The 58,043-nt window shown below is 36.5% G+C and overlaps 4 protein-coding genes across 5 annotated transcripts; 3 read left to right on the top strand and 1 right to left on the bottom strand.

Annotated features, from left to right (window-relative positions):
• The first annotated feature begins 12,677 nt into the window (after positions 1–12,677).
• On the top strand, positions 12,678–15,485 carry LOC126791371 (cytochrome P450 CYP749A22-like). Its single transcript, XM_050517817.1, has 5 exons — positions 12,678–12,987; positions 13,086–13,309; positions 13,927–14,162; positions 14,417–14,795; positions 15,052–15,485. The coding sequence occupies exons 1-5, from the start codon at positions 12,681–12,683 to the stop codon at positions 15,478–15,480; spliced, it is 1,575 nt and encodes a 524-aa protein (XP_050373774.1). The 5' UTR covers positions 12,678–12,680; the 3' UTR covers positions 15,481–15,485.
• A 4,950-nt stretch (positions 15,486–20,435) lies between these two features.
• On the bottom strand, positions 20,436–25,921 carry LOC126790212 (NADPH--cytochrome P450 reductase). Its single transcript, XM_050516371.1, has 17 exons — positions 25,241–25,921; positions 25,085–25,144; positions 24,910–24,986; positions 24,763–24,820; positions 24,536–24,656; positions 24,154–24,223; positions 23,857–24,054; positions 23,686–23,778; positions 23,296–23,521; positions 23,084–23,167; positions 22,817–22,968; positions 22,400–22,496; positions 21,893–22,042; positions 21,710–21,787; positions 21,477–21,599; positions 21,257–21,370; positions 20,436–20,953 (listed from the first exon to the last, which is right to left on the bottom strand). Exons 1-17 carry the CDS (start codon positions 25,577–25,579, stop codon positions 20,873–20,875), a joined length of 2,121 nt encoding a protein of 706 aa, XP_050372328.1. The 5' UTR covers positions 25,580–25,921; the 3' UTR covers positions 20,436–20,872.
• An 11,500-nt stretch (positions 25,922–37,421) lies between these two features.
• Positions 37,422–42,271, top strand: LOC126790580 (uncharacterized). 2 transcript variants are annotated; one of them, XM_050516880.1, is made up of 16 exons: positions 37,422–37,532; positions 37,610–37,638; positions 37,744–37,855; positions 37,965–38,062; positions 38,258–38,354; positions 38,437–38,526; positions 38,626–38,688; positions 38,806–38,880; positions 38,964–39,032; positions 39,116–39,193; positions 40,046–40,156; positions 40,248–40,325; positions 40,415–40,534; positions 41,314–41,357; positions 41,455–41,483; positions 42,003–42,271. In XM_050516880.1, exons 1-16 carry the CDS (start codon positions 37,500–37,502, stop codon positions 42,014–42,016), a joined length of 1,140 nt encoding a protein of 379 aa, XP_050372837.1. In that variant the 5' UTR covers positions 37,422–37,499; the 3' UTR covers positions 42,017–42,271. The 2 variants fall into 2 exon arrangements, with proteins under 2 accessions (XP_050372837.1, XP_050372835.1); XM_050516878.1 differs by having other exon boundaries at positions 41,425–41,482.
• Positions 42,272–43,412: 1,141 nt separating this feature from the next.
• On the top strand, positions 43,413–43,996 carry LOC126792104 (uncharacterized). Its single transcript, XM_050518593.1, has one exon. It carries the CDS (start codon positions 43,427–43,429, stop codon positions 43,994–43,996), a length of 570 nt encoding a protein of 189 aa, XP_050374550.1. The 5' UTR covers positions 43,413–43,426.
• Positions 43,997–58,043: the final 14,047 nt, after the last annotated feature.

The following is a 58,043-nucleotide window of genomic DNA, read 5'->3' as shown; positions in this document are numbered from 1 at the left end:
AGTAGATTAAACACAAGCTAAATTTTCTGTATCTACCAACCACAATCTTTAAACCTGAGTTTTATAAGAGAAATAGTCATCACCTAGAAGCAGAAGAAAAACTTATAATATAACAGAATATGAGTTTGAAAACTATGTAAGTAGCTATCCTGGTTTTTAAGCAATGCATAATATAACTTCTATGGAAGACAAAACATGCAAATTTTAAACTCCAGTAACACAAGTTTTATAGCCTTTGTCTTTTGATCGTCTGCAAGCATGAAACAATTTTGCTAAGGCAATGTGTTGGTTCACACAAGCAGAAAACCAAGACATCTAGGAAATTCTGCATAATTTTATCCCAAATCAAGCTTACTGTATCTTGACAAAATTTAATTCTTTTTCCTGTAAATTTCATTGTTGTAATATCTTTGAAGATTATGACAGACAAAACAATTAAAACAAGCATACAAAATTCACAGTTGCACAACAATAGCTCAAGATTTCACAGAAAAATCAATTTTCACAAATGTTTCTACACTTTACCTGAACTTATACTCCAACGCTCCATAAAGAGTTAGCAGAAGCAAACATGATTCTAAAACGCAGCAGTAATCAATCAATGAGATCAGAATAAGAACAGCCAGTAAGCAAACAATCCTAAGGTTTCATCCAACGCTTTCACACGTCAATCACAAACTTATTCTCTTAGGTGCTAGCTGGGATCGCATTAGGGTTTTCTAATTTTCCTAAACTAACCAGAGTTGCGAGAGCGGTTGCTTGAATCCCATCGATTTCATAAGAGAAATCGCGCGTCTTCCTCCTGCCTTTAACCAAACCCAGAAAATAGTCATTATTAACAACGACCACTATAGGAAAAATGTCCATTTACAACGTGCAATGCATGCCGTGAATTCGGTTTACGGCGTTCTTTGGCGCGCAAAAGCACGTCGTTAAAGACTGCGTCGTAATATGTCATTTTCTATTACTGCATGCAATTTTTCATTTACGGCACACAATGCACATCGTAATTGTCATTCTGGTTATAAAAAAATACATATTTAAATAAAAATGACCATTTAATAGCTTGGAAGCCAAACAAAATAAGAGAACAATGGAAACTTTCTTGAAGTTAATATTTCACTCCAATGAACTAATCCTTTTAAATGTAAGGATACATATCTACATATTTGGTCCAACACATGTCAAGAAGCTCTCTAAGCACTTGCTCCTCATGAAGCAAAATAAACTCCACCTGATTATGACCCTACAATCACATTGAAAATTTGCATACAGTGATTAATTTGAACATAGCAAATGTACCACTAGCTAAGCAACTAGAATCTGAATGATGATTTTAAAACTCAAATAATTGAACTCATAGGCAGATGAACATGTTATGCTAACTCATAATCAATGGACCAAAGAACAAAGAACAAATATATATAAATACTAACAAAAACTAGCACATATACTGTGTCTATGAACAACCTTGCCCTGAACATATCCAAATCTCAATATAGATACAACCACAAACATGTGCCACTTTCAATAAAATCTAACATGCTCAACTAGTTCAGTATATCCAAATCTAAGACATCAAACAAGAATCGTATGCCCCTTCCTTCTTGGTAGTTGATCAAGCTTGCTAGTTTACCCTTCTTTCTTGAGTCATAACCACAAAACATGCAACTTTAATTAATTGAAAAAGACCAAGGGTACCAGTAGCTACATTACATTCAGTTTTAAGCCATAATGCTAAAAATCTAAAAATTTACCTCAAAGAGCATATCTTAAAGTAGCTTAATAGCAAGCATATCAAACTCTGAATTTGACCGAAACAAAGGTATGTCGTGATAGACTTCATGCACCCAAACTTTCCAACAACCAGGACCAAGTGGAACACAATGTACTTTTTCATTTGGATCCTCTGAGTGAAAGGCAGCAGCTACAACAATCTTTTCCTCTCTATCCAACTAACTTAATGACTGTAATTTGTTCATGTTCAATGCAGTCTCACCTTCATTTTCTTTGGTAGTTGACCGAACGCTTGCTTTTGTCTTCTGCTTACTTTGTTTTCTTCCTGCTTGTGCAGAACCTCCTACTCCACAATCTTTTTCTTTTCGTTTCTTAATTTGTGTAGTAACCTTTACTTTCTTGTTTTCCCCGATCTCAAGGGTAGAATGTTGAGCACTGCTGGTTTCCTTATCATTACAAAGAACAAAAATATCAGTATCACTACTATATATGCAAAACAAAAACAAAAATACATGATATATGAGGCATGAATACTTACATTCTTCTTTTCTCGTTTGTGTGACTAAGCTGAAAGAAGCTTATTTACCAACATCTTCAAGTCTTGTATCTCTTGTGAATTAGCGACTAATGCACTTTCCAACACAATCATTTTCTTAGCCATGTGTGTGTTACCTTCAACTTTTGAAAGAACTGCTCCAAATCCAAGACCTCGTACTCTCCCTCGTCAATCAGGCCCTAACACTTTAGAAATAGCATCACCTACAATCAAGGACTAAAAAATCGAAATTATCGTCAATATTTCGGCGATAATTTCGATTTTTTTGGATAAGGATATATCTTTCACATACCATTGTAATTTCGGTCGATATTTTGGAAATTTCCACGATATATCGGGATATTATCGATATTTTGGATATATCCGCGATATAATCACTCATTCCGCCACGTGTCTTTCACATACAATGGTAATTTCGGTCGATATTTTCGAAATTTTCACGATATATCGCGATATTATCGATATTTTGGATATATCCGCGATATAATCACTCATTCCGCCACGTGTCGCCACCAGAAATTAAAACTCAATTTGAGTTTGAGGGGAATCGAACCGTGGTCATTCATTTGCAAACAAAGATGTATAGCCAACTCTACCAAGCATAATTATTGTTCTATATGACTATTTTTAATATATATTTCATTCTATGTTACAAATAAAATTCAAATAAAACCTAACTTGTTGTTGAGGGGAATTGAACCATGTTCACCTCAATAGAAAATGAATCACTTAGCCAACTCTACTAAGTCAATTTATGTTATATTTTGACACTTTATTATATATATTGTATGTGTAATAAATTTGATAAACAAATAAAATTGGTTATATGTCCAATCCCAACTAACTTCATCACATTATTTACCTACAATTCAATTTTTAACTACTTTTCAAATTAAAACTTTATCACTATAAATACATTAGGATGTTAGTCCTTGGTTGCACACTTGCATCACTACTCAACTCTATTCTATTTCAAGTTCTAAATATATTAGCATCAAATTCCAAATATATTAGTGAGTGAAGCTTTGTTGATATTCTCTTTTCTTCATTGTTGGTAAGTATATTAATATTATGAAGTTATAATTTGTACCTCATAGATCATCTATGTGGTTCTAAATCACTTATGTAATTTCATATTTAATGTATCATATGTATATAAGGCGTGATGGCCTAGTCTCCCTTTGGGTTCCCAGCCATTAAAAAAATTAAAATAAATTTTTAATAATTCTCGACGATTGTTTTACCTTAAATTACTATAACTCATTATAGACTAATAGTTATATAATAATTTCTTATGAAATATAGAAGATAATTGATCAAACAAACATCTCTCAAAATTTCATTCAAAATTTCCATGTTTTTATTTAAATTTCCATCAATTTACTCAATTATTTTTTAAAATCGATATTTCCCCGATATTTCCGTCGATATTTCCAATTTTTGGACCCTCGATATTTCCGTTCTCGTCGATATTTTAGTCCTTGCCTACAATAGATTGACTCTGTGAAGGTTCTTGCTCAGCCATCCTTTCTCTTACTTGTTTCTTAAAATTAGAGCAAACAACTTTCAATAACATATAATATACATGTCTGTTAACTTTCTGAAAATTAAACTTTCAATATACTTTCTTAGAAAACAGCCAAATAGGAAGAGCACCGTCCAATTAGAGTGAAAAGAAGCTGAAGAGCGCATACGACAAGAAATATTTGAGTTTTTATATCATGCTAATGTGTATAAAGCCTTGATCAATCAGAAGAAGTCATGCCATATCTGACAATAAGAAGATATGGCACGTAAGTAAAAGTTGTTGAAAGAACTTAAAAGGTATTGAAATGTGAAAAAGAACATGGTAAAAGCTAACATTTTAGTACGTAAAATTCCTTCCCTTGATGTTACTAAAGTTTATTATCTTAACCAGCAACAAAATCATAAACAAATAACTGAAATAAGAAACATGAGAGCACAAAACGTCCAAAACCAACAAAAGAGGCTTAACTGAGTTTCACTTTAAACGTCCAAATATATACATCTCATATATAAGCAAACATGTTAGCTCAATTAGAGAAAACTCAAAACATTTCTCACCACTACTACTGGTTCCTCAATCCCTTCAGCTAAATCCTTCTCACTCGGTCCATAAGCATGAAGCCACACATCTTCCCTTTTTACTGGTGAAGCTTTTACTTGTTTCTACAAAAGAATTTGACCCTTATCCCTTCTATCAATCTCATTCATAAAATATATCAAAGTTTGTTCAGTCTTACCAATTCCTCTGCAACGCGCGCAAGCTTCTCCTACTTGTTTTATGAAGTAGAGCTTTCTGCTCTCTCATCCGTCTGAACTTTTCACACGTTGTCTATGAACATAAGCAAGTCAAAGTAAATGTATATGCATACATGATAAACCAAAGAAGAATGAGCAACCAATCAAGTAAAAAAAAATCTAACTTACTATAAACGTTGGAGTCATTGTTGATTTAACAAAAGTCAGCCAAGCATCCAAACTATGTATATTATCAGGTTTTAACATGCCATAAGCTATCTGGAGGCCTATCGATAGAGCTTGCATCCTTACGTTTTTTAATGTCACGCACTTATAATCACACCAGTGCTTGGCCAATTTCTGAAATATTTTCTTTTTGCGACATTCGTCCAGAACGTAAAAAGTCTGCATCAAAAATTAAAGTTATAAAACCAACAATCAAAACTAGGGGTGTTAATTGAAAACCGAAAACCGAAAAAAAACCGAACCATAACCGAACCATAACCGAAAAAAACCGAAGAAAAAAAAAACCGCACCAAACCGCAAAAAAACCGCACCAAACCGAAAGATTTGGTGTGGTTTTGGTTTGGGACGTTTGAAAACCGAAACCGAACCGAAAAACCAAATATATATATATATATTATAAAGAAATTATATTATTTATAGATATTTTTAATATACATAATTAAATATGTTATCGATCGAGACCCAAACTTTATCAAAATTCGGTGAATTTTTTACCATATCTGTATTTATATATGCTGATCACATCCGACGGTCGAAATTTCATAATTTGAATTTTAGATATTGGAACCACAACATGTCTACTAATGTGATATAACTTGTTTAGTGGTCTTTTTGCAAATGTATGCAGTTGTGAAGCAACTATATCTTATAAATAGAATTTTGCAAATTTGTCCGCATGATGTGTTACGTATAGTGAAATATGGTTATAGTAAAAAAATCACATATTTTCGATAACGTTTGTGTCCCGATCGAGGCGGTCAACCCTTTTTACGCTTATTATCCCCTATGGGTAGCCTTATCCCTGGAACGTAAAATTTTTGAAAATTTTACACGAGCTGCTACATCACATATATGTGATAGTGTGTGCATGAAAAAATCCACCAAAACTAGTCAAGAAGGAGGGGGTAAGAACAAATTCACTTAATTAGATGAAATTAAGTTAATGTTGACCACATCGATCGAGACCCAAACTTTATCAAAATTCGGTGAATTTTTTACCATATATGTATTTATATATGCTGATCACATCCGACGGTCGAAATGTCATAATTTGAATTTTAGATATTAGAACCACAACATGTCTACTAATGTGGTATAACTTGTTTAGTGGTCTTATTGCAAATGTATGCAGTTGTGAAGCAACTATATCTTATAAATAGAATTTTGCAAATTTGTCCGCATGATGCGTTACGTATAGTGAAATATGGTTATGGTAAAAAAATCACATATTTTCGATAACGTTTGTGTCCCGATCGAGGCGGTCAACCCTTTTTACGCTTATTATCACCTATGGGTAGCCTTATCCCTGGAACGTAAAATTTTTGAAAATTTTACACGAGCTGCTACATCACATATATGTGAGAGTGTGTGCATGAAAAAATCCACCAAAACTAGTTAAGAAGGAGGGGGTAAGAACAAATTCACTTAATTAGATGAAATTAAGTTAATGTTGACCACATCGATCGAGACCCAAATATTATCAACATTAGATGAATTTTTTACCATATCCTTATTTAAATATGCTGATCACATCTGACGGTCAAAATTTAATATTTTGAATTTTAGATATTGGAACGACAACATGCCTACTAATGTGGTATAACTTGTTTAGTGGCTTTTTGCAATTGTATGCATTTGTGAAGCAACTATATCTTGTAAATAGAATTTTGCAAATCTGTCCGCATGTTCTTTTTATTTCGTTAAGAATCAAGTAGATAGACAAGTAAAGAAACTCCGATTTTCTTTACAAAATAACCGAAAGAAAAACCGATATAAACCAGAGAAAAACCAAACCAAACCAAACCGAACACAATTGGTTTTTGAAAAAAAAGTGAAAAACCAAACCGAACCAAACCGAATAAATAGAACGGTTTGGTGTTCGGTATCACCTATAAACCGAACCATTCAAACCGATTAACACCCCTAATCAAAACATACTAAGTCAATACGTACTTGTCACTAACTTACTTTAACATGTTCCCAGATCTGAATTTTGAATTTTTCTGACAGATGCTTCCCAAACCATGATGGAACGGTTAATAGTACTAGGCTTCATGCTGCTAACCCAAGGAATGAAGCAAATCCAGCTACATGTTCGCCAATAGGTTGACCTAGTCCATTGAATTCCATGTCAATAGGTTTTTTCACTTCTCCTTTGTCCAATGCATTGGCCTCGCCTCTACATTTTCTGTCTAAATCTGAATTTGTCTCATCTTCAGTATCTATACTAGCATATGCATCAGGAACAAATGCTTAAGGAGCATATTGTCACGGACCTAGCAATTCGGCTGCCACACTTGGTCCATGCGGCTCTCCATCCCCATGGAGCTAGTCTTATCCAATGGGGCAATGCACTGGTTTCGCCCTGTCTTGGTGATCGGTTCGATTACTCGACATCAGTATTATCCTTGTAAGCATCGTTAGTACTATAAAGCAAGAGGGTATCGTTCACAAACCGAGGATTCATCCAGGGCAAAGAATCAGACATTTAACAATGAATTCATAAGAAATTTAAAAGATATGAGATATATTTCGGATCAAACAGAAAATAAACCTAAACTAATATATACATGTGATCAACCAACCAACACATAAGCAATCACCAAACAAATAACATAAGAACAAATGAAACGAAATATAATCTCAATTAAGTTCATGCCGTAGGGTTCATTATACATCCTAGAATCGGTTAAGTAGTTAAGTTCCTCCCAAGGTTCCTAACTCAATGACAATTTAACACATTCGAACTCAGCCCCAGCCTCATTCGAAATCTAACATACTAACACATCATGCAACCCCAGTCACATAAAGAAATCAACATATTTAAAGGCACGAGTCTAACCGAATCTAGGCATTAATCGGTGAAGGTGACAAAGAACAAACAATCAATCAACTCCCAAGTATCAAAAATCGTTTATAACTTTGGATTATTAGACATGCAACATCAACTTCCGGGTATCAATCACACACATAAGTAAAAACACACCGAAAATCCTTTAAATAAATAAACAAAAACTCATGGCATAAAACCTAAAATCATTGAATAAAAATAGAAAACCTTAATTCATCATGTCATTTGAAAGTTATAAATATCTCATAGACAAGAATAAAAATAACTTTAACAAAATTCTAAACAGAAATCATCTAAGAACAAGAACATAAAAACCCGAAAACTAAACACGAGAATCATAGAGTTACACTTTATAATTCTCCTCCCAAGGTTCCTTACAAAGGTAGCACGAGATCTTCAAGAGTATGGTATCCTAGGCTCCCAAGCTTTGGACATAAAATATGGTGAAGGGTGGTGAATTCGGATTTTATGGTTCTTGGTGAATGAAAGTGTTTGCCTTTTGGGCAGAACTTTGGCTAGCCTTGTGAGCAAGGTTGATCATATTTTCTATGGAAATGAGGTGCTATATATAGAAGAAAAAACCCAAGGGAGGCTGGTCACAGAGTGCACAAAGCTGAAACCAAATTGGTTTAGGTTTCCTAGATTTTCTCAATTCGGCAGAGCTGACCTTTGTGCATTGTTGTCACCATAACTTTCTCTAAAATATATATATATATATATATATATATATATATATTGAGGTGATTCCGACGGCATTTGAAAATAGACTTCCATAGTTTTTCATCCATATATCATACATTATCTGATTCATTGTGAGCTGTCCAGAGGAGCCTGTTAAAGTTGGATGACCTGCACTGCCAGAATTCTGATTTGGACATTAATTGCATATCTTCTTCCTCCTTTAATGCTGATTTCTTTTACACGAATTTCTTTTTTTGAATTAAGGAGGCAGCAAGAATCTTAATTGTTGCAACCTTGTTTCAATTTTCTTACCTCTTCTCATTTATTTACTGCATGTCTTCTTTGACTTTCTTACCTCTTCTCATTTATTTGCTGCATGCCTTCTTTGACATTCTTTGTTGCAAGAATTTATGGTGATTCTGATATTGATTCATGCCTCTATATATAGGAGAAACAAGGTCTCAACTTTCCCTCACAGCCCTTGGATCAAAAGCAAATCAATGGCTGAGATAATTCTACCGAGCTCACTAGACCTCCGAGTAATGATTCGATCATATCTTCATGTAGGAATAAGATATTGATTCGATTCCAAATCCTACAGAAACTAGACTCACACAACTTTTTATCCATATATGGTACATCTTCTAATTCGATTTGAGATGTTCATGGGAACCCGTCACAGTTGGACTACGAATCTTGACAGCTTTCTGATTCTTGCATGGATTGGGCTTTGAAGTGCATATCTTCTTGTCTTTAATAATTCTGATTTATATATACGAAAATATCTTCATATACACCTTGGAAATCCATCTCCAACTTGGTTTTAGAATCCAACTCCTACTAGGAAACCATCAATGCCGCACTGCCTCTCCTTATTCATTGCGCAACTAGGATTGTTTTCCTTCTCCAACATGGATTTGTATTTCCTAATAAGAATAAATACGTTAGAAACTAAGAAATATGAAAAGATGAATCTTACTCGAACAAGGAATCATATCTTAACAAGGATTCTTAACACTTAGCACGATTTCATCATCAATTCACTCATAATCGATATAAGCTCTACCTAGACACTTATTCATACAAAAGAAACTAAAACATAATAAATAAGAGGTACCAAAGAGTAAGAATAGGGCATAAACGCATTAAGAACGTCACACGTTGTGCCCCTATCACTTGAGCTCATCAGGAGATCGGCTCCAGACCCCGACCAGTGTGTAGGGTGGCCAACTCCCTTCTTTGACGTTAAGTCCCCGACTAGCGACAAGCTCCCCAAATTTAACAGGATCGGCCTGCTTGAACCCCTCAGAAGGAGCAGTCATATATCTCCCACACCTTCTGGCCTTGGAATAATCCCACGTATGCATGAAGCATATATAACCAGCGATGCCCACAGTATACTCTCCCGAAAACGGGACGTGACATCCTCCCCCACCAAACTTGGTTTATGTCCTCGTACACGGCATCCCCACTTGCAGCCCGCGTAACCCTTGTACGCCCGCGATGCCTGAGCGACGAAAAGGAGTTCCCAAAGATCGCCCAACAATGCTTCGCGCTGGATCTCTCGTCTTGGACTTTGCTACGGATCCTCTCGTCCGGTCCTCCTCCTGGAGGTGACCCTGCCTACTCAATTCCCCCGCGGAGCCCCCCCCCCCCCATATCTTGGAGATACGGCGAGATGTGTGAGCACTTGGTGACACAACGACAGCGATGTGGAGGCGGCTCTGATACCACTTGTCACAGACCTAGCCATTCGGCTGTCACACTTGGTTCATACGGCGCTTCATCCCCATAGAGCCAGCCTTATCCAACGAGGCAATGCACTGGTTTCGCCCTGCCTTGGGCTCACCAGGGGATCGGCTCCAGAATCCGACCAGTGTGTAGCCAACTCCCTTCTTCGACGTTAAGTCCCCAACTAGCGACAAGCTCCCCAAACTTAACCGGGCCGGCCTGCCTGAACCCCTCGGAAGGAGCAGCCATATATCTCCCACACCTTCTGGCCTTGGAGTAATCTCACGTCTGCATGAAACACATATAACCAACGATGCCCACAGTAGACACTCTCGAAAATGGGACATGTTAATATGCTTCAGGATAATTTGGACCACCCTCTCCTTTATCCAATTCCTTTGCCTTGCCTTTACTTTTTTTGTTTGAATGTCCTGAATTTGTCCCATTTTGAATTTCCACACTAGTAGGTGCTTCACAAGAATTGGATCCTCCCTCCGAGATTCGTAAGGGTTCAATACTTTCTTGCCTCATTGCAGCGATGGTAGTGGCTTTACAACTTTTTGTTGCTTTTTATCTCTTTTCTCACCTTTCCATGAGCTCTAGATTAACAATAAAAAGATAATAAAGTAATGATTATCAAACAAAATCTTATATAAGTATTTAAGACAGTGAATATAAGGCTTAGCTTACTTCTCCAACAGCCATTGTTGTTAGCAAGAGTGTATCCCAAGCCTTCCACACGAACTTCACTATAGAAATCATACAAACAGAACATTAACACCAAATCAGCCCAGATGCAAACAAAAATTTAAGATGTCTTGCAGAATTTGTACTTGTACTGGTACATCAAATAAACACAACCACAAATACAGTCATTCAAAACATGTAGAATCTTATGATTCAAATAAGAATAGATTTACCTGGAGAAATAGAATGAAGTTGTCAAAGTTGATAGTAATTAAACTTCATCAGTGTCTTTAGTGTCTTCACTATCTTCATCAGTCTGTTCAGTAAAGAAATATTGATATAATTAATAAGCATAATGTCTTGTGTACTACTAAAGTAAATTCAATTGAACACAAATCAAAGAGAGCTAACAGATTCGTATGAATATCTAAAAATATAACATTAATTAAGTTACCGAAGCATAATTTGTCATTTCACCACTATCACGTCTCAGACAATCTTCATCATCAAGATTGTGGCCGAGTTGTGATACATCAAATGGAGCACATGGTATGTACTCAATCTCAGTAAGATCTTCACCCTCGTAAAAACTGCTTGGTGGCACTTTCAGTACTACATACCAATTTGATGTCTTACTCTCTCTTGAGTAAAATATTTGTTTTGCTTGTGAAGCAAAAATAAATGGGTCCCTGTCAACGCACTTTAAAATCATGATAAGATAATTTCCCTTATAACACCATAGTAGTGTACCTTCTCGAAAATATGTTAGAATATTGTACTACGTACATCTTCCCAATGTTTCAACGTTTGTTTCTTTTTTCCTTCAATAAATAATAAAACAATTAAAAAAAGATAGAGTTATACACATAAGTAGTGGGAGAAAATTTATCTCATCATCTATTATTTTTATTTTTTATTTTTTATTTTTATTTACAATTACAACCATTGTCTAATATATTTTGTAGATTTAGAGTTTTAATAAATAAAGGATAAATCTGAAATATCTTGGTTGGGCGGTTGCAAATGGCAAATTTCCTTAATATATAAAGAAAGATATGTTTCCTTAATATATGTATTATACACATGTACTATATTTATGTAATATCTTTTCTAACGTACTACCATCATGACACACTCCATGTGTATTGTATTTAGACTGAATTGTAGGGTCGTGTTTTTCTCTTTCTTTTTCTCATTATATTTTTTCTTTTTATTTTTATATTTTTCAAATTACAATCATATCCTTCAAACCATAGCTAGATAGATTTTGAAATTTCATAAACTTTGAGCAATTTGGCTAGTTCAAATATTTAACCAGTCAACATGTCAATTATTCTTCTGGCTTTATTAATAGAAAATTTATAGGCATAAACGTATACATGTAAACTTTTAAGCATACACATATACGTATAATTTAGACTTTAGAATTTAATCTACATAATATAAATCGTATATGTAATACAGGTACGTAATATAGTTACACGTACACGTGAAAAGCGTAGCATTTACTGTTTTATCTTCGTAATATAAATCTTATACGTAATATGCTTGTATTGCATGTACGTAATACACGGACACGTATGCATAAACTAGGGTTTATAGTTTAGAATTTATATGTAGATTATAATATGAATCCCATATGTAATATTAATTACCTGTATTACGTGACGTAATATGTCATCTCCCATACATTATATAAAAGAAGACAATCAAGCCAGCTAATGAAAACTTCAAGTCGTCGTCATTGGTTGTACCACAATCCATTATAAGCATCATTAATATATTAATATTATCATCGGTTGCATTGAGAGAGAGAGAGAGAGATATATATATATATATATATATATATATATATATATATATATATAGTCATTGTGAGAAATAAAAAAGAAGAAGAACCGAACTACCGAAGATTCATGAGTTGGAAGCATGGGAGACCAAGGGGTGATCATCCTTCCAAGCTTGCTTGTATGTCTGTTCATGATTCTCTTGATTTTCATCATCAACATCCTTCGCAAACAATGGTGGAATCCGATTCGCTTACAGAATCTGATGGGTTTTCAGGGAATCAAAGGTCCTTCTTACAGACTTATTCATGGAAACAACAAAGAAATTTCCAACATGAAAAGGAAAAGAGGCAGCAGCACAGTCGATCAATCTCCCTATACTACTTTAGGCTCGCACGATACATTTTCTCAAGTTCATCCTCATATTCAATCATGGACCAAGACATATGGTATTTTATGGTGTCTCTTATGTTCACATATAGGATTTGAAGTTCCTAATAATTCTGTTCTGAAATCTGAACATTTATATGCATGCAATTTCATGCAGGGAAAAATTACCTCCAATGGAATGGTCGTCAAGCTCAGTTGGTGATTACGGAACCTGAGTTGTGCAGAGAGATACTAGAGAACAAAGATGGATCATTTACAAAGCTTATGCCCCCTAGCTATATAAAGAAGCTAAAAGGAGTTGGTATCCCAAGATCGGTGGGTGCAAAATGGGTGAAGCTGCGAAAACTGGGAAACCATGCCTACCATGGAGAGAGTTTAAAGGTAAAATTTTACTGTCATCGCATGTGATATTTATTTTGTAGATAGAGCCGTACATTTTATGTTACTTTGCCAAAGTTGAACAATGTATGAATGCAAAAACTCAGATTAATGATCCGAGTAGCTCGCCTTTTAGGCCTTCATTAAAAAAAATTAAATATATATAATCTATGCATGGTGTCACCAAAATTAAACTAGCTATTTAAATTTGGAAATAATTTGGCGGTATGTATCATGTATCCATTATTTTCATGAGTTGTATTTACATGCCAATCACAATAATGAACCAATGAGTAACTTAGTATTGACAAATTAATTGTGTGATCATCGATCTGCTCTCTTTTTGTTTTATCCACACCCTATAGCTAGTTCAGTAACCTCTCATATTTATAAAAATTCATCACTATTATAAATAAAATCCTTGACTAGAGTACAAGAGATGTCAATCAAATACTGAAGGCCTAAAATTAGTAATTTGCATGTACCATCACATCCACTAGAGATTCTTAACAGTACTTGCACTAAAAGGGGAAAAAACGTACAGTTCCTACATTAGAATTGCAAATTACTTGCATCCATGCCCTTAGAACTATTTTCTAATTGCACGCTTATTTTACCAGAGTATGATTCCAGCAATGATAGCTAGTACCGAAACATTGTTAGAAAGGTGGGGAAATCATGACGGCAAAGAGATTGATGTGTTTGAAGAATTTAAGTTGCTGACATCAGAAGTGATTTCGAGGACAATATTTGGCAGCAGCTACTTAGAAGGATTAAGCATTTTTGAGAAGTCAATCAAGTTAATGTTTTCCTTTATATTCAAGAGTCCTTTCAAACTCAGGCTCCCTGGCATCAGGTATCTGCCTTCAAATTCTGATTTCAGTTGGAAATATAGAAGGATATATTTTCGATGCTGTTATCTAACTTGTTCTGGTGTAAGACTAATTGGATAATAATGGTTCATATGAATGAGAACTTTTTAGAAGTAAATAAGGGTATTAGATGTGAAAACAGCAACATGCATGGCCGGGCATGTGACTGGAATTAAAAGGAGGCGAAGACACTGCTTTGATGGTCAATTTTATCTAAATTTTATAAATTCTTTTGCAGTAAAATTATCAAAACCAGCGATGAGGTCGGATCTGAGAAGCTTGAAAAAGAAATACGTGATAACATACTATCTATTGTTCAGAAACGAGAGAAGGCAATGAGAGCTGGAGGAGAAGGAAACAACTTTGGGAGTGATTTGCTTGGGTATCTGTTAAGGACTTGTCATGATTCGAATGATAATAACAGGATCTTACTCGAGGAGTTGGTGGACGAGTGCAAGATTTTGTATTTTGCCGGACAAGAAACCCTAGATGTTCTAACTTGGACCGTCTTTCTTCTTGCCCTCCATACGGATTGGCAAGAGGAAGCCAGAAAGGAGGTCCTAGAAGTATTTGGAAAACAAGCTCCCAATCCTAATGACATATTCAAGCTAAAAACTGTAAGCCCTCGATACTGGAGACTAATATTAGAGAAAAGTAATGTACTTAATATATCACGTACATGCTCCGGTTGATTTGAAACCACGATCCCAGCTTGCCATGCCTGTCATAAATGAGAAAACCAATTCAATATTGTTTTCAAACACTTACTAATCGAGTTCATGCCAATTAATGCGAAATTGGGAGTAGAAGTAAAGTTTTTTAAAAAAACTTGAGATATGTATTAATTGGTTTAACCTTTCTGAATGCATGCAGATGAGTATGATCATCAACGAGTCTCTAAGATTATATCCTCCCCTCGTTTCCCTAGTAAGGAAAGTTGAAAAGGAAGTTAGACTAGGAAACCTCATTATCCCTGCTGATGTTCAATTGCTCATCCCAACCCTTGCATTCCATCATGAGCAACAGTTTTGGGGACCAGACGTACACCTATTCAAACCGGAGCGATTTTCAGAAGGGATTGCTAAAGCTACAAGTAACAACAGAGCCGCATTCTTACCCTTTGGAATGGGACCTCGAACGTGTGTGGGCTTCAACTTTGCGACGACGGAGGCAAAGATTGTTCTGTCAATGATTCTACAACGCCACACCATCACCATTTCCCCGACTTATGTTCATTCGCCGCGTGAGTTTATTACAGTTCAACCAGAAAATGGTGTACAAGTAGTTCTGCACTCACTATGATCGAAATGTGAAAGACGTTGTCAAATACGAATGTGTAATTTGCCGGTGGTGTGTGGACTGTGGAGTATCCAAACATGAAGGCCTTGGGATATGATGAGTTCTGCAGAGATTATTGATGTTATTGAGTGCCCGTGTTGGCGGGTATGGAATGAAGTTCATCACTACACCATAAAAAGCATTTAACAACACGTAATGTATATTGTCAAAAGTAATTGACAACGTTCCGCGCATGTTGTAGATGTCCCTTAAAAATCTAAAAGGTTTAACAACACGACTTGCACGTTGTAAAAAAAATATGATGCACGTTGTTGTATTATTTTAACAACGCACAGTGCTTGTTGTCGTAACCTTTCAACAACAAACAGAATGCACGTTGTGCTTTTTTACAACACACATTGCATTTGTTGTAAGTTTACAACAACATGCATCTTGCAGGTGTACTTTTTAACAACAAGTTATGCATGTTGTTGTTCGTTTTCAACTACATGCCCGACATGTTGTTGTAAGTTTTCTACAACACAACATGTATGTACTTATTTTACTGAATGTGTTGTTATAGCATTTCAATATAATTGTATGTCACACCCATTTTGCTGGGCTCTTATTTACTTCAACTTTGCATACATTCATCATACCATACTTAACTACAAATGCATCACTATATTACTACACACTTTAAACATAAGAAATATATATATATATATTTCTTATAAGATTTCTTACATTATCCCTGAGAAAATACAAGTCATAAACAAAACAAACTATATGTAAATTAAAGAATCTCAATTTTGATATAAAATTATAAATTGCTAATATTCTAAGAAGGTAGTCTCGCCGCATGGTACCAATTTGATACACCATGCCAACTTTATAGCTGCTGCAGCACCAGATGAAATTCTCACTTGCGAAGTATCTTAAAGATTAATGTCTACAAGATATTAAGTTTAACTTGAAGGCCTTCTTTTAGCGCATGCGGCTTAGCAGTTTCAATTGCTTCCTCATCGGATACCTACATTATATCAAAAATAAGAACTAGGTTGAGATTATATAAATATCTAGATACACTCAAAGGAAGAAATTCCAAGGTATAAACTAAAGAATCATGAGTGAATATCTTTACATCCTAACACTACCAAATCATGTTGGTCATCTCAATAACACATGATTCCTATATCCTTTCCAATCCATAATAATATGTATACGGTCCACAAAGTGAACCTTATGACCATCCATGTATTTGATCTGTTATAAATCTAAAATATTGGTGTCAACATAACACTAGCATTAAGCTAAAATATTGTTATTTAAAGGGCTAACTAAAGTTCGTATCACTCAAAGTTTCAAAATCATCTTTAAAGAAACAGAACTTAACCTGAATTGCAGGATTGGAGATGTTTTTCTTAATTTTATGTTACCCTGAATATGGGTCTTTTTTCCAGATTTAATCCCACCAAGACACCATATTAGTGTAATATGAAATCTATCCTATGAAGGATCATTAAACTGTATGTATAAGTATAAGGTATAAACTCATGTAATGATCTAGTATAGATTAAATTGACATCATGTCTAATAATTGTCTATAGATTTACTTGACTAATTTCTCATTCGGGCAAAGACCAATTTACAAGCAGGATCATCTTTACACAAGAATCCAGGAGGCATAATTTTATATGAACCAACAGTATGAACGTTTTACATAAGGTACAGAATAGCTAACCTTTGCGTAGTAATCCTCCAGACTCTGCAAGCAACCTGATGACCTCCCAAATCAAAGGCCCTGAACTTAATTTTACTAATACTCAACTCCCCGGATGTGGGATACTGCGTTAGTTGATGTTGCACCAGCCTCTGAAACCAACACCCAATCAAGCTCAAAATTATATCACACACAACAATGATTATCATGAGCAGCATGAGTAAAAAAACATAAGCTATCAAATTGAGTAAACATATATGATACTACTACATAGATGTCATGTACATCGATAAAGAAAGATAAGCTTAATTATCAAATTGAGTAAATACATTGCTTATCATGAGTCATACTCTTCCAGTTAACAACACACACACTTGTACAACTAAAAGAAATCATTAACAGTATAAAAGATGCAGTTGGGAGCAAGAGCAGTTTGGGATATACCAAATTTGAAGGGCCAGGGACATAGTCTTGTAGTCACTATATCTCTTATATCAAAAGAAACTCATATACATTTGAAAAAATCATATATAATATCCTACAATGCTTACACACGTATCTAGAAATATTTAACCCAGGTAATGACTTCCGAATATCAAATACATCTATATTAATTACGTAATATATATAGTAAACTAGTAAGTAAACCAAATAGAAGTATAAACAAGCTATAACAAATTTAGGAGTATATAGGATACATTGTCGGGACAGGAAACCTGGACTCAGGTCTTCTACAAGGAGATGTGAACTTCTGTATATAGAGAGTAAATCAATAGTTCAATTCCACAAGCAATTTTACCTAATCAATGATCCTGACGCACATAATGAAAACATTATACGGAGATTGCTTCACATAACAAATCACTTGGTCTACATATTTCCAAGGTCACACTCTTATTCGAGATTATAGAGAATAATGCTTGTCTTCATCAAGTATATAAAATGTTGAACAAATACATAGTTTACCCAAAGGTAGGCATGGAAAATGATAAAGAAATACATCTACAAAGACTTGAAACATCATATCAACTAGGTTAAATCAATTTACTTAACCAGATTTCGTCTCCACCTCAACACAATTATGAATGACCTCTAGAGCGTTAAAAATCATTTAACACTATACCAGTAAAATCTCAACTCAATTTCTAAAGCCCACTCAAAACCACACATAACAACACCAAAATTAGCGAAACTAAACAGACAAGCAAGCAAATCTGAAACATTACCTTGAAAAGTAGCTTTGCTGGAAGTGATGGTGGACGCTCCGGCGGTTGATATTTGAATGACAAACAGAAAATTCGAAGTAAGTGAGAATTTGAATTGAAATCGAAGCATACAAATCAAACAACAAGAGAAGAGAATTGAAATAAGAGGATTCAGAACATACCTTCAGCTTCGATTAGATGGAGCTCAATTTCAGAGAGAAAAGAAGAGAAAATTTTCAAAGAGACGAAGTGAGAATTTTTCTGTTGAGAGTAAATAAATGCTTTCCTTTTATATGAGATGTATTTTTTAGGTCTTTTTGTTTCATTTTCAATAGAAAAGGTATTATGGTCAATCTCATAAAAAGTCAAGCGCGATTCTTTTTCTATTCCCCCAATTCCCTCTCGAATTTCAAAGAAAACTATATCACAACAGGCTACATGTTGTCATTTTTGAAACATTTAACAACATGTTGCATGTTGTTTTTTTTAAAAAACATTTAACAACATGTTGCATGTTGTTTTTTTTAAAAAACATTTAACAACATGTTGCATGTTGTTAATTTGAAGAGAACCATATCACAACGTGTTGCATGTTGTTATCTTTGAAACATTTAACAACATGTTGCATGTTGTTTTTTATAAACATGTAACAACGTGCTGCATGTTGTTATTTTAAAAGCCTTTAACAACATGTCTTTCTGCTAGTTGTTAATATGTTGAATCGATAACTTCCATATAACAACAAGCATAATGCGTAGTTCAAAACTAGATTACAACATACCAATGACGCATGTGGTTGAACATAATTTTTCACAACGTACAAAATAAGCATGTTGTCGAAAATAGTAATCAACAACGCTCTAAACGCGCATGTTGTTATTGTGATGTTGTCGTATGTCATTTTTCTTATAGTGCATGCATCCCTCCTCTGACCCTTTCCCTATCTCACAACTTGATATTCTTCATATCCATCTAATACGAAATCAGTGTTTGTCAACCTCGATCAAGTCCATAACTGAATTTATTTATTTAATTTTTACTCAAATTCCTTTTGGAGAGTGGACGAGTGGTAAAATCATCAAATGACATGAATAAGCTTAAACCCCCACACTCTTTACCTTGAACTTACACATGAACTCATGTATAATTGGGTGTGAATATCCCTAGTACTATTATTACAATAAGAAGTTACTATAATTTGTTAGACCAGGTGTTTCCTACTCTATATGACAACCAAAGTTACTAATATTAAAATATCTACACAGTTTTTTGCGAAAAGGAGAATAATAATAATGACCATAAATTAGCAAAATATGTGTGGTAGATGTACTCATCCTAGCTTGCAGGTAAGATCACTTTGTGGTTGACATTCTTGCCGACCCAACCTCCTTACTTAACACTTATCTACTTTCAACAACAAATTTGAATCAACAAGCATACTTTAATTAATTTCTGTGGTTTATTGATAATAATTTTGGCAGCCGGTATTCAAATAATTACTCCAAAGTTTTTAAATTATAATCTCTATAATTGGTAGCCAACTATCTATTGAAGACATTTCTTAGGCGGTTAGCTGGCATACATCGTGTAGAAATAAGACCAAGTTATATGTAATGAACGACTTAATTATTGTCGTTGGAAGTTGGAATGTTGGAAGTGCGTGATCTTTGATCAAGTGCCTTAAACATTATATTTAATTCAATTTCAACTTGTGAAGCTGCCTGGCTCAAAAATAGGTCAGAAGTTAAAGAGAACGAATAAGTAGCCAGGTCTATCTGCAAACATGACTTGAACTCTAAACAAATAGTTGTCATTTTCAAACAGGGGACTCGGAAACTCAATCCAACAAGTTTGACTACTAGCTAATTCTAATCAAGCATAACCACGATTGGTAAACGAGTGATTCCAAGTTAATTGCTTCTTTCTTAACAGTGTCCAGTGATTCCAAGTTGAATGTTTCTTTGAGTTCTTTCTCAACAGTGTAAGGTGATTTCAAGTTGAATGCTTCTATTTACAAGTGTTTCGCTAAAGGAATTTCAACTGTGACAGCATTGGCACAAATAGTTGATATTTAAGATGCTTGTGTATACTTCAGATACCAAACATTAATTGTGTAATACAATTACAGATGGGAAAAAGAACAAAGATTTGGCCGTCATTTGAGCCTTCTTGTAGGCTCAAAAGTACAACGGAAATTGAGTCGATAAACTATTGCTACTTATAATAACTGCAACTATAAATTACAAGAACCAAAAAATCCTTAATATGGGTAGGTAGGGGAAAAATGAATCACAGAACCAAATGCTATAATCACAACATGAGCCATTGTATTGTCGAGGTTGGAAAGGGAAGGCATCCGAAAAAACCCTCACAAATGCGTGTATCCCAAACTTGGCCTCGGCAGATGATTTATATATCTTAGGGATACAGTGATATATTGCATCTTCCCTCTTTTCTCTATGAGGGAAGAAGCAACATGGACTAACTATTACCACACATCACGCAGATACCTGCCATTCATTTGCAGATTTTTCACCAAGCTCTCAGCTTTGGAGCTGTCCAGAGATCCCTGAAATTCAAGATCAGCAAAATTAATTCATATGATTTGTTATATTTTAACAGTTTTATAGATCAAAATTACAGGCAGTGCATGAACTGACAGTTCCCGATTCACATTTGAAAATTAATTGTCTCTTATCTTCAAATGCATACCATATTTCTCTTAAACATTGGATTAGTAGTTCAATATGTCCACAAGTATGTTGTAGGTGGTTTAGGTGGTTTTGCCTTGAGTGTCATCACCTTCATAATAGGTAGGTGACAATTGTGACCACATACCATCAATTCTAAAGAACTGCTTAAAATCACATACCTGCTCCTGCACAATTGTGTGAAGAGTCCGGTGGACATCCTTGGCCATGCCCTTAGCATCACCACAAACATATATGTAACCTCCCTGAGATATCATGTTCCAGATGTCTGAAGCCTGAACACAAAAGAAACAGGTTATTTGGTGTGTAACATATGTAAAGAACAACTGTAAACTGTGGATGCAGGAAGAGGTTGAGACTTGAGAATGACAGGTGGCAAACCTTCTGCATCATTTTATGTTGCACATATTCCTTAGTGGGTCCCTGGCGGGAGAATGCAACGTCAAGCTCAGAGAGTGCGCCTTTTTCTACAAAGTTGTTCAGCTCATCTTCATAAATGTAGTCCTGCAATGGTAACAATAAATCAATTTCCACACTTGAATTAGGCAAACAACCCAGCAAACACCCAATACTCATCCACCACAACCATATGAATCTCTCTAAGGGGAGCTTACCATTTGACTATTTCTGCATCCAAAAAATAATACGGAGGGTCCAAGTTCTGCTCCATCTTCTTTAAGAGCTAATCTTTCCTGGAAGCGGGAAATCCATCATTAATTTAAGTGTACTAGAAATTTCAATTCATGAAGGTGATGGATAAAACTAAGTAAATAAACATCAGGAAGTCAATAATTTACCTGCAGAAAACCCCTGAAAGGAGCAAATCCAGTTCCAGGACCAATCATGATAATAGGTACTTTAGTATCAACAGGAAGTCTAAAGTTTGATTGCCGAACAAAAACGGGTGCCCAACTACAATCATCACTTTTCACGGCAGGCACAGAATTCTGCATAAGGAAAAAATTGAAAATAAATATTACTTTCAAACTTGCACAGAAAGTAAAAACCACACATAACAGTTACACAGTTAAGTTTGCCTAACATAGGTCCAGAAAATATCTGTACATGTAAGAATATAAGATTTTTGAAAAAACAACCCATGCTAAATTACAAACAAATAATATGCAAAATATTTTCTCTGATTGCACTGATTTTGAAAGTAGAACACTGTCTTCATATTTCAAAATCAGTAAGAGGTTTGCAATTATTTCAATATTTTGACCTCTTATGTCACTTCTCCTCCACAATTGTTATGCTATTATGATATAATTAAGCAACAAAGATTCAAACAACATATAAATTACCTTCATCCAGGTTGAACATATTCCTTTGTGAATCCTTCCTGTTGGTGTTTTGTCATAAACCAGTGCACAAGTGACATGAATTCTAGACGGTGCCATCCTGTGGAATACATTTGCAATAAATTCACAATCATATTCCAAGAATTATAAACATAAACAACAAACATAACAACTAAATATATAAAAATCAACCTTATGGATACATTATTTGTTGAAGGAGATCATCAGATTCTTTAACAACATAACTATTCCCTGGATAGCACTCTAACATATGGATCATATATACCTTCATTCATGTAATAGAATGATCCTATTGTTTATAAGAGAGCTTCTAGTTATGACATTCATCAGTGCATGGCTCCTATAGAAGCTACTAACATAGAAATTGTTGAGAGAGAGGGAAGAAGAACAAATATTTACCTAGGGGATGAAGAGATCGAGTAGTATCTAGGCTGCAACCTTGGAGCAACTGCTGCAAAGAAGACTCCAAGAGGGGGCTTAGCTGATGGGAATTCAGCCATGACCTCAAGAAGGCTTCTCTGACTTGCAACCATCCACTGAGCATATTCATCCTGCAGAAGTTACATAATAAAACATTATAAACTGAGAAACATAGAATAGTAATAGGTCTGGAAAAATACTTAATTAACTTGGGGTATCAAGTAATATCAAATACAAATTTCTTACCTTTCCAGCAGGTGATGCAAGATGTCTCAACCGGTCTGCTTCAGCTGGATCAGATGCATAGGCAGCTAAAACCAGTAGGGTAGACTGGAATAAAGATAAGAACAAAAAGGTTATACAAACTTTCCATTAAGCATAGTTAAGAGATGATAAATTATGAACTAACCAAACCAAAAGCAACAGAAGAATATTTAACATAAAAAATAGAGGCTGACCTTTTTTGGAGAACTCAAAACATCAGCATATCGAGTGAGTGCCGTTCTTAATGTGCATGGTGGAAAGGGAGGTAATAAGGAGCCTCCACTTAGTGGCGTGCCATCTTCCTTATCAGTGTGCAGTGAGAAGTATGTATCCGGAGCCAAGCCCAACAAATTTATCGCCTCTTCCACAGTTTCAGAAAGATTCTCACAGTACACACCAACATGATCGCCAGTTTCGTATCTGAGAAGGAAGAAGAAAGCATAAGCATTTTCTAGGACATAATCAAAACATGAGAATCTTAGAATAATCTGTACATATTATATTCATTAAGGGAGAAATGGGAAAAGAAAGGGAAATGAAAGCAAGACAACAAAGGGTAAAAAGGGCTGTGGAAATCAACTTACGTAAGTCCAGTGCCAGCAATATCGAATTCGAGATGGGTGCAAGAACGATCGGATGCAGGAGCATGAAGTTCCTTTCTCACAGCAACATTAGCCCTTCATGCAGCAAAAATGCGTCAGGTAACTGAAGAGAATACACAAAATTTGCGGTAATTTTTTCTAGAAAGTTGTCACCTGCATGGATGCTGAGCATCAATGACAGCATGACCATTTGCGTTATTCCAGCTCTTATGCTCTACTAATGCCTCTGCAGCATCATTAACTACAACTCGATACTCCAAAACAGCAGCAGTGTAAGGTGTGCAAGCAGGTGTGGTTGCATCATCCTCGTCTCTAAGCAACTGGTCCAACTCAGGCCACATCAACTCTCTCCTGCAATAGCATCGGACAATGTAGAAATGTATGAGATATAGATTAGACAATGTTCTGTACATTTCATAAACTAAAATGCCTATGAAAACTTTTCAATACCATGCAGTGAAATCATCCTCTATGCATTGATCGTCATCCCCAAGGCCCACTGGAAGAAGTCGCTTCCCACCTGAAATCAATTATATCTTTGTTGGATAACAGGATGCAGGTGTATAACCAAGCAAATAAAAAGCAGAATACTACACCTGCTTCAGCTACTAGACTCACAACATTACTTTATCACAAAAACAAGGACACCCAGAATGACGAGGCAAAGAACCTGCTTTTTTTTTTTTTAAAAGGACCTGCTCACTGACTAAGAGTTTGAGTAATAAACATTAGCATCATGAAAACACGTCTTGTCATAAAAACCACAGGGTTTGACATTCATGACTTTTAGCACAAACAAACAAAAGTACCCAAAAAAAAAATGAAAACACACCCTGGGCAGCAAGGATCTCATCCACAACCACGGCGACCTTGTTGAAATGCTCATACTGCCTGTTTCCAAGACCAAACACTCCGTAATGAAGGTTTTGAAGCCATGCTTCCTTCTCTTCACCCTAAAACCGTAACCACATTTGCCAATTAGAAAAAGCAATCATATGCTGGTCTAAAATATAACCCAAAACCAAACCAATGCATCAACAAAATTTCACCAAAACTTACCTCGGTAAACCACTTGTAAAACCTGGCCGCATTGTCCGTCGGCTCACCATCACCATATCTGCATCCACCACCAAAATTCAACCATTTCATATACGAAAAGCAAATCTAAAAAACTTAAATGATCTTTAAATAATTTTTTTTTCTCACGTGGCCAAGAAGAAAATTGCACAACTCTCATTCTTCAACTTCTCCACATACGCCTCGTCATCAGCTGCATAATCATCCTGCCAAATACAAATAATCCAGTCTCATTACTCCGAAAACTTCGAAACTCAATATCAACATCAACCAAATCAACAAAACACTGAAAAATCAGCCGTACCAAATCAACAACTTTGAATGTGACCTTTTCGTAGCGAGCCTTCGCCTCTTCAGCCAAAGCCTACATTTCCAACCACACAGCAACCCAATTAGTAATCCAAATCACACAGAAACGATCAAACTAAGCCACTGACATCAAAATTCATGTAAATTCTACCTTAGCAAAACCCTCAGCAGTACCAGTTTGCGTGCCAAAGAAGATAGTGACCTTCTTACTCCCATCGTCGACCTCCGGCTCCGGCTCCGGAATCACCAACGGCTTAAGCGGCTGGACCGCCTTCGGCTTCTGAGAACTCGACCGCCGCATCACGAAAACGACGACGCAGCCGATCAAGACGGCAATCGAGGTCGTCAGAATCATAACAAACTCACGATTCTCGAGAATGACGGAGGCGACCTCGACGGAGGAGTTGGAGGGGTCCATCTTGCCCTTGAAGATCGCCGCCATCAGATCCAACGGCGAGATTTTCATCGAGCTGTCAGAAGTCGACTCCATAATTATTCCTTCTCAGTATCCAAATCACAAAGCTAGTCTCCGGTGCGGCGACGACGACGGCCGGAGAGAGCGGATTCCGGCGAAGATGAAGCGAAGCGCGTAGGGAATTGAGAGAGGGAGAGAGAGAGAGAGAGAGAGAGAGAGGTAGTAATGTGTGTTGTGGTGGGTGGGGGGTAGTTGGGGAAATAGAGAAAGAGTCTCTGAGGAGGTTGAAGGGAGGAGGAGGAGGGAAGGGGAGGTTATATATGTTGGAGGAGCAAGAAAGAGAAAGTGTGCGTGTATGGGAGAGCTGAACCAAACGCCAACCAAACCAGACTGGTCAAACCCACCTAACACCGATTAAACCAGGGTTGAAGACTCCCCTGGTCGTCACTGCCTCAATGCCCTTTTCTGTTTTTTCCTACTTGGAAAACAAGGAAATGAATGCTTTTTGTGTCATTTTGCTAGCCGGGGAAATGTTTGCTATTATTATTGGAAGTCCTCAGCTTGCTTGGGTGTCGACAGCTTGACCGGAAAAATTGAGCTTATGACATCACGCATGACAGCGGCATGGGAGAGATGCACTATAATTGAAAACACTAGGGAGGGTTAATACTGTAAAATGTCAATGAATTGAGAGAGAACATACATATTAGGAAAATAGGAGCGGCCAATAGGATCTACAAAGTCGAGTAAAATTGCACGGTAGACGATAAAGCAAATTCGATCCAAAAAAACAACAAAATCAGTATTTTGAAGATGAAAAATGCGACATCAAATCGGCCTTCGCTGGGTGGTGGGTAATATCTAATTTCATTTTCCATGGACGTTGATATCCTACTTCAGGTCAATTTGGTTTCCTTTGTTATTTATTGAATATGATCCAACAACGATAGTAATAATTTGCTGAGGGAATTGGCACCAAGAGTTCGTTTCTTCCGATCAAGTCTTCATCTCTTCCTCAAGTGCTTTGATTCATGCTTCTCCTTTTGTTTTAATTATTTTTTATATCAACTAGATTCTATATATACATAACTGAAGTTGAAACTGTTTTACCTCTTCTTTTTTTTTTTGCCTTATACTGTCAATGTGCGTATAATATTTTGTGTGTTTAAGAACATGGCAGTTTGCAAATCTACAATAATGTAATTCACAATTTTTTTTCATTAAAACACACATGTGAGCGCGGTCCTTCTGCATGAAGAAGATTTGTGCAGAAAGGATAGTAATATTTTAAGCCAATTTACCATTTCTTGATATATCATTTTACCCTTGTGCTGATTCAATCTTCATGAATTATCTAACTTATATTTAGACTATTGCGCACTCTTCCTTAATTAAAATGGTTGCTATCAAAACTAGGGACCATGATGCCATAAACATGGTAAAGTGGATAATTTATATGCTTGAGAAGATCTCAGTGGATCAGTGAGATGTTTTTCTTGTGTGTGTTGTGATGAATATGGACGAAGCATAATAATGTTATATGGAATGGGGTTAATCGTCAGCCTATGAACATGATGCAATGGGTGGCCGGGTAAACATCTTGAGGACTTCAAGAAATATTACCACTCGAAAAGCAGTAAAAATGAAGAAAATGCCTTGATGAAATCAAAGTGTCAGCCTAGAGGATGACTGAAAATTAATGTTGATGGTGCATTTAATAGCTCGTGTGGAAATGGAGGTATCAGAGTAGTGGTTAGAAATGCAAATGACTTAGGTATTGTCGTATTAGCAAAGCTGTTAGATTGTTAGGCATGCACACTATGTCTTAAATATGGAAGCGGAGCTATGCAGAGCGGGTTTACTTCATTCGCCAAGGTTGGACGAATATTGACATTGGGACTGATTTAGTCTTTATAATTGATGCTATGAACAAGGATGCACATGACTATTTAGTAGTAAGTCGGGTTTATGACAATTGCAAAGATTACTTAACTGCTTTTCAATTTGTCAGTATCAAATATATTTACTGTGAAGCAAGCAGTGTTGCAAATAGATAAACACATCTTGTTTGTATGTCTCATATGGATTATATTTGGTTAGGGGAGACTTTTATTATCATTCAGGACCGTCCGTATTCATTTGGTGTTCCTTGTGGGATTGCGACTCACTGGACCATTGGACGGGGAGGGACTGGGGGACGGTTCGAGTAAAAACACTTGAGCATTTTGTCATTTATATAGATAAAATTGCCAAAATACACCCTAAATTTGGCTGAAATTGTCAATTTACACCTCAAACTTAAATTTGAGTCAATTTACCTCTTAAATTTAGTAAAAATTGCCTATTTGCACCTCATCCGTTAAATTTAACTCTTTTGTATTAAATTGTGCGTCACATGTCATGCACATGAGGGATAATATTGTCATTTTTATATTTATATTTTTCTTAAAAATAAATAAAAATATTATTTAAAAGGAGGATTATTTTTTTAAAATCAAAATTATTTATTTACATCGTTTTTCTACATACTTAACTGTACTTCGAATTATATATTCAACATACCCACCAATTCAAATATAGTGTGTTGTGTATATATATTTTTTTATATGTACACATTTATATTTAATTTTCTATGTATTTGTTTATATTTTTATAATATCTTTTAACATACTATATCATGTAAAATAATAAATATATAAATCAATAATATGTTTCGAAAAAATAAAAATAACATAGTAGCAAGTGTTACTCTTAAGTAATTTTATTAATTTATTTCATTATTAAATATGAATAAATATATAATGAGAATATTGCTCCTCAATGCATGACATGTGACTTAATTGGATGAAAAACATTAAATTTAACAGATGAGGTGCAAATCGGCAATTTTTACCAAATTTAAGAGGTAAATTGACTGAAATGCAAGTTCAGAGTGCAAACTAACAATTATAGCTAAATTTATGGTGTAAATTGACATTTTTGTCTTTTTTATATTCGATTTGTACACTTTTAAATGTATATTTTGTTTTCCATTCTTCAAGCCTAATTGAACATACAACAGTACAAGTGTACAACACACCACTAGTAACATTATCAGTTTATCACTAAAACACAGGCCAAAAAGAAAATTATCACTAAAATTAGCTTTCCATCGCCCTATAACCTTATTACCCCTTCATTAACAACTCTCTCATTGCCCACGTTTTAATTATTAACCAACCGAAATTACTTTATACCAATCATCTAACGTGGTGTCACTGACAATTAACTAGATTGTGTCCACCACCTAAGAATCATCTAACATGCGCTTTACCAATCGTCCAACTACATACACGACAGAGTGACAATTCCCCCATTGCTGTATAATAATTCGTTAGAAAAAAACCCTATTACAGAACCGGCGACCTCAATGAACAACCCCCGAATTCTGGATCGACTCCCTTACCAATTACCATTGTCTCATCAACATCTCTGAAAGGAGATTTTTATCAATTTATTGACTTTTTCTAACATATCCTCTTCTTAATTTACTATTAATTTACTATGAAGTTCAGAACCATTCTAACTTTTTAGAAGCACTTGGTTTCTTCAATGAATTAATAAATATATATTCCAAGAAGAAACAACTAGAATATTAAAAAAATGGTTGAGACAAGTTCAAGATGAATGGCCAGGGAAGCACAAACAGTGGAAAATTTCTGTGAGAATGACGCGTAATACGTGGGGAAGATCCAATCACTAGAATCCATAGATATATTTGAGAACCACAGTGGTGATGGTGATGGTGATGGTGATTCCCAACAGGCCTGCCTTTTGGCTTCTTGCGTTTAAAGCCGCACTAGTTGTATGAGCGCCGGAATGGGCGGACGAGAGCTTCTTTGTTGTTGTTGGTGTGGCCGTATGGGTTTTGGTTGGTTGGTTGGTAGGTATTACTGGTTGTACCGGTCATTATTATTTTCTCAATTTAATTTCAATCTTTTTTTTGGGATACAATTAGTTTCATGATCTTTAAACCTGATTATTTGGTGGGTTTTATTGGTTCCAATACATTGCCACCATGAAGAAAAGTGTTCCACAATCATAGAGATGGAGAGTGAATCACTTTTCTCACCCAAACAGTAAACCCTTTTGGATAACAACATTGCTGAGGAAACTTAAAATTTCAGTGCAACAATCATGTTACTTATGTTGCAATCACGGGGCATCACCCTATGGTTATCCTACTTATCTTATTAACTAAAGGGTTGTCTCTCATACCTAGCATCGTGATCGACCTAACATATCAATTACCGATTTAACCAACTAGAAACCCTAATGACCGATAGATGACCTTATCGATCGACTTATAATCTCAACGGTGAAACAACTGTCTCATAAATAGATTACCTACCTGATGTCCTGAATATAAAAATTAGGATAGAAATGACTTACAAGTCATCTTCAATCTTGCAATTAGAACTATATGTAGGGAGAGTGATAAAGTACCTCATTGTGTGGCTAGGTCCGCTCTTGCACTATTGTTTCCCACTTATTGGATCTGCTAGAGTGCTTTCTTGAATTTTTGGTCAAGAACAACTCTTATTTGAGCTAGAATCGTACTTTGTTATTCTTCACAAATTGTATTGGGTTTTATGAGATTACAATTAGGACTTCATGTAATTTGTTTGCTAATGAATGAATCATTACATTCGATCAAAAGTATGTCAATAGAAATGAAACATCGATTGGAGTTAAACTATAGTTATAGTCAAGAATGACCTCCAGTTTAAAAAGCTTCAAAAGAAAATGAAAAAATATATAAACATACCATCTTCACATCTTTGCGGCTTTACTACCCTTACTAGTTTAGTTCGCCTTTACCGATTTTTTTGTTAGTTTTGATTGAAAATAGGAGTGAACAATCAACAATGCTTGCAGCCAGTTTAGTGATCAAGCATGCATCAATCACCACTTATTAGCATTGTAGTATTGTACGTGTGATTCAATTAAACTGTTATCAATCTCATGTGAACGATCAGTTTTCTTTTAAAAAAGTGTACCTTTATATTTCTTTATGCCAAAAAAAATATCTTCGTGTTCTCCTTTCAATGCCCATAGACTATTTTCTATGCACTAATGGATTGAAAAGAAAATAAACAAATCCATCCCTTAAACAAAAATTTCGTAAAGAGAAGCAATGAAGCAATAACACAAGGTGACAAGGAAATTAGGGACTCGTAAACAACAAGAAAAATGTGCTAAAAGTCCCATAAAATATTTCGCCCACTGATTGGAAATTTTGTTATAAAACCATGTGTTTAGTTCTATAATTTATATTATTGTGATACATAGTCTGCATATTATTATTATAGTCTCCAACATTACTTTGATGACTATGATTTTGGGTTTAGACCATCAAGTTGGATTTGACCAGCTCCATATACAGTCCAAGCTGAACAACGGAGGGATTAGTCCTCAGTCATTGGGATCCAGGTGACTTCTCACTAAGGTCAATTCCGTCGGGAGACCAGTGTTTTTCGTAGAGCATATTCATAAAGAAAAACAAAACACAAATCAAGTTTCAACAAGATCGATCTAACATGCACCTTGCAAATTAAACAAAGCTTGCTGGGAAATATAGTCCTTACTACCGATCATCCTCCCTTGAGAATTGAGATGACATGCATGCTTCTATTCTCGGTCTAGTCGAACCAATTGAGCTGCCCGCGCGCGACACTCAGAATAAGATCAGTAGAATCCTCATGGATCTGCCACAATCCTAAGAGAAAAGAGACTCAAAACAACTTTGTCTGAAGTAAGAATGAAGTAAAATGTTGAAACTGTCGCTTCCAAGAGTCTCAGCTAGCTGCGGATCTCAAATTGCTACATATATACTATGTTTAGAGATTAGGGTTTTTCTCCATGCATGGCTTGGTCGATCATCACGCATGTATTATAGCTTTGGTGAAATTCTCGTGGTAGTCCTAGCTTGTACCCAAAAACCTTAGAAGGCCAGTTCGAACGTTCCGTTCAAAAATTGTAGTCCGATCGGTAGTTCATTTTAAAACCAAAAAGAGTATGTTGATGCATGATGAAATAATTGTGTATTATTGAATAATATGGGGTCATATACATATGCATTTACAAAACCACAATCCCATAAGATTCGGAGTCCTAATATATTACGGAGATGTTAATCTATCTCCTAACAGGAAATCTATTAGGCTAAGACACATACAATGGTAGAATAATAATTCTCCCGGAACACTCCCCCTTGTGTCGTATGCCTAGGTTGCATGGCGCATAACGTTGTTTCGGTAAAAACCTTGTCAAGTAAAACAAAAACATCTTGAGTAAAACAAAAGCTTGATCGAAGGGAAATAGAGCACAACGCACCAACTACTTAAAAATCTTGACATGTGATGTGGACTCCCCCTGAAGTCTACCAAACTCTAAAGTTCCGATAATCTTGTCGTGTGTAATTAGGTTACTACTTTGTATTAGGAATATATTTTTATCATAATTAGTTTCCTTAGTAGTTTAGGTGTGTATCTTGTATATAAACCACATTGTTGGTGAAGAGCAATATATCAGAAATCCCTTTGCTTTGTTCTGTTTGACTTGGCATCAGAGCCGTAGTCTGATCTGGGTTCTTTTGTGGTTTCCGCTGCAAGAAACAAATTCAGTTCCTTTTGTTGTTTGGTTCTTGTGAACGTCACAATACTTGTTCTTTGGTTATTTCTGTTGGTCCATTTGAAGTTGTTTTTGTTTTTTTTTTTTAATTTGGTGGTTTCTCTCTTTGAAAGTTGGTGGTCCTCTTCTTGATTTGTTGCTGGTCCCTTGAGATTGTTGGTTCTATTCTGTTTTGTCTCCATCAATTTGCTGGTCCTTGAAGTTTTTTATTTGATAGTGGAAAAAAAAATAGTAAAGATGGTATTACCGATTGAAGGACATAAAAATCCATCTGAGAGTGCATCTGGAGAGAAGAATCCTATGACTCAGGAGGTTGTAATTGTTCAGAATATCACTGACAATTCTAGTTTTGGTGTAAAACTCAATGGTACTAATTATCAATTCTGGCAGAGACTCATGAAGTTTCATATTCAAGGTATTGGAAAGTGGGGTTATGTTGAAGGTACTAAACCGAGACCTGTTGCAGGAACCAAAGCTGAGGATTGGGATATAGCAAATACTAATGTGATGGCAGTTCTTCTCAAGGCCATGACTCCAGAGATAATGAGATTGTCCTCTAATTATGGTTCTCCGAAGGAAATTTGGGATGTTGTTGCTGCTACATACTATAATGGGAGTGATTTTGCTCGTGTTCATGAATTGAATGCTAAGGCATCAAAACCACTCAGAGCGGACAACTAGTTGCAACCTTCTATGCAAACTTGAAGATAATTTGGCAGGAGCTTGATCAAAGAAACCCTAACCCTATGACATGTGAGGCAGACATCAAGTCTTATCAGACCGAGCAAGACAAGATGCGTGTCCACATCTTTCTTGGTGGTTTAGATCCTCATTTTAAAGGAGCAAAGAATGAGTTGTTGCGCCGTGAAACTCCACCTACACTGGAGCAAGCATTTGCTTATGTTCGGAGAGATAAAGGTCATAAAGTAGTTACTGAAAATCTCCATAATGAGATCTCTAGCTTAGCAGTCCAAGCTGCACCTCCTCCTCATATTAGGAGGTTTATATGGATTTACCTCCTGGGTATGGCGTGTCTACAGGAGAACAAGTAGTGTGAAAATTGAAGAAGTCACTTTATGGGTTGAAGTAATCTCCTAGAGCTTGGTTTGAGAGATTCACCAAGTTCATGAGAAAAATTGGGTACCGGCAAAGCCATTCATATCATACGTTGTTTCTGAAACATAAAGGTGGTAAGGTGACTGCCTTAGTTATTTTATGTTGATGATATGGTTGTAACAGGTGATGACCTCGAGGAGATTGAAATGTTACAAAACCAGTTATCTTATGAGTTTGAGATGAAGATTTAGGAAATCTAAAGTATTTTCTAGGAATTGAAGTTGCTCATGGTAACGATTGTATTGTGTTGAGCCAAAGGAAATATGTTCTTGATTTGTTAGCATAAACAAGTATGCTTGATTGCAAGCCTACCGATACTCCTATTGAGCAAAATTATCGGTTAGCAGAGTATTTGGATCAGGTTCCCACCAATAAGGCGCAATATCAGAGATTAGTTGGCCGGTTGATTTATTTATCTCACACTAGACCTGATTTGGCGTATGCAGTTAGTGTGGTGAGTCAATTTATGCATAATCCAAGTGAGGCTCATATGGATGTTGTAGTCCGAATCTTGCGATATATGAAGTCCGCTCCAGGGAAGGGATTAGTGTTTTCAAAACATCGTCATTTAGATGTTTCTGGATACACTAATGCAGATTGGGCAGGTAATATTATAGATCGCCGGTCTACATCGGGCTATTTTACATTTGTTGGTGGTAACTTAGTCACCTGGAGGAGCAAGAAACAGAAGGTGGTGTCTCGTTCTAGTGCAGAAGCAGAGTACAGAGGAATGGCTCGAGGTCTTTGTGAGATGTTGCGGTTGAAACATTTGTTGAGAGACTTGGGGTTCAGACAGAGAAAAGCTATGTCTCTCTATTGTGATAATAAGGCTGCAATTGAAATTGCACACAATCCTGTGCAACATGATCGAACTAAACATGTGGAGGTAGATCGACATTTTATTAAAGAGAAGTTGGATGACCAGATTTTCTATTTCCCGTTTGTCCCCACTACGGAGCAGCTGACTGATATTCTTACGAAGGCTCTTTCCAGTAACGCATTTCATGACTTGCTTAGCAAGTTGAGCATTTGTGATTTGTATGCACCAACTTGAGCTGAAGTGTTGACATGAGTAATTTTGCCGTGTGTAATTAGGTTACTACTTTGTATTAGGAATATATATTTATCATAATTAGTTTCCTTAGTAGTTTAGGTGTGTATCTTGTATATAAACCACGTTGTTGGTGAAGAGCAATATATCAGAAATTTCCTTTGCTTTGTTATGTTTGACTAGTTGTCATTCGGTATGGACTGGATCTGCTTCTTTTCATGGGTTTGTCAAAGGTTGTGATTGAGAGTGATTGCCTAGTAGTTGTGCAACCGATAAATTCCCTTGCCTGTGATCTCTCTGTTTTGGGTCCTTTGATTGACGAGATTAGAAGTATGTTTCAAGAAAATCAGGAGATGAGTTTGATTTTTTCTCCTAGACAGACTAATGTAGTTGCCCATAGTTGCATTACCTCAAAAAAAGTTTAGAAGTCGCATTTTCTTTCATCTTAAGACAAAACTCGCTAACAAGCTAAACAACTTTAGAAAACACATTAACATTAGCATGGCGATACACTTAGATCAGCCGGAAACATAATTGAATAGGTAGTTGTCAATTTCTTGGAGTCAAACGAGCCACATTTCTTGTTCTATAGGGTGTATAGGCTAACACAACAAGAATTCAAAATTTATGAGAGTGGATGGAAGGTGCAATCAATATACGTTGCATCTCCCAGACAACCCATGCCAATTACAACTCTCCGCCCTATATGTTCTAGCGAGGCATGGGCCACATGGACGTACGTACACCCATCATATATCACATAATTTTTCCTTGTTCTCATTAAATGCATATATATTTAGTTACTTACATTGTTCTTGTGTAACATGGACGAGAATCATCTTAATTGATCATTGGAAGATAGGTAGGTCAGAACATGTAGCGGCGGATCATAACGTAGGATATATGGTTTGAGTTAGGGATTTAACCATTTAGACTTAAGTTTTACCTGGCTGACAAAAAGTTTATTAGAATGGAAAAAAAACCAGCAGATGGTGGGCGCAACTACTCTTAGATCGGCCTCTGAAAACATGAACATCTAACAACCTCATAGACTATGAAAAAAGTACAAAACTGTATAATAACTGTGGTTGTAACTACGCCAAAAACTGCTCTTGTAATTGTATGTTGTAAAATTTCTGGGTAAACAAACCATGCATAATATTCCTAAATTCCTTTGGTTTATACTTTCTTGCTGATCGAATCTTTCATTATTAGTTTCAAAGATCTCTACAGTGTAACTTGAATGCTTACTAAGCATTAATGGACCTAGACATGTAAATGATTAATGCTTGATTTGTATCACACCATCGCTCAAAAAGAGTAAAATTAATTGCTTTGCTTTAGAAATTTTCAGTGCTTCTCCGCATAAGAACCATGGTAATCCTGATCTGCGAAACATGCTTCTTGATCACTATTCCCATTAGAGTTCTATTTATTCTTTCACAAATTCTATTATGTTATGTGGTGTAAGGAGTAGCATATTAAGGAACAATGCTACATTGTTTAAGAAGCATGATAAATAGTTCCTTATGTTGTCCCTTTTAAAAATATTATATATATATATATATAGTATTCACAACTTCGATCTAATCTAAGCATCATTTAGTACAAATATTTAATTTAGACAACAAACTTGATTGGTATATTTTAATTTTGAGTTTTTTTTACCAACAGTCCCTCAACTCTGGTGTACTTACCAATGTGATACATAAACTCTTAATCGTACCAATGTGATACCTAGACTCTAGTATTGCTATCATTGAAATACTTCCGTCAGTTTTTTTCAACTTCTCCATCATCTTGGTGACGTGGCAAGTACGTGAGGCCCACAAAGAGGGTTAAAAGACAAAATTAACTCAATCTGAGATGAGCAATGTTTTTCCCGCCCTTTACCTTGAGAAAGACACCCAACAATTCCAATTTTGGCGCCAATTTTCCCTCCCTACTCCTTAATTTGTGTCTCTTATCTAAACTAAAGAACTACCGCCAACCAGTCGACCACAATCTGATAAAACCTAGATCAATCTCATTTTCTATTTTTACCCTAGCACTTGTTAAACTAAAGAACTAATGGTAGATCATGGCAGATCAACATATAAGGTGGCAACTAATGGTACTTAAACATGTATTTGAATTTCGTTAAGTTATGTGTTTCTATATTCTTATGTGATTGTGGAAATGAGATGTTCCATATAAATTTCTATATTTATTCTGTTAGTTTAACAAGTGCTAGGGTAAAAATAGAAAATGAGATTGATCTAGGTTTTATCAGATTGTGGTCGACTGGTTGGCGGTAGTTCTTTAGTTTAGATAAGAGACACAAATTAAAGAGTAGGGAGGGAAAATTGGCGCCAAAATTGGAATTGTTGAGTGTCTTTCTCAAGGTAAAGGGCGGGAAAAACATTGCTCATCTCAGATGGGGTTAATTTTGTCTTTTAACCCTCTTTGTGGGCCTCACGTACTTGCCACATCACCAAGATGACGGAGAAGTTGAAAAAAACTGACGGAAGTACTTCAATAATAGCAATACTAGAGTCTGGGTATCACATTGGTACGATTAAGAGTTGATGTATCACATTGGTAGGTACACCAGAATTGAGGGACTGTTGGTGAAAAAAACTCTTTAATTTTACATATTGATATCACCCTAGAGTTGAAGCGTAACATACTCCAATGTCCTACCCTTGATCACTTCTTCCACGGCGTTTTGTATACGCTAGGAAATCTGAAACCATCGTCAAAACTCAGAAACTCTCGTTTTTGTTTTCCTGCTCATGAATGAAAAATTTAGGAAGGACTGAAGGAGGGTACTTTAATCAATACCCGTGTGGTCCACAACCATCACTTTCCTCACCCTTTCTTGGCATCTGGCGCCACATCCACTTCAAATTCTCTACTTCCCCAAAACCGCTTTTAACCACCACTCCCCAATCACACCCCGCCACGCCACCCCAACGATTTGACCAAACTCAAACCCCGCCAGTCCCGTCCGCTTCCTCACCAAACACCCCTGCACCTTCACACACGGGAACTGTGACACTGTTGCCTAAACCACCCGACGAGTCAGTCCATCAAAATTTGAAAGCTTTCGGAGTCTGAGCACCACCGCCACAGATCTATCTACTCCCAAAGAGACTGTGATCTTCTTCGAGAAGAATGCCGGCGAACGATTCAGACTTCGATCTCAGAGTACTCTTCTATTTCTCTCTCTCTAACCTCCGCTTCCATTTTCTCTCTCTAACCTCTCTTTGTCCCTCTTTAAACAGCCTTCTCCGCAGTCCGCCTTCGCAATCGGGTCAGTGACTCACCATCTCTAGGGTTCCGAGTTCGATTACATCTCCGCATTGTGTGTATCTGTTGTAAATATGTTGAATTTCTAGGGTTTTTGTTTGGGTTTCAGAGAGTACGCGTTTGCGGATGTGGGGAATTTGGACCACTGTATCAAGTACTTGAACCAGACGCTTGTTACGTTCGGATTCCCGGCTTCGCTTGATCTCTTCGCCAATGATCCGGTGCGTTTTGGCTGTTTTCGAACTTTTAATGGTGCAAATTTCAGTAGTGTTCTTGTCTATTGTGTTTATCTAGTAAATAAATTTGATTTTGTGTGCTGGCAATTGGTAGGTTTCGGTGGCTCGGACTTGCAATTGTATGTATTCCTTGATTCAGCAGAGACAGCGTGATGTAGAGTTTCGAGACTCTGCTAATGAGCAGAGGCAGCGGTATGATTCTATTCTGGAAGGTTTTCTGTTGCGGTTTCGTGTTGCATTTTGGGTTTAATTTAGTGTTTATTATGTGTTTACTCGGCACATTGTGCAGTAAGGCTATGTTTACCCACTTTGTCGTGGGTTCAGGGTGTCTTCAGGCCAGTACTTATAACTTATGTTTGTTTATTTTGCACTTTTTATGTTATGAAGGTTCTTGTCGGACATATCGAGATTAGAAGCTAAAGTTGAGCGGCTTGAGGGGCAAATACAAACCAAAGATAGGGAGATAGCAACAATGACGCGAACGGTTAGAAAATTACATGTCTTTTTGGGAAGTAGATATATTGTGGATTTCCTTAGATTTATTGATTGAGCTTATGTGTAATTAGGAAGCTAAAGCTACAGCAGCTTTTAAGTCCCAAATTGAGAAGCTACATAAAGAGAGAGATGAGTTTCAGAGGATGGTCATTGGGAATCAGGTTGGACATTTGGACTTTATTTAGTTTCTTTACTGAATTTTGGTGCCATTATGTGAAAGTGGACAAATCCTGACAAGTATTAGTGATATGTGTCCAAAGCAAGTTAAGACTCAACAATTGCATGAGATGAAGAAAAAAGAAAAGGAGTACATAAAGCTGCAGGTACTTTATGTTCTAGATGTCTTTTCTGCTATTTGGGTATTTATTTGTGTTTCAAGTAGGCTTTCGTGCGACTGATAACATTGTTTGAAAGTAAAAGTCATCCTTTAATAATATCAGGAGAGGCTAAACCAAGTGTTGATGGAGAAAAAGAAGGAATCTCGATCTGGAATGGAGATAATGAACTTGCTTCAGGTACTAATTAACTGAATTTTTACTGGCCCACACAATTTCATATTCATCCACCTCATTTTCCCCTGACTATTACATTCAAACAGAAAGAAGGGAGGCAGCAGCGTGGAACATGGAACGGAAAGAAGACTGATAATGATTTTTATAAAAAGATTGTACGCATCTTGGTTGATTTATTTAGCTTTCTATAAATGTATCCTGTCCCAATGTGTGACAATTGCATTTCATATTTTGGCAGGTGGATGCTTATGAGGCTAAAAATCAAGATTTGATGCAAGAGAATGCTGATCTGAAGGCATTATTACGATCAATGCAGGTAATCCAATCATTGTGTACATGATCACCAATCTCTTTTTTTTTTTTGGGGGGGGGGGGGGAGATTGTTCATGACAGAATCTTGTTTCTGGAAGCATTTTTCTTGACCGCTATGGCTTTTCTCTCCATTCCGTTTATCTTTTAGTCAAGTCACTTTATTACACAGAAAGTATTATTGAAGATATGAGTTCTTGTTTCTCAGTTACACAATTGAAATTGGTCTAATATTTCTGCTCCTGCGGGGAGGGAAAAACATAATAAGTTTTGCCATAAACATAGATGGTTACAGTGATCTATCTTTGTGAGAGTTAAAAATTCAACAGAGCAGACCTTCTCGAAGGATTGTCAATTCGTCATCATGTTCTGATGATATTGCTCACTTGTTCTCATAATGCATAAGTTGTCATGTTCGGAAATAGTTAGAAATCAGGAATTTAGTGGATGCCACATACAGCCTGACAGCAACTGTACTAGAAAATGTATTTATATGACACTTTCAGTTGGTGCAATAGCCTATCATGCTGGCCATAGCAACAAACACTTAAAAGTTGAAAACTGCCGGGCGAACTCATTGATCTGGGCATTCGTCCTTATCCTTGTCCCACTGCATTGTGTGTGTTTTTTAATGTAGTTGCATATGTGCATGTGAATTACTGAAGTAGTACTTCATAATTGAGTAAGCACCTAGGATCTTAGGAATTTTTCTCCTAGTATTCTCTTATTCTGTGTTTCTCCAACCATGATTTTTTTTTTTGTTATTCATGCTAGTCATTTATTATATGCTGAGATGATTTTAGTTCTTGTTTCTTTATGTGTCAATGGTTATAAAGTTATAGACCGGTTTTTCTTACAGCTGGATATGCGTGATTTCATTAATCAGCCAAACGGGCAGTCCAAGCAGTCTCTGGCTGCCAATGAACGGGCTGAAACTGACCACACACAGTCTCCATTCGGTGGAAGGACGGTATGGTGTTTTTATAAGTCATGTATGCAGGAAGTTTCTTACTGTTCAATTGTTATGCTTGTTAGTTATTACCATCTGTACTCTCTTGCAGGATGTTCTTGACTTGCCCTTTCACATGGCCAGAAATCAAATAGAAGAAAGTCTTCGAAATAAGATGGCTTCGATAAAGGTAATTTATTTTCCATTTGCCTCATGTCATGATTTAACTGTTGTAAAAAAGCGAATAATTAAGTTTTTGTATTTACATGGAATTTGAAGGAGCGGATGGGTCAATTGCAAGACGCACAAAAGGAAGCCGAGGTTACGTCCGAGGCAACTGAGAGGGAGCTTGAGCTTGAAGCTCAACTAGTTGAGGCGAGGAGCATAATCCAAGAGCAGGTCTTGTGCTCTTCTTACTCGCGTTACAAAATATGATGACTATAAATTTTAGTGCACTTCATCCTTTATATATATTTACATTTGTGTGTATAATCCATCTCTTCAGATGATGTTGTCATCTAAAGACTACCTGTTGGTCCACCCACAATGAGGTTTAGTTAAAAAGCATTAAATCATTGTAGTCTTCTAATTATTGAATAGTCAAATTATAAGAAGATTGTTGCCTTTGTTTGGCGTGATGAGGTTTTGCAAGAAAATTTTATACTGGCCGACAGTTTATCTGTGTGGTAGGGGTGGGAAAGATGGCTACATTACTCTTAGTGGTTGGGAAGTGATGGCCCTTTTAGTGGTTGTTTAGTTGGAGGGGTACTGAAACAATTTATTACAATGGAAGTCTCTTTTCTGTTGACAGACAGCCTTTTATTGTTCATCTTGACTGGATGGATGCTGTATTGGTCTTTTAGATTTTAGTAGAAAACTGCTCTGGAGGACCGGGTTCTCATCTTTCTTATGTTCTCATACGCTCCTCTCCCTGTTTTTTTTTTGTAAGGTTAAAATCTCCTTACAAAAATCACTCGAAAAAGAATTTCTAAATAGTTGATGTGTTTAGGCACTCCTTAAAACATATTCCTTGACAATTTATGCCAGTTTGTATATGTGGACTGCAGTCACTGCACTTATACTGAATGAAAGGGAACCCTGTCATTTCAAGTAGTGCACTGATGGAAGTTGAACCTTTATTGAATTGGGTTATAAATATGGTGAATGGTTTTATGCAGGAAAAATTAATGAATAAACAATTTACCAAATCTGAGAGGCAAAGGTATTCCACTTCTCCCTTCTATTCTTTTAGAGAAGTAGATATTTATATCGTTATAACTATCATGCAGGAGTTTGAATGGCCATTTAAATTTGGGCAGGGAATCTATCACTTCGTCACCTGTGGAGGTATGAATCAGATATTAATCATAATATATATGCATATGTGCCAGTTTTTGTGATTTTTGGATGTTAATGAGATTCAGCTTCCAGTGTGTCCAATTTTGAGTTTATAATATTAAAAAATTATGCTCTTGCATCATGATTTGAATGAATATCTCATGTGATTTTGATTTGAAAATGGTGGTTTAGGTTCATATTCATATCTGTCTTGGACAGTTATGCAATTTTGCCATTTTCCGTATCAATTGCCCAGCTCTTTGAATCTTGATAACCTTATATATTAACACAAAAAAAAAAACAAGATGTCAATCAGCATTTTTGATGGTGTGGATGAGCTTGAGCTGCAATAGCTAACGTTTTCTTTCTATGAGTAGATGATTAGACAGTAGGGTCTCAAGTCACGACTGCTTTTAGTTGGGGTATCATGGAAGTCTGTTTGTGGCTGTTTTTGTATGAAACTGTCAAGTACTTCGAAAGTACAATGCAGTAAGGATCTTATATGATTTGTTTGGTGATTATTGTTCAGGGGTAAGAAACTAACAAGCATGATGACACTGAATTGTTTAGCATATGTCTCAAGATGATTTGAAATTCGCTGTATGCTGAGATGAATGGCAGCTAGCATCTTAAGCTATTGTATGATGTATTCTGACCAAGATTATTCTGAACGTCGTGTTCAGTTGGTAAAACCTAGAAGGCATTTAGTCTGTCTTGTCAATGTAATTATGAACTAGCTTCTTATGAACCATGCTTCAAATTTAGTTGAATTTCGTCTCTTAGAATTGAGTTAGTTTATCCCTTATCTATTCAATTGTTTGCTTTGTGGATGTGCTCTAGTAGACCTCTCTGCATCCCTACGTTTTCCATTTCCAACCTATGTTCTTCCCTTCAGGACCTCACAAACAATCTTCCCATGCAGAATTGTTGTGGATTGTCTTATTGAGTAGATTAATGAGCTAGTTATGAGTTTAAATCTTCTTTGCTCAACTTAAGAATGTCTAGTCTTATTATCATTTTTTTTTGGTGAGAATGTTAGACGTGGTTGCGGATACTTAGTTTCCATCAACTTGTTAATTTTGTTTCTTTTATTTTCATGGTTGCTGCTTAATAAACTTTAAGCACGTTAAGTTTGGTCATCACCTTCATTAGCGGAGAGGTTTATGGGAAGACAGAGGTTTGCACATGTGTAGTACATAAGTGTTAGCAATCGGGTCGTTTGTATATGATTAGACTTGATAATTTTCATCCCTCTAATTTCATTTTATTAATATGATGGATCATATATAATTGTCTGGAAAACACAAGAATAAAGTCAGCTTAATAGGTTGGATTCACTGAATCCAAGCCCTCCAAATGTTACCCAATATTTTCTATAAGAGACATGGCTTGCATTTCTCATTTCTGGTCAGTTGACTAACTATAATATGGTACTGCTCGAACCTTCTAGGGTTTGCAACATTGGTGGTTGGCAATAACTGATCCCATTGGCTGGTTCATTTTATGTGTAGGTTCTCCCATTTGCATAGATTTGCTAAATAAGAAGCAAAGGTGCACTACTTGTCTTAAGGATTTGGTGATTTGCACATTCAACAAAGGCCGGCCAAACGACCCAGAATTAATCAACGCTTAACGTAACCTTAAGAACAAAGATAGTCATACCCCTTTTTCCACATCATTTACTTGCCCATTACAAGTATAGGACATGAATGCAAGTCGCTCAAAGTAGAAGTAACAAAGTCACAAGTAAATCTATGATGCTTTACAAAACAAAGGGATCATGCACCCCAAGCGACCATCACATGCCTTTGATCCCGGGATTTCAAATCCATCTCTGCATGTATAAAGAGTACCTCTCAGAGACTTGAAACTCCCATATCATTTCTTCAAATACCTTGAAAACCCAACTGTGAAACACATTGATACTGAGAATCGAAACCAGAAACAACTGAAATGGATGAGGTTTTGTTCAACAGAAATTTGTCGAAAAATTCCTCGGTGGGTTGCTCTTCTCGTATTTATTACTGCAGAAGCACAGAAGGAGTTCCATTCAATTGGGAAAAGCAGCCAGGAACACCCAGGAATCCACCTAAAGCAGAAGCAATTGCACCACTAACACCTCCTCCGGCAGTGATCAGCTTAGGACTACCCAAGCCATGCATTGATGTTCAACAATCTAAGCCTCAAACAAGGCCAAGGCTTAGATTTTGGAGAAAAAGCAAGAAAAATAAAAACAGCAAGAATATTACTGTCGCTAATAATGTTGATGGGGGATCAGATAAGTTTGATATGTTCGACTTCTGTAGCTCCGATTCTGAATACATGGCATCAACTTCACCACGGAACTCAAGCTCTTCATCCTCATCTTCGCTGTCGTTCTCAAAAGGTCGACTCTCTAGGGAGTGGTCAAGTTTGCGGAGTACTCCAGCAAGGGAGTCCTTCAGTAGTAACGCTGCTGCTCATTTCAGCTGTAGTCCTTGGAATTTTAGCTCTGTTCTGATTAGCATTGCAAGGCGAGTTTGATATCATACATGTACGTAGGAATATATGTTTTAGGTCAAATTCTTAACTTCTGTACGTATTACATTATTTACATATTATGACATATATTTATATATTCGTTGATACAATATTCATTCTTTTGTAGACTGCAACAAACTTGATTGCACGTTTACTAACTTGGAATGACACTCATCATGAATGAAATATGAAACATAATGGATTTGAATGTGGAGATTTTAATTCTATTGGCAGTCAACATGGAATTAAAACATAAACAATACTAATTATGATTGATGTTGTTTACTTACCATCAGAATTAGAATTAAAATTAATTTGATCACTGAAATACCCTATATATACTAACCTTATGACACACCCTGTGTGTTATATTTAGTTCTTTTTCTTCTAACAGAAATTACAAGAAAAAAAAACAGATACATAGTGAATAGTTATGTTTCTCCTTCTTTATCTCATTCTATTTTTTTCTGTTCACTTTTATATTTTCCAAATCACAATCACATCATACAAATCATAGTCAGATAGATTTTGGAGTTTAAAAAGCCCGGACAATTTAGGTAGTTAAATAATTTAACTAGTCAACATGTTAACTCTCTTTCTTGCTTTATTAATACAGTGTAGAATGACATAAAAATGTCACTACACTAATTTTCTTTTCCTTTAACACCCAATAAGACAAATCTAATTCTAACTAGATTTTACCAATTGACCATAAAGTATGTAAGTAAAAGAAAACAAATTAGAGAATATTATTAGAGAAATAGAAGAACTGACCTTAAGTACTCATGTAGAATATATGTGGTTAGACGTTTTGTCAAGAATCGATTATTAATAAGGTGGTGGGACCCACATTTATTTTAATCCTCATATGTACGTATTAGTAAACAACATAATTTCTTATCCCGTAATCAATTATTCTATTCTTGACTCTATTCCATGTTAGTAAACGTGCCCTGAAGCTCTCTCTGTTTTGTATAAAAACGTACATTATTTGGTGATCTTCAAAGAGATCTAAACAAACATGTAATGGTCAAGTTCGACTAATAAGCCAGAAAAGGTATCAAATACCACTTGAAGGTTATGAAACAAGCTTGCAAGCCGAATCCAATCTTTGCAAAGACTTGATCAAATGCTTGTGAACTTCCAATCTGCTGTCGAAGGTTGACAGACTCAATGTTGATAGACTAAAGATTACATGAAACGTGATACGTATCTGTAGTATGCTTAGAGAAGCGGGCACTAAGCATTTGCAATAACTTCATTTGAAAGATTAAAGCGGTTCTCAAGGCCTCGGAAGATGGTGTTCACCTTCCAATCCTTAGCTGGAACCATTGCTGAGTTTTGCATTTGGGTATATTAGAAAGAGCTACGCAGGCTGATTCGGAGACTTAAGTCAATGTAGACGCAACCTCGTTTCAACGGACAACCCATGGGCTCGGACCTTACGGGCTTTTTCGGCCCGTGTTTTTTGAATGAACCAAGTCCGGCTCATCATATTTATGTGTAATGTATATTTATTAATAAAAAAATAGAATGTGTAATTATTGAACTAAATATAGTACAAAATATAATAAATATAATGTAATAATTTAACTAATGCACATATTTAATAAATAACTACATATTAAACTATTAATTTTAGAATTAAATAGTCTTCGGGCGGACTTTTTAGGGACATGTCAGACTTTGACCTGGCTCTAATGGGTCGGGTTAAGGCTTTGAACCCTCGCCCTTTACCTAACCTTATACCCATAAGACCAGGCTTGAATGAGCTTTTCATCTGACTGGCCGGGCCTTGTGGGCGAAATGATGACCCTTGAGTATATGACCAATGTTAATTGTTTTCCCCTGTAAAGTGAGGATTTGACGGACATGCTCTATAAACATCCATAGGTATGCAAGCTCCTCATCATTCTTAAAACTTAAAACTACTAACATAGCACTAGAAAAGGTTTGATTAAATTGCTTGACCATTCATTTACAGATTACACTTCATTATATAGGCTAATTCTAGCACTATTCTACCTACTAATTTCCACTAATTTCCACTAACTATCCCACTAATTTCCATGAATCACGGGCATTTCCACTAACTCTGACACTCCCCCTCAAGTTGGTGCATACATATCAACCATGCCAAACTTGCTAAGTGAATCATAAAAGGCCTTTTTAGACACTCTTTTTGTGAGCATATCGGCAAGTTGTTCTTATGTAGAAACAAAAGGAAAACTGATGATCTTCGCGTCTAGCTTCTCCTTTATAAAGTGACGATCAACCTCCACATGTTTTGTACGATCATGTTGCACAGGATTATGGGAGATATCAATGGCTGTCTTGTTGTCACAGTACAGCTGCATAGCACATTCAGGCTTAATACCCAAATCTTGTAGCAAACTTCTAAGCCATAACAATTCGCACACTCCCTGAGCCATACCTCTGTGTTCTGCTTCAGCACTAGATCGTGCTACCACATTTTGTTTCTTACTCTTCCATGTAACAAGATTACCTCCAACAAAGGTAAAGTACCCTGATGTGGATCTTCGATATGTAATATTTACAGCCCAGTCTGCATCTGTGAATCCACAAATTTCGAGGATATTATTGTGATTAGAGAACATTACTCCTCTCCCCGGAGCTGATTTTAAATACCTCAAAATCCTTACAACAGCATCCATGTGGTCATGACTGGGATTATGCATGAATTGACTTACTACACTCACTGCATACGCAACATCTGGTCTGGTATGTGATAGATAAATTAGGCGTCCAACTAGCCTCTGATAACGAGTTTTGTCAGTAGGGACTTGATCTGGGTACTCTGCTAACCGATGGTTCTGCTCAATAGGAGTATCAATGGGAGTGCAGTCCAACATACCTGTCTCTGTTAGAAGATCAAGAATGTACTTCATCTGACAGAGATAGATACCTTCATTCCCCTAGGCTACTTCAATGCCTAAAAAAATACTTGAGTGTACCTAGATCCTTCATCTCAAACTCTTTGGCAAACTGTTTCTGTAATCTATCTACCTCAACAATATCATTCCCAGTAACTACCATATCATCAACATATATAATCAGGGCTGTTACCTTCTTTTGTTGATGTTTGAGAAATAACGTGTGGTCTGAATTACTATGTCTGTAGCCAATTTTTCTCATGAATTGTGAGAATCTTCCGAACCAAGCACGAGGTGATTGTTTAAGACCATACAAAGACTTTCTCAATATGCATACAGAGGTAGTTGGAGAAGCGGCCACATATCCAGGCGGAAGATCCATGTATACTTCCTCTGTTAGTTCTCCATGAAGGAATGCATTTTTAACATCAAACTGCCTAAGTGGCCAGTTTAAGTTAGCAGCGATAGAGAGCAATACTCGGATGGTGTTTATCTTCGCAACAGGTGCAAATGTCTCATCATAGTCTATGCCATATGTCTGGGTGAACCCCTTCGCTACTAGGCGTGCTTTATACCGGTTTACTGACCCATCTAGATTATGCTTCACTGTAAATACCCAATGACATCCTACAGTCTTCTTGCCATATGGTGGAGGTACAAGTTCCCAAGTATTGTTTTTTTGTAATGCTTCCATCTCTTCCTCCATTGCTTTCCTCCATTTTGGATCTCCCAATGCATCCTGCACTTTGTTAGGTATTGATACAGTAGATATTTGATTCACAAATGACTCATATGACTTAGATAATCTTTTGGTTGATATAAAATTTGCCACCGGATACTTGGCTTTAGTCTGAAGGGTAGGTTCATATTTTTTTGTTGGTTTACCCCGAGTAGACCTATTTGGTAAAACATATTGTCTACTATTAGCCCTAATAGAATGACTAACCTCAGATAAGTGATCTTTTGTACCAGGAGAGCATTGGTCAGGGGTATAAACAGTGATACGGGAGACATGAGGGGCAGTTGCGTTGTCAGCTTCTGGTGTCTCAATCTCTTGAGTGATGACCTCTGGTGGTGCCTGTGTGGCTGACACATTGGTAATCTCAACGGAACCTGTTACCACATCGACTGGTTCACTTGTCTCCCCCTCTGCATGATATAGCTCTTCAAAATATGAATTCTCCCCCTGAAGAACATCATAAGAAGAGGAAAAATAACTCATGTCCTCAAAAAAGGTAACATACATAGTGACATAGTACTTCCGGGTAGGGGGATGATAGCACCGGTACCCTTTCTGATGTATTCCGTACCCAACAAACACACATTTAACTGCCTGGAGATCCAACTTAGAACGCTAATGTTGGGGAAGATGAACAAAAGCAACACAACCAAAAACACGGGCAGGAAGATTATGAAAAGAGGGTAATGAGACATGAGATGCAAACACCTCATATGGAACTTTCCCCTGAAGGAGACGAGATGGAAGACGATTAATAAGGTGGGCGGAAGTAATGACAGCATCACCCCAAAGGTATTTAGGCATGTGGGCACTAAAAAGAATACACCGAGCCATATCAAGTAAATGACGATTTTTTCTTTCAGAGACTCCATTTTGCTCAGGTGTGTAAGGACACGTTGTTTGATGAACAATGCCGTGTGTGTTAAGGAACTCCTGAAAAACATTATTCACATATTCCCTCCCATTATCAGAACGAAGAACTCGAATAATGACATTATATTGTGTTTGGACAGAGGCATGAAAGGCACGAAAAGCTGAAAAAACCTCATCTTTAGTTTTAAGAAGAACAATCCATGAAAGACGTGGGCAATCATCAATAAAAGACACAAAATAATGCATTCCTGATACAGTTGACTCTTTAGAGGGTCCCCAAACATCATAATGAATTAATTCAAAAGGAAGAAAACTTTTAGGAGAAGTACTAGGGGAATAAGTAGAACGATGACTCTTACCCAAAACACAGGTCTCACAACATAACAAAGACTCGTCCACACTAATAAACAAAGAAGGCATGGATGTTTTCATAACACTAAAAGATGGATGCCCTAAGCGACGATGCCATAACCAAACTTCACTTAGTTTGTCAGAAGTGGAGAGTAAAGCGGTCCGAGACTGTCCCCCTGGTTTTTCCCCGGCGTATGTCAGATCCAAATGAAACAACCGGCCCCTCAGATACCCCCGACCAATTACCCGTCCGGTGAGAAGATCCTGAAATATCACATACATAGGAAAAAAAGTCACAGAGCACTGGGCGTCAGCATTCAATTGGGGAACATATATCAAATGATGTGATAAAGCAGGGACATAGAGTACATTATGAAGTTCTATGGTGGGAGTAATACGAACGGACCATGTCCCTAACACCGGGAATGCCTCACCATTAGCATTAGTAACATAGGGTACAGGTGGAGGGGACAATACGGTAAAATAAGATTTTTCATAAGTTATATGATCAGATGCACCAGAGTCAATAATCCATGTATCAAAACTAACAGAGTGAGAAATATTGAACGCCATACCAATTTGACCACGGCCAACGATGGAGGCTGTAGGTGCTCCTCCAGTAGTATGATGATCATGCCCAACCACACCATAGATATCTGGTTCTGGAACTAATTGAAGAGCGGCCTTTGGCTGTGGACGATGATTAGGCCGTTTAGACCTAAGGTGTGGATATAATTTCCAACAGGTCGCACGAGCATGGTTGGTATCATGACAAAAAGAGCAAGGAGGGCAGGGCTGATTCCCGAAGCCTGGTGGTGGTCCTTGTCGATGAAAAGGAGCGGAGGTGACTTGCATAAGGGGTGGTGCTGGAGAACGAGCATGGACAGTGAGACTGGAAACTACAGCCGGTGCCTGAAGAATACTCTCCTACTGAGACTCATCCTTTTGGATATAGGTGAAAGCTGTGAGTAGGCTAGGTGGTTCGGTCATTCGGAGCAGTTCGCCTTTCGCACTGGTATGTTTGGCATCAAGGCCTTTTAGGAAATGGTGAACTCGTTCAAGCTCCTTCTCCTTTTGGTACCAAACAATATCCTCTTGATTTTTAATCATGCAAGGTTGTTTCACATCAATCTCAGCCCAAATATTCTTCAGTTTGTTGAAATAGTGCGCCATCGGTTGCCCATCCTCGTGAATGGCTAAAGCTGTGCACATTAACTCATGAACCTGTATGAAATCAGAGTCATTAGTATATAAGCCGGCTAGTGTCTCCCATATTGCCTGTGCAGTGGGACAGGCCTCCACCAGATCAATTATCTCATCATTCATAGCTTTCCACAAGACAGACATGACAAGACCATCGTCGTCGTCCCATTTAGTGTAGGCAACAATATTCGTAGGACTAGGAGCCTTAGTGACGCCGGTGACATGTCCCATTTTATGCATGCCTTGAAGATGAGCAGTCATGAGTCGTTTCCATTTACGGAAATTGGTGCCGTTTAGTTTGGCGCCTCCAAAGGAACCACTGTCAGAACCCTTAACAGATACTTCGAATGTCGGAATATCAGAGGTCTGAGAACCATCAGCTTCGTGTCCAGAACCCATGGAAAAGAAAAAACTGTAGAGGAGGCAGGAACAAAAGCACAGAAAGGGTACCGGTGCTATCATCCCCCTACCCGGAAGTACTATGTCACTATGGATGTTACCTTTTTTGAGGACATGAGTTATTTTTCCTCTTCTGATGCTGTTCTTCAGGGGGAGAATTCATATTTTGAAGAGCTATATCATGGAGAGGGGGAGACAAGTGAACCAGTCGATGTGGTAACAGGTTCCGTTGAGATTACCAATGTGTCAGCCACATAGGCACCACCAGAGGTCATCACTCAAGAGATTGAGACACCAGAAGCTGACAACACAACTGTCCTCCGGCCCTCTCTGACATCGTCGCTGCCTTCCCGACGTCGCCGACTGCTGCTCTGGCGCCGCTGCTGCCCCCCCCCCCCCCACGTACGTACGAGTGTACGATTAATCCTTCACGTAACAATAAATAATATTTACGATTGTTACACATGAGTGATGTTCGAGTATTGAACTCCTCAATGACAACTTATTACTATAAGTTGATTCAGTTCACAATTCGGAACCCCAGATAATTTTCAAAATCACGTGCTCGGTTCATATACTGATCTACAGGATTTCTGCATCTGCAAAATTAGTAAAATATTTTTTGTTATGTTCCTAAAAAATCTATGTGAATTCATTGCGACATCAACAGAAAATGTTATCATGCATAGACATGACTTGGTTAATGGCTCGTCTCAAGTGCTTCGTGAATCTCTTACACTTCGTCTGTGTTTACCTTTCCCCAGTTGTCAATAAGTCATCTACAGCTCCACACTCGATCTCTACATAAATTTTATATCAAATTTAATGTGGTGTCATATAAACAGGTTAATTACGTAAATGCAACCAAATGCTTGTCCTTGTCCTCTATCCTTTTACGGGGTCTGCAGAAGGTGCATGTGCATGATAATTAATGGTGTAGATACAAACCAAATTGAAGGCGAAATTAAACTCGATCATACTTTCTCAGCTATAATAATCAATAGCTTAGCTGTATATCGAAATATCTATATTCGTAGATAGCATTTTCAAACCACCATTTGATATATAGTGCATGATAATCATCCTTGGGTTTTAATTTCATCCTTGCCTATAACTAAATATGTCTGTTTTATTTTTGGTTAGATAATCAAACTATGCATACATCTGATTAGTGAGTGGAGAAAAAGTATGTATTCAAAAGCTCTTCATTTCCAGTTTTAGGGTTTTGCAACCTGTAACATTTACAGCTTTCAACTGCTTCTGGCCTTGTAGCTAGATATAATAACTTCATCTGTGACCGAAATTGATCATGTATATATTGTACGTACATATGTGTTGTGGAGACTGGACTCATAGTTATATTACAGATATATGGATATGGACCTGCAGAAGGACGAGACTGCATACAGCATCGAAGATTATAGCAGTCTAAATTCGAGGAACCAACACATGATCATGAGAAAGAGAGGAAGGCCAAGGAAATGTAATGTGAAAGATCATGAGGATCATCAGTATATCGATAACAACGATAAGAAGGAGAGTGGCCGGAGGCATCTGAAATCAGCTGAAGCCGAAGAATGCCTTAATTCTGTTGAAAAAGAATTAGTATTTGATTTTGAGGAGCCTGCAGTGGGTACAAAGAGACTCAGACCACGCAAGAGGACCCCGAGCCGCGCTGCAGTTTAAGCTTTCCGTCTTTAGAATTTTACATGGTGTGGTTTCTGGGGAAACTCTCTGTATAACTTTGCAGCCTATGGTTAGTATTACTACTATGAATATTAAGGTTATATATAATCGTTCTGGGGAAATGAAGGCATGTTCTTATTTACGTCTTCGTCCTAGTTGCACAGCTGCCATGGTTGCGCGCACCATCTAAGCTAGCAACGCGTAGTCACTAGTCATACACACACATGAAAACATGCATGTTCTTAATAGTCTTAATTATTTATGTACTTGTCCAGAGTTAAAATCTTAAACACCTCCAAATACTACCATTTAATGCCTACGGATTATCTGATTGTTCCAATCAATTATATATATATATATATATATATTAGATATGTATTCCTTCGTTTAATTTTGCTGCGTGTTTCATGTCCTATAAGTTTTGTTTGTTTAGATTAAATTCAATTTACCCCTTGAGATAGAGAACTGTTTCGTTCTTAATACTGTAGTGTTCGAAAGGAATGAGCAAAAGCCACATGTAAGCTGAGAAGAGGCATACATGATACATGTGTACGATGAGATGTGAGTACGTTGCTGCCCAGATTTTCCGCCTAGCTAGAGCCCAAAAGAACCCCACCAAGCACTTATATGAATTGACCAAAAAAAGCACTTATATGAGATTAGAATCTGACGTTGAGATTAGAAAGCCTACGGAGTCCCATAGTGCCAGGATAGCATGACCATATTGTTATAAATAAAATAAGCTAACTTATTTGCTAGAAATAGAGAGCATGAAGAGAGATTAATAGAACAATAAATGGGGAATGAGAGGCGTGTTATTACATTCATCACTAGCCTATTTTATATAGGGATATACATACTTGGTGAACACTTAAGTTACTTGGTGAGCAATTACAAGCTACTTGATCATCAATCACAAGTTTATTAGGTGATCACACATACAAAGTTTGCTTGGTACTCACAAACTTACAATATATAGATAATTAGATATATAGATAATTAGATAGTGAATATTGCATGTGACACCAAATGATTATGTGGACTGCCACATAATTATGTGATTTATAACACATATAAGATACAATTTCGTTGAATATCTAATTGATGGAGGAAATGGTCAAGGTAAGGTTTTCAAGTAGAGCATGAGTGGGTCATGAGGTATTTTTACCGGTTAGTTATACATAGGGGATTATATTGCACCTCCCTAATTATTACGTATACCTCATTTAATTTTTGTAAACTTACTATTCCTATTTTACCTTTTAACAAAATGAAAACAACTAATTAATAAAACACATGGACTGTGATTGATGTTCCTATTGGAATAGAAGAGCTCTAGTTCCATATCCTTATCTTTTGGCATGCTTTCACTTAAAAACCATATCTTTCCATCTTTACCTAAACCTTGCTTGGTTTGATTATCCTAGATAATTATTGGTCATATTGTGGTGATTCGATAGAATCTCTGATGGGCTTTCATCTTGCAGAACTTCTGATAAACAAGCTAGGGTTCTTATTTTCCAAAATAAATTTCCTACAAGTCTGCCAAAACTTGTTTGAATTCGTGCACTTGGCAATCAAAATCATCAATATATAATACCTGTAACAGGATTCAAGCCACTAATAATTAACCATTTCCCATTAAACTTTTCCATATCAAAATCTTGAACATAAGGACTTGAGATTAATTTGCAATGCACCTAGTATCTCAAAATCAAGGCAAGAACTTAAAAGTTAAGAAAAAATTGAATTAAACCAGGAAGTTTTAGTTTATGGAAGCGTATTTACAGAGGTTGGGCTTAACAATAATCAAGGAAAATTTGGTTTCAGAAGAATTTGATAAAATCACAGAGGTGATGTGTTAAGAGGGTAAAACAGGAAAAATAAAGTTATAAAAATCAAAGGAGGTGTACAAAGTAATTGGGGAGGTGCAAATGGAACCCCCTCTTATAAATAATGTAATAAGCATTCACAAATAAAAAAAAGGTTATGATGCTTATTAGTTAGCTTTATCGATCACTGATAACAACAACTCATTGTCTGTTAAATTTTTTTATAACTTGTACTAACAAATAGTGTACTTTTTTTAATGTATAAATAGTGTACTCTTATATACAATAATACAGTACTACCACTTTCTAAATCATTTGGAAAAGGAAATATAACTGTGTAGGGGACTCGAAGAGCTAGAACTAGATATTTGGTCTTCTGTGTATGATTAGTATATCAGAAGTATTTAGAACTAGATGTGTATGAATATTTTTGTGAATAATTAGATATAATATTGGCTTTGATATAATATTTCTCAACTTCATGAATTGATAAAAACTTAGAGTACATTGAGCAGCAAACATTGTTTGGTAGTTACTGTAATGAATCAGAACTTCTGTGTTTTTATGTTAGTCACATGTTAATGTAAGATGATTTGGTGTGCATGGATTGTCAAGGTGTATTGGATGATTATGGTTTGATTAAATTCATTAGATTGTTTGGTAGTTACTAATCATAACTCAATAATTATTTGGCTTAGATATCTCCAAGGTTGCTTGAGATAATTATGGATAAGTCGTGGATAGATTTACCAAATAAGCATTTACAAATATATTATGATGTGATAGATAACTTTCTAACATTTGCCTAATACAATAGAGTTTTAGGGACAAATATATATTGTCCTTGTAGGAAGTGGGACAATAGGTATATGTATGTAAGGTTAGTGGTGCGGTAGCATCGTTGGGATAATGTTTTCATCAAGAAGTATAGGTTATTTGAGAAGCATGGTGAGGTTGCTGGTTGTATAGATTCAGTGGATCAAAATGAAAACATAAATTATATGGAGAATGATATGGTTAGACTTGTTCAGGAAGCTTTAGGAGGTGGTAATAGAAATGTTAATGATCATCATAATGTGGAGGGGAACTCTTCCGCACCATCTTTAGGGCCTAACGAGTCTACAAAGAACTTGTTAAAGATGCTAGAAGGTGCGAGCCTTCCATTGTACCCTAGTTCTACGAAACACACGACCTTTTCATTTATAGGCTTCTGCAAGCAAAGGTGCTCCATGGATGGTCAGATGACTCCTTCAAAACTTTATTGGGTATATTAGAGGAATCAATGCTTGAAGAGACGATATTGCCTAAGTCATTTTATGAAGCTCAAAAGTTAGTGGAAGATTTTGGGTTTTCCTACTACACAATAGACGCATGCCCCAACAGTTATATGTTTTTTAGAGGTGATGCCATTGATTTGGATGAATGTAGAGTATGCAACACATCTCGATGGAAAGAGATTAGTGGTGATGCAATGGGTGGTGCAGCAAATATAAAACGAAAAACAACCAAATAAACGAGATATTTTCCTTTAAACCACGTTTACAAGGCTATTTATGTGTTCACAAACAAAAAGCTTATGAGGTGGCATGGAGAGGAAAAAACCAATGATAGAGTGTTTAGACATCCTGTTGATTCTCTTGTGTGGAAAATTTTTGATGAGAAAAACACAACTTTTTCAGCAGACATTCACAATGTAAGGCTTGGGTTGGCATCAGATGGATTCAATCCATTCAGGACTAAATACATAATTCATAGTACCTGACCTATCATCTTGGTTCCCTATAATTTACCACCATTGATGTGCATGAAGCAGCCCTTCAAATATACGTTAGTTCTTATTGATGGCCCTAAAGGACTTGAGACAACATTGATGGTGTAGAAACATCATCAATGAAATGAAAGAGTTGTACAAAGATGGAACATTTGATTCATTTAGCAATGAAATGTTTCAAATGCTTGCTGCTTTGTTTTGAACAATTAATGATTTCCTTGCTTATGCCAACTTATTGGGTGGAGTACAAGTGGTAAATATGCTTTTATAGTACAAGTGGACAATTAATAATTTTAACTACATGTTTACCCAAATCAGATTGGGAGTTTGTAACAATCATCAAGTGTTATGTTATCGGATGAAATAGTTACTTTATCTAATTCTCTTATGCCAACAGTAAAGATGTTCAATTCTTATAAAGTTAATGGTTTTATGTTTCATGTGAAGAGTCTTGATAGTCACCATACTACACAGAATAGTGGTGTATCCCTAATACAAGATAATGATGAGTCTTTACCATACTATGGGAGATTAACTGACATTATCAAAGTCACATATTTCCATTGATATCAAGTATGTTCTAAGTGTGACTGAGTTAATCCACGTACATGCATAAAGTTTGATAGCTTTAAGTTCCCTTTAGTGAATTTCAATCGTTTGTTGTACAAGAATGACAAAATAGGGGATGAACCCTTCATCTTAGCATCACAAGCTCATCAAGTTTGGTATGCTCTAGACCCTTCAGGGAAAGACTGGTTAAATGTTGCCAGGATGCCTGCAAGAGACTTAACTCATGTACAAACAAAGAAGAATACATGGCTTGGTGGTTCAAGTCCGATGGAAGTGGATGAGTGAATAATATATGTTCACTGTTATGTGATTATGGTCTTTTTTTTGTTGATATGTTATGTTTTTTTTCTGGATTGACATCATATGTGACAAGTGATGATTTCTACAACTGTACTATTGAGGATTTTCCTCTTGTATGTAAGACCAATATCAACATTGGGTTTTTTGTGCATATGTTCCAACTTGATTTGTGTATTATTCTGTTGATGACAATTTCAATTTTTGATTATCTATGATTATTTGATTATGTAAGATTTGTTAAATCATACGATTTGTGACTTATTCATCTTCTTTTTATTGTTTAAGTTCATTATGAAGAGGAGAAAGATTATCCGACCACAAACCATGGCTGAGGCAGTAAGATTAAATGCATATGGTACAATTGGAAGTAGCACCTCCTCCACAACATCATCACAAACACAACTTCCACAACTACCTTCAGCACCACCCCCTCCTCCACTGTCGCATCCACTACAACTAGTAGTGCCACCATGATAGTACTAGTTGAAGAAGCAGGTATTCAACTTTCTAACTATATCATGCCATATTATCGGCTGATTAACAACATAGTTTTTAGAGTGCGTACCTAAAGTAGTTGCATTTTTTCTTTCAGAAATGAAAGTAGAAGCTAATGCTGCAAATGACAGAGGTCACATCAAGGGTATTTCTGAGTGGAAATCAGGAAAAAAAGGTCGAAGTTCTCTTTGATTTGTCCTTCTAACCAATGGGACCTAGGGCAGACTAATTCAAAGGGCAATTGGGAAAATTGTATGAGATGTGCAAAGGATTCCCTGACCATCTTAGATTGGAAGTCTGTTGATCAGAAAGAAAGAGGAGATATGCAAGGAAGTTCAAGTATATATATATATGCCTAAATTTATTAGAACTTACATTTTGGTATCTCTGTTTTCTAATTTTTAAATATTTTGTAGAAAATTTTGATAAGTGTTCCAGATGAAAATAAAACTATATGTTTGAAAACTTGCAATAATTTGTGGAAGGATCATGAAAGCAAGACAAAGCTTACCTACTTTGAGAAGAACAAGGATGATCCAGATCTTATAAACAAATGTCCTCCACTGGCTCCACATATTGTGATTGAGCAATGGCCTGAGCTGACCTGATTGCTTACTGGAGGTGTGAGGATGCTCAAGTACTAGAGACACCTACCTTTACTTTAGATCGATTAAGGTTAATATTGCTTCACAACATTTGGCTTTATATTGCAGCCGATATCAACTAGAAACTCTATCAACTGGGAGATGCATGGACTAGCTCATAATACTGAGTGAACACACTTTGCTCAAATATGCCAGGAGGTTAGTAAAGTTTTTAGTAATTATGGTAGTTGGTTGAACTTTTGTTGATGAGTGTGAAATTAAGTGGACTTTATGCTGTGCATGAAGAGAAATATAAATCAAGCCTAATTATGGTATATAATTTTCAAATGTAG

The sequence above is a fragment of the Argentina anserina genome, chromosome 4 (assembly GCF_933775445.1).
Source record: "Argentina anserina chromosome 4, drPotAnse1.1, whole genome shotgun sequence".
Taxonomy (NCBI): Eukaryota; Viridiplantae; Streptophyta; class Magnoliopsida; order Rosales; family Rosaceae; genus Argentina; species Argentina anserina.
This window is presented reverse-complemented; position numbering and strand designations above follow the sequence as displayed.

Bases quoted from the DNA above. Each gene is read 5' to 3' on its own strand.
- LOC126791371 (XM_050517817.1), top strand. From the start codon at position 12,681: ATGGGAGACCAAGGGGTGATCATCCTTCCAAGCTTGCTTGTATGTCTG. The intron at 13,310-13,926 runs GTAAAATTTTAC...TTATTTTACCAG, and splicing joins ACCATGGAGAGAGTTTAAAG to AGTATGATTCCAGCAATGAT. The intron at 14,796-15,051 runs GTAAGCCCTCGA...GAATGCATGCAG, and splicing joins ACATATTCAAGCTAAAAACT to ATGAGTATGATCATCAACGA.
- LOC126792104 (XM_050518593.1), top strand. From the start codon at position 43,427: ATGGATGAGGTTTTGTTCAACAGAAATTTGTCGAAAAATTCCTCGGTG.
- LOC126790580 (XM_050516878.1), top strand. From the start codon at position 37,500: ATGCCGGCGAACGATTCAGACTTCGATCTCAGA. The intron at 37,533-37,609 runs GTACTCTTCTAT...CTCTTTAAACAG, and splicing joins ATTCAGACTTCGATCTCAGA to CCTTCTCCGCAGTCCGCCTT. The intron at 38,063-38,257 runs GTATGATTCTAT...TATGTTATGAAG, and splicing joins GCTAATGAGCAGAGGCAGCG to GTTCTTGTCGGACATATCGA.
- LOC126790212 (XM_050516371.1), bottom strand. From the start codon at position 25,579: ATGGAGTCGACTTCTGACAGCTCGATGAAAATCTCGCCGTTGGATCTG. The intron at 21,371-21,476 runs GTTTGCCACCTG...TTTTGTGTTCAG, and splicing joins AACATAAAATGATGCAGAAG to GCTTCAGACATCTGGAACAT. The intron at 20,954-21,256 runs GTATGTGATTTT...CTTGAATTTCAG, and splicing joins ACACAATTGTGCAGGAGCAG to GGATCTCTGGACAGCTCCAA.